General features: G+C 42.1%; 1 protein-coding gene across 1 annotated transcript; it reads left to right on the top strand.

The window, feature by feature from the left end:
- Window positions 1-1,351: 1,351 nt before the first annotated feature.
- On the top strand, window positions 1,352-30,426 carry AKAIN1 (A-kinase anchor inhibitor 1). The gene is made up of 2 exons (XM_030549551.1): window positions 1,352-1,424; window positions 29,529-30,426. Exons 1-2 carry the CDS (start codon window positions 1,409-1,411, stop codon window positions 29,717-29,719), a joined length of 207 nt encoding a protein of 68 aa, XP_030405411.1. The 5' UTR covers window positions 1,352-1,408; the 3' UTR covers window positions 29,720-30,426.
- The last annotated feature ends 41,663 nt before the right edge of the window (window positions 30,427-72,089 follow it).

Below are 72,089 nucleotides of genomic sequence, written 5' to 3' on the forward strand. Positions count from 1 at the left end.
CTAATGGGATGAATAGGATGGTCATAAGAAAATTGAAGTTGCTGAGGATGAGGGCAGCCAGGAGGCAAAATCTGAGACGACGGTGGATGAAAAGGAGCCTGGAGGGCAGTAAGGATAGCTCCATAACCAGGGGAAAATGTAGTTTCCTGAAAAAGAGCAGTAAGAAGTAGTGGGAGTTATCACTAAAAGGGTAGTATCTTGAGTTTGGTGATGCCACATTTGAGTTAATTTACTGTTAGGTGTGAATTACTTCTTTAAAAAAAGGTTAAGAACTATAAGTTTATTTGATTTCCATAACTCACACACAGAGTCCTGAATTTCACCATATTTATTCTTTTGGGGGAAGGAGGGGAGCGGGTTAGGGAGAAAGATGGTTGAGTAGAAAAGGAGGAAGTTGAAGGTGAGGTTGTAGGAGTCTGTGTGAATTATGAAGACTGAGTGCAAAACTGTATTGTGCCCTGCAGAAATGCACCTTTGCCACCTGCTTTCTACTTTGCTTAATTTGTATTGCTTGAACAGCCTGCATGGGAACCTGGCACGCAGGGCTAGGGGTCAGTCTACAAGCAGCTCTCCTACATTTGTGTTCCATCTCTGTCTGACTAGGGGTTCTTCTAAATTCCACGGTGGGTGGGGAAGAAATTGCTCTGTGAGAAATGTGGGTGCTAAATTTTATCCCTCAGAACAACCACAGAGATTAGGAGGGTCCAAAAGTTAGTGAGTTGTTGTCTCCTCCACCACTGTGTCTCCGTCTACCCTTTATTTGCTCTTTGGGGCATCAGCAACCTCTTCTTTACTTCTCCCAGCATCTTTCACATTTCTTCTCTCCTTATTCTCGTGGCCTAAAAGCCTCAGCACCTAGGTAGACGGCGGCCAGCCCAGGAGATCAACTGTGAAGTCTCTCAAATCTTAACCCTAAGGAACTAAATCCAGCCTCACGGAGTCCCACGAAGCCTGAGCCCATTAGCCAGGGTTGCAGACGGTTGGAAGGCAAACCCCTAAATGTCAGGCAGCTTCCAGTGAGGCCACTGACAGGAGTTAATTAGGAGCAATTAGCTTGTCCCCGCTGGGAAGCGCTGCTATTCCCTCTCCCGCCTTCCCCTTCCTCCCGCTGCTGCGCCAGGCTAAGGGGTGGCTTGTGCTGGCTCCTTGCGCAGGACTGGCGTGTGCAGCAGGCAAAGGACCGAGAAATGCGCCGAGTCCCGGTCCCCCTCCTCCCCTTGCCGCTGGAGCGGTGCATTGTGGAGGGAGCCCGCGTCCCGCCGCCGCTGAGAAGCCTCCTGCCCTCGGGAAGCGCCTCGCCTGGGAGCTGTCCAAGGTCCCGGGGCCCCTGCGACACCCCCGGCCGCTCCTGCACCCCGGCCCTCCCGCCTCCTCCCGCCCTGTCCGCGGCGCCCGGCCGGAGACGAGCATGGTGTTTGCTCCAGGTAACGCGCTCCCCTCTCCCGCGCCCATTGGCCGGGGTGCAGGCGGGCCGGGCCCTGCTCTCCTGGGCTGGGGCGGGGGCTGAGCATCCCCTCGCGGCTCGCCTGGGAGCGCCGCGCGCCCGCCAGCGGCTCCCCGCGCCCGGCCCCTGCACACGCGCCTGGCTTTGCGGAGGCTGCGGTCCCCTTGAGCAAGCGCCGGGCGGAGCTCCAGCCCCTCCGCCCGCTGGAGCAGCTCTCGGGGCTAGCTGGCAGGGCTAAGTTTGGCGGGAGCATGGGGTGCTGTGCTGGCGCTGGGGCTCAGGCTCTGCTGCCGAGTGCGCCTGGCTACAGCTGCTTGTGGGGCAGCGAGACAGCTCAGCCTCCAGCCGGGGGCTGAGAGAGGGAGGCTGGAAAGGCTCTTTGGGGGGCGGGGGAAGAGAAGGAAAACGCGCAGTCCTGCTAGCTGGCTTGGTGGTCTCCAGGCGGAGGAGGAGGAGGGGAGGCTGCCTAGGGCTAAACTTGAGTGAGTTCGAAACAAAAGGTCACCTAGGTGGCTGCTGTCAGGAGAAAGATCCTTGGGGGCAGGCAAGAGAGCAGCTGTGCCAGAGAGCGGGGAGAGGGCACAGCATGGTGCCCCACTGAGGGGGGAGCCTGCCTCTGCTTTTCAAAAGGGTTCCAGAGGCTTTCCCTCAGGGATAGGCTTCTAAGACACCCAGGTCCTTCTGAAAATGTTACTTGCCGATTGAAGAGATCTGGAGCAGTGCTTCTCCAACTGGTGGTCCACGGACCGGTGCCGGTCCGCGAGCCATCGGCTGCCAGTCCGTGGCGAGTTTCCGCATAAGAGCGTCAAATAGGATAATAATATGGCACTGGTCCCTGGCACATTGGGGAAAAAAATTGCTGGTCCCCCACATCAGATAGCTTGAGAAGCACTGATCTGAATGGGAGAGTTCACTCAGGCCCCTCCTGCAATCCTTAGTCAAACTCCACTGAGCGCCTTGTAGTATCTGACCCGAAAGGCTTAAGATGCACAATCATTGCTGAAAAGATCATCACCGGAGTTGCACTGGACTCAGTGTAGTTTGGTGGGATGGGGAGAAACTGAAGAAAATCAGGCTGGTGTGCGTAAACGTAACTTGTGTAAAATGGCATTTGTAAGGGGGAGCTCACTTCTTCCCTAAAACTTATGGTACTAGTATAACTGGTCCTGACCAATGTAGCAGAAGAGAGATAAGAGAGACTTGACAGGTTTAATTTTTAAAGTTTTCATTTTCCTAATCTCAAATTTCTTTTGCTTTGAGAGTTTGTCCTGTCAGTTAAAGAGATAGGAGTCTGAAATGCTGGAAGGATATAATAGCCTCAGAAAGCCTGTTTGGTCAGCCTGACAATTGAAAAACACAGCATTTTGAAAAATTATCTGTTTTCAACAATCAATATATTAGTCTTGTATTTCAAGTTGCCAAGTTGCTTGCTAGTTAGATACATGCCCCCCCACAGACTGTTTTGGATTGGAAAGAAAACCAAGGAAACAAGTTGTTTGTCTTAATTGAACCAGATTCTGTTTATTGTAGCATACCTTCATACACCTTTTATCTGACAGTCCAGATGTCTCTCACCATTAAGCATTGTAAAAAGGCACCATGGGACTGAAGTACTGCAGCAAGAGATAAAATAATGAAAACAATTCCACCTTTCCCCCCCCCCCCAGGATGGCAATAAACTGACAACAAATCTTCCATTGATAACTTGTGCTACACAGAACTTTCTTTTCACATGCCTAATCCATAAATAGGAAATTGTTTTATGCAACGATTCTGTTTCAGTCAATAAGAAAAATCAGCAATTCCTTTGCTCATGTTCCCTTATAACAATTGGTACCATATCATAGATAAGGTAATGAATAGGGATATCTAGGAGGTTAGAAATCAATCATGGGAGTTTGACATTATCCTAAAATGAGAGGAAAAAGTTTGAGTGGATTGCATTTTTAATTTTAGTTTTCTTATTACAAATCAGTCTGGGTATTATTTCTACTTTAGATACAAGAAGTTTACAATTTATAAGAAATTTGGGGAAATAGTTTGTAAACCTTTATCTTTCTTATAGTAGCTGTGCTGCAAAACAATTTCCATGTTTGCTTTAGAATAGGAGTTTCATTCTGTCTTAAATTTTCTGCTCTTATCTTATGATGTATGAGCTGGTACTCTGTTTCATTTATTTGCCTTTCACAGCACATAAAGATTGTTTGTTTGTATAACTGGAAATGGTTATGCAGTGATTTCCTTAAGCTTAATGTCTACAATGATAAACATTCAGTAGCCTTTGGTTCCAGAAAATAAATAGGATTTAGGATAATGCATCTTATTTAGCTGTAGGCAGCTATAGCTTCATTTTGTTCATAGTCAAAAATCTATCAGCTTCTGAAATAATAATGAATAAGTTACTCCACAGCACTAATTTATACTAGATTATAAATTGTGAAATAGAAGTAAATCTTCTGACTTAAACAGAACTTTTAAAAGGCTAACTCAACTGACTCTTGACAAAATTGATATTTTCCTTTAAATTCCTGCTACCTATACCTATTTCCTTAAATTCTCGCACCCATTGCTACCAATATACAGGTATCTATAAATCATTGGACCCGATGGACCAAAGCCAGTAAATGAGGGGCATCTTTCAGTGTTCAGAAGAAAATGAGCCTAACCCTTCACTGATTTCCACGATGTGTCTTGTTTACACCTGTGCAAAATGGGCATAAGATGCTACCACCTTGATGTGATAGTGTTTTACACCCACTTTTAATTCACTGAAGATAGGTGCCAAGGAATGGAGAAGCTAATCCAAAGAGAAGAGATTTTTTTTTGTTTAACTATGGTTCACTGCATTGGTTGACTTGCTAATCACTTAGACGCTATGAGTCAGGCTCTTTGCTGACGTACAGGGACTGTAAAGCCATTTCAGACAGGTACCTGGAGGTCCTATATTGTAGAGGACATCCTTTGGTAATGTAGCTCCTCACAGTGGAAGGGGTATGCTCCATGAGAAGGTGGCATGGACAAAGTTCTCTTGTGTTCTGGCTAACCCCAGTGGTGATTGCTTTAACACATGCCAATGAGTGAATTGGCCTTTTGTTGGCCCAAATTAGAAGGCTGTAAAAGAGATGTGAAATCCTTTTAGCACCATCTTCCCCACCCGAAGTCATAGTTGCAGTACAGTTCAATTCAGCCAGAACCAAACCTTGGGGTCTATGCCTTGAGGTTTTGTCTGCTTGCTGAATTCAGCAACAGTATTTCAGCCAGCCTACAGAGTGGACTAGTTTCCGTCGTCCCGCCCCTACCCCCTGCCAAACACACACACACACACACTTCTTTGTGTCATTGGGTGGATGGGAGACTGCAATGGACCAGGGTCAGATCACATGAAAATGAACTCTGCACTGCCCAAACTGCAGTCTGTCTTACAATGAATTCCAGATATTAAAAAAAAAAGCTTGCAAAACTATATGCCATATAAAGCCAATTATTATAAATAATTCCACTACCTACCACTTTGTTTTCATAGTATAATGAATACCAAATTATTAAAGCATTCAGTAGCTGGCACAAACTAGGAAAAGATGATTCTATAAAGTAGGGTGACCAGATAGCAAATGTGAAAAATCGCGACAGGAGATATGGGGTAATAGGAGCCTATATAAGAAAAAGATCCCAAAATTGGGACTGTCCCTATAAAATTGGGACATTTGGGCACCCTACCTATAAAGTGACAATACAATGCTGTTACCTAACTGTTACAAACTAATTCATCTTGTCCATTCATTAAACCTAAGATGTTCATCTATAAACATTAATTTTATATAGGCATATTTCAAAATAAAGGTAACATTTTATTATGTCTCTTACAAATTATGAAGTACATTATAGCACCACTAAGAATTACTTTCCAATATCGTGTTTTTAGTAACTTATCAAAATGTATCTTTCAGGTTGTAGCCATATATGCTTATTCTCAACCCAAATGTGATTCTCTCCCACCGCCTCCAATGTGGAAATATTGAATCAAAACCAATAATTTTGATTTGTCTGGGCATTAGCAAAAAGAATGTGTCTTTCATACTTAAGGCAATTTTCTGACATTATTTTGCACTCAGATCCATGTTGTTTTAAACCTTCAAACTGTGTATGTGTATATTCCTGCATAAGGAATGCTTTTGTTTTCAGAAGTGAGTCTGAAAATGTTAAACATATAAATATGTATTTATTTTGCTAATGATCTAATGCTGGGATAATATAAGCTTGCATAAATTTTATTCCATCTTTATTAGCTGCCAAGAATGGTCGTTTCCTAAAGTTTAAAGCAAGAAGGGACCATTAGATCATCTAGTCTAACCTCCTGTAATCCCAGGTCATTAAATTTCACCCAGTTACCCTTGTATTGAGCCCAATAATTTATCTGAGTAAACCAGAAATTGTGTTTGGCTAAAGCATATATTCCAGAAAGGCATCCAATCTTGATCTGAAGACCTCAAGAGATAGAGAATCTACCATTCCCCTGGTAGCTTGTTCCAGTGGGGTTAATCATCCTTACCGTTAAAAAGAATTGTGCCTAATTTCTAATTTGAATTTATTGGGCCTCAGCTTCCAGCCATTGGTTCTTGTTACACCTTTCTCTGCTAGATTATAGCCCTTTAATACCTAGTATTTTCTACCTGTAAAGGTGCTTGCAGTCATGAAAGAGGGAAGAAAAAGTAGGGGTTAGTGAAACCTGGCCGTATTTATATATGAGGATCATTGAGCAAGCATATTTCTATAACTTCTAACTAGCTTGGACTTTTACTTCAAGGTTTTCACTGCTCAGCACCATTTTCCTGCAACAATAACTCTGTCACTGACACAGCTGTACATAAAATGTTTAAAGCTAACAGTATTGCCTACTGGCACGAAGACACTGCAGATTGTGAGTGCATCCTGTACCAAAGGAATTTTAGAAGTCACATTAAAATGCAATTGAAGAGATAGCAGCTGCATACTTAAACAGATGTTTTTACTGGTCTGAATAGTCATAATCCTGTCTAATTTAAAAGCTGCAGAGGTTGGGGTCGTGTTTAGTCTGATGTGACCACATGATACTACATCGTGTTTTTTGCTTGTTACTAATGATTGCAGTGGCTGCTCTCAATCCTAAACTCTGTCTCCAATGCACCACCCAAGCCCTTGGGGGGAGTAAGAAACAAAGAGAGAATTACACACCTGTAACTTTGCTTCTCTGAAGATACCCTATTGTAAGATCCTGATAGTTCCTTAGCATGAACTGCCTTACCTCCAAAGGAAGTTTGACCCTTGAAAATAGCAGTAGCAAGGTAGAGCATGGACTAGGTGCCTACTGGTTATCATGCAATATCCCTTATGGCTGTAAATGTTGCCCTCCAGTATTCTAGTCTGTTCTTACAAAAGTAGAAAGAGAAGCCAATTCATGAAGATCAATGTAAGATTTAAAAGCATGCACAGTGTAAGATTACTGCTCCTTGGCTCGGGACTGACAGAACTCATTGTATAGCAACATTTCTACTGGTCATAAGATAGGGTTTGCAAACCCTACAAGCTTGGCACAGTATGATATAAAGGTTGAATTGCAATGAGTTTGGTATGGCTGAGTGGTTAAGTTATGCATGAAATATACAATGAAATCAAAAAGATTAATGTGTGGTCAGAATTAGCTCTAGTATTAATTTAAGATCTGAATCTAATTTGTCAAAAAAAATCTTAAATGTGTTAATATAGTGAGATTTGAAATACAATTTATTTTCTTAAATTATCCTGATCATATGTTAAGTCCAATTCAGATAAATAGTTGAAGGCACATTTCATTTTCAGGTCAATGGGTTGAATCCAAAGTAGATCATTAGTGATCACCAGAAATAATGGAAATTAGGTTTCTGTGCAGTAGTCATGTTAAATGAGATGGTCTTAGTGTTGGTTTTGGTGGGGTTTTTTGTTCCAGACATATCAACTACTGGCCTTGGGAATAATCTGCATCTACTAAGCAAATAAGTAAAGCAGTGAATGGGGAAAAAAAAGAATGAGTTACTCTTACCTCTACAGTTTGTCCCTCCAGGTCAGGAATGAGAATATGTTCTTCTAGAGAAAATTGCTTGCTAATTTCTGCTGTACTTGCTCTATGGATAAATAACTCGTTTTCCAGTGGTTTCAGTCTAGCAACATTAATGGGAAATAAATTCACCTAAATGTATTATCAACTATAGTGAAAGCTGGATTTATTCATATACTCTTGTTGACCTGGTCTCCCTTGTATTAAAGGTACAAATAAGAATTTGTAGTTTGAAAAGAACTTTTATTTATCTATATATTGACTGACTGAAATAAATTGCCTCAAAGAGATCAGTCTATGATCAGGGTACACACTCTGTGATAAATGAAGCAGAGGGTAGCTCCCTTTTATGGAAACTCAGCCAGTCAGTTGGCTATAAAATCCCTCTTAATAGCTGTTTTCTACTTGCTTTACCTGTAAAGGGTTTGGTTTTTTGTTTTTTTAAAAAAGCCCATAGGTAAAAAGAAGGGAGTGGGGGGCACCTGACCAAAAGAGCCAATGGGAGGGCTATAACTTTTTTAAATTGGGAAAAAACTTCCCCTTTGTCTGCTGTTGTTGTTCTCCAGAGAGAGGAGATGCAAAGCAGGAATAGGGCTGAACTATGCTGTAGGAAGCTTTAAGCCAGGTATGAAAAAACATCTGCTCATACCTAGAGACTACTTATTTGAAACCTCCAAATATGTAAGTAGATCAGGGAATGTCTTGAAAGAGGTGATTAGGTTTATCTTTTATTTTTCTTATTGGCTTGTGGATTCCTCTGTGCTAATCCCCAAATGCTTTTGTTTTGTTTGAAACCGTTAAGTTACCCTTTTTAAGAACAGGATTGGATTTTTGTGTCCTAAAAGGTTTGTGCATATGTGGTTTAATTAGCTGTGGGCAACAGCTAATTTCCTTTTTCTTTCGCAGCTCTTCCCTGGAAGGGTGTGTGTGAAAAGGCTTGAGAGTACCCCACAGGAAGGAATTCCCAAGTGCGCCTTCCTGGATTCCAAAAAGGGTTTTTTTGCACTTGGGTGGTGGCAGCATCTACCCATCCAAGGTCAGAGAAAAGCTGTAACCTTGGGAGTTTAATAGAAGTCTGGAGTGGTCAGTATTAGTTTTTAGAATCCTTATGCCCCTCCCCCCCACACCTTCTGCACTCAAAGTGCCAGAGTGGGGAATCAGCCTTGATACACATACTATAGTAGTTTGTACACTTGTACAAAACAGCATGCATTACATTTAAAAAAAATGGTCATTGGAGCATTATCTGTGTCAGTGCTGGCAGAAATGACTAGTTTGACCTTAACAATGGTACACTGCTTCAGGATTCTTCAGTCTTTGAAGTCCAAGAAGGTGAGCTCTGTATTGTTCTCATATAACCTCATTAATCTCTGAAGTAGCATTATCAGATTTTTTTTCTACCTCTGTCTACAAGAGATCTTGGAATATTCTGCCCAAAGGAATAAGATTTTCTTTCCTAGGGATGCACAAATGTGTGAGGCAGAAAGTGGTGTACTATATGCTACTTACAATGGTGCTCTTTCTGAGATGAATCTTTAACATAGCAATACAACAAACTCTACCTTACTTTTCTAATTCAGAGCAGCTGCTGAAAACATGAAATGGTTGCTATTGATTATTGCCTCCATTCATAACTTGTCAGTGGGAAGGGGGTGCACATCTGTTAGCCCCAAAAAAGGCTTCCTGGTTATGATTTCCTCCCCTAATGCCCTGCAAACTCAGGTTCCCTGCCTTTGTCTGGAGAGTTACAAGTAGGACCCAAAGGAGTTCACAGAAAGGAAGCAGGTCAGCTGCACCCAGTTTCTAACAGCACTTATAAAGAGGACAGTCTCCTGAGAGGGGAGCAGCTGCTGTTCAGAGAACTACTCTTCACTGATTGAAGGAGTACTTCACATGTACATAATCTTGTTTGCTTTATTGTCAGTTGTGACCTTGCTTGTAAATAATTAGTCTGAATTACTGAGAGACCCCCTGAAGAGGCCGAATTTTCTGCTGGCTTTCTAAAATAACCAGGCCTCTTTCCCAAAATTCTGCGGTGGTTTGTTATTTTTTTTTTCCATGTATGCCAAAAGGGTTATCTCCTTTTACTAGATGGATTCGGGGGGAGGGAAGAACTCTCCTATAGTCAGGATTCAACTGAGCAATTTTCATTAGACTATGTATATATCGTCTGAAAGTGACCCAGCTTGAAAGACCCCTAAAAGGAATAACGGACAACAAATCAGATATGAATTTACCTGGTTATACAATAATGGAAAATGACCTTAGGTAAATCCACACTAGGAAAAATGTGTTTTTAGCAAGTAAAATGAGATAATTTGTAGTTTTAATGTGTGTTAGTGGGTCAGAGTAAACATTTAGTAAGGAGCCTAAGAGTCCAGCTTGCAGTGCGGGCAGCTGAGAGGAGAGGAGAAAAGTCTCTTCACTTTTAGACTGAGCACATCTGATACACAAATTGACAGATACACATTCCATTTTCAGAGTAGAACTGCCCTTTAATGATTAGGGATATTAAGCAGTTATATATAATTTAAAGAGCATTTAGAAAAAGCTCATGTTTGTGTTCACTAAGCAAGCAAGATGACCGGGGGAGGTCTAGGCCAGTCAAGCATATTTTCACATTAATTCACCCATCTCTCTGCATTCAAATGAGAAGCAACTGCTGTTTGCGGCTATCATGTTGGTAATTTGAATGCCAGGTATCTTTAACTGGACAGGAAGCCACAGTTTCTAAGAGATTGGGGAGTGGGAACCAGGAGATCTTAGTTCTATTCTTGTTCTGTCACTGGCTTTGGTTAAGTCACTTAACCTCACTGATTCTTTTTCCATCTAAATAAAGATAGGATAATTCCTACCCCACACAGAGGTTGTTATAAATCTTAATTAGTGTTTGTAAAGTTCTTAGAGCTCTTCAGATGCAAATCACTATAAAATGTGTAACGCATTACATCAAATGGCAAAATCTAATATCCACTATGCTCTCTTTGTTGGAGACCTTCCATTCATTTATAATTTAAGTATACAATGGTGCATATAAGACCTGATCTAATCACAGTGAAGTCAGCAGTCTCTTTATTTCAGCAGGAATTGGATTGGGCCCACAATAGTTTTCCACTCTAGAGAAGCTGTATACTCTGCTCAGGTCTTCCCTTCAGCAGATTTCTGAATTTGCTGCAGAGATTGTGCTCTTGGAGAGAGAGAGGTTAACCTGAAGCTTTAATTTATCCATTAAAGGAAATAACTGTAATAATGGAAATTAAAGTCTCTCTTTAGCTTTAGAAAAACTGGGCCCAGATGTTCTGTAAGAATCAGCTTTGTTTGCTGAACTCTGGCTGTAAGAAGACTTTGTTTAGACTAGCCTTTAAATTTAGTTCCATACAGCTTTCTCTTGGAGCCAGGTCTGCTTACCAGACTTGTGTATCACCCATATTCTGAAGTCACAACAAAATGTTTTATCCTGATGTATTATCTCCAATAAAATGTATAGCACAAATATGAATAGTCTGTGTACTACAAGATTTCTAATGGCTAAAATTGTTTAAAGTAAAGAACTAAAACTGTATCCAGCCCCTGCAGGTGAAGAATAAATATAGCTCCTTGCAGAACATTTTTATTATAGATGATTAATTTGAATAGTCCATAATGAAAGAATTCTGAATCTTTACTTTTTGGTAAATTGTATGGTTGGCCTATTTAGAACCTGAATGTTCTTCTAGAATGTATTAAACTGAGAAACTTAATGAATTCCTAATGCAGGTTTATTCCTGATGCTTCATTTATAGTGAGCATATTTCAAACAGAACAAGAAAATTCACAGAAGTCTTTTTAATATAGTGTTGATACAACTAACATAGCCACTGAAATTCCTGGGGATTTTTTCCTCGGTTTTTGTTAAGTAGCAAAAAACCATCAGACAGAAGTCATGAAAGCTCTGCTTCATGAGATTCTTGCTTGGATGCTATATCTAGATACTTCTTAAAGATGTGAATGATGAAGTCAGCATTAAATCAGAGTTTATGGGACAGGTTATACTCATCTCCCTGTTCTTTCAGAATTGGATCACACTGAATCACAATCTATCAGCCCCTGACTGTTGCTGGCAAAGTTATCTGTACTAGCTCAGCGCTGGCTCCAGTATCTTGGCTGGTGGGACTGCAGGCTGTGCTAGGCGCTATGCTGGGTTCATAGGTTATTATAAAGCCAGAATGGAGCACTGATCTAGTCTGATCTCCTGTATAATAGAGGCCATAGGACTTCCATAAATTAAATTTGTTTAAATTAAAACATATCTTTTAGAAAAAGATTACTGAGCCCTGAATGTTCTAGTAAGAGTGAATGCTAAAATATCCTCCAAAACTAAGTTAGGAAAATATGGAACTACTCCTGAGGGCAATCTGTGCCAAAAAATAAGAAATTCTGCACCCAAAAATTTAAAATTCTGCACACAGTATTTTAAAATTCTGCAAATGTTATTTGTCAAATAAATGTGGAGGCTCCAGCATGGTACTAAAGAGCACAGGCCACCGGCTGCACTGAGGTGAGAGATGACTGTGCAGCTTCCCGCCCTCCCCTGGGACACAGACTGGGAGGTGAGGCTGCATCAAACCCTGACATAGTGCCAGGATGAAGCCTGCCCTAGAAACAACCCAGGGCCCTGTTCCTCCATGCCAGGTGCACCAGGAGTGGTCAGGCAGGCTCAGCAAGGCAAGATCCAAGTGTGGAGGGACTTAGTGTGGGGGAGATCCAGCTTTGGGTTCAGAGGGTTCTGTGTGGGACCATCTGGGTGCAGACAGCTCAGTGGGGGATCCGGGTATGGAGGGGAATCTGGATACACAGGGGCTTGTTGCAGCGGGGTCGGGGGGCGGGGAGGAGACAGTTCTGGGTGCAATGGTAATGCGACTCTGCAGGTGGTCCGGTGAAGGTGGTTGGGACTCAGTGGGGGGGGGTCTGGTTGTGGGGGGGGGCAGAGCTTGGCAAGGGGATCTGGATGGTTTGTTGGGGTGGTGCAGGTCCAGGGAGACTGGGTCTCATCCGGGGGGGTTCTGGGTGTGTGGGGTATGTGGCTTGCTGGGAGGGTCTGGGTATGAAGGCTTCTGTATGCACAGGGGTTGGGCGAATGGTGAGCAGCTCCCTGTAAAGGGATCCCTCCACCTGCAGCTGAGGAGCAATGGGTGTAGGAAGCAGGGGGAGGGGGAAAGGAAGGACTTTGCAGAGCTTCCTGTAGCCAGGGGAGAAATCTGGGGGTGGGTCTGACCCAGCCCTGGATGCCATGCAGGGGAAGAGGAAGTCCCGTCCTCATCTGCCCAGCCAGGACTAACACCGGAGCCCAGCACAGGGTAGGAGCCACCAGCCAGGTTTTCCCCAGCTCTGCCTCCTGCCCCCACAGTGATTTACCTCTCTGCTGGCTGCCCTGGGCAAGCGAAACATACTGCTGGGGAGGATTGCATGACTGCTCTTGTGGCTTCCCTTTGCTTCCCCATCAGAAAATCATTTTTCTTCTGGGAAGCAAAGAAATCTGCAGAGGACATTGTGATGGGTTCCCCGGCCACCCCTTCCGGGGTGCCACCTGATGTACTGGGGTAGCACTGAGCCCGCCTGTTCCAGCAGGCTGGGCTCCCTCACCCTGACCTGCCAAGCCCGGCCCTCAAGCCTCCTCTAGCACACACATAGGTAGGGACACACCCACCTGCAGAAAGACACAGACACTGAAATCAGTGCTGCATGGGAAGGCTTTCACCTAAGGAATTTTGCCCAGCACTCAAGTGCACTCCCCTTCTGGAGAGTAAACCCAAAATGGTATTGTCTTGTGCTGCACCGACAACTGTACGGTGTAAGCTAAATGAAATTTGCTTCTCCTTCACTGTGGACAGAGATATGCACAGCTTTTTGCCCCCCAGTTATGATTTACACAAACTGGTTTAAAAACAAAAACAAGTTTATTAAGTACAAGAGGTAGATTTTAAGTAGGGTGACCAGATGTCCCGATTTTATAGGGACAGTCCTGAATTTTAGGTCTCTCTTATATAGGCTTCTATTACCTCCCACCCACTGTCCTGATTTTTCACACTTGCTGTATGTTCATCCTAATTTTAAGTAATTATAATGGATAGCCAACAGATCAAAGCAGATTACCTTATAAATAAACAAAAAACGCAAATTGAGGATAACACACTAGATAGATAGGATATAAATTAGCAAATTCTCACCCTGAGTCATAAACTGGCTGGCTGACTCCTAAGGCACAAGTTGCTTTGGCTTTCCCAGGTTTTCATACACAGCTAATGAGCCTTCTAGCCTAGGACCATCACTTCCAACAGTTCAGTCCTTGCCCATCAGGAGTTTCCAGGTGTTTTGTTGCAGGGAGACTGAGGTCCTGCCCCAATGTCATTGTCCCCCTTTTGTATCTTCTCCCCACTTGCTTGAAAGCTCTTTTGCTGTGACCTGGGTCAGAAGTTCCCAATGTGTAGTGCTATCTCTGACAGGTTTCTATTGTACACAGTTCCTGAGGTAATCCTTGCTTGTGTTCATTTCCTCAATAAGCCATTAACATTGTTTGACATTTTTACTGTTGTACCTGAAAGGCTGCTTGTGCGTGTTTTCAACCTCATAACATGTTTCAGTGTAACACACATACTGAAACTTCATATACAAAGATAACATATACAGTCCAATGAGAGATTAATGTCTAGCAGATCAAGACTTTTAGAATGATACCTCACAAGACATACTCTGTACAAAGCATATCCTAATTACATGGCAGTAGTGAATATTGGGGTGTCAGTGTCACAGATATAAATTCTGCACATGCGCAGTGGAGCAGAATTTCCCCAGGAGTATATGGAACCAATGAATGAACCTTATTCATTCACAGCTTAAAGGCTGAAATACCCATAATAATCTGATTGTGCAACTGCTTTTAAGCATTTTTCATTCCCTTCTCTTTCTGCTGTAGAATCAGCTGGGTATTGCCCTCAGACTTTCCACACTAGTCAGTCATGTCTCCATATAACTCCAGAATAAAGAATAAGAGGCAATATTAGACACAACTAACTCTAATACCAAGAAAGAGACATTTCAGTCACTTAAACATATACTTTTGTTAAGGTTACAACTTAATCCTATAATGTACACCGAAGGTTTCTTGTCATACATCTAGATTCAGATGTGTCCAAAGCAGCACCTAATCCAGCACAAAGTTCAGCGGGGACTATTCACGCATAAAGTTAAGCATTTGCATAAGTGTTTGCCGGATTGGGGTCTGGTGACTGCCTCATTCATTCTTAATATACAAGCAACGTGACTAATTAACTCCCTGATCTTGGACACCAAACAACCTCACCCTTTAAATCTCTCCTTGAAATCCTCCTTATTTTGGTTGGGCTTCCAGGGCTGAAACTCTTCAACCAGTTTATAAAAGTAATTGGAAAATAAGCTTTTCATCATCTTATATTAAATTATATGCTAAAAACAAATCATGCTACACACATTACATACACAAAAATATGTAACCAAAGAAGAATCATCAGATGGAAGAAGATATCACTTTCCCAACACCTACTGCCAACCTAAGAATGAGGAACTGACCTCAGCTTCCCATTTTGTGGTACACTTTATTGCCACACACCATCCAACCTAATTATTTGTATTATTATAAGGCTCAGAAATCCTGTCCGTGGGTGCCATTGCTGCTGCACCCCATCTCCAAGCATGCACTGCCACTCCCAGGCAAGGACGTTTATTCTTTTATAACAAAGGTTAAACAAACAGAACACAATCTTAAGTCAATAGCTAGCCCCTAGGCTTCAGGGCCACCCGTCCCAGGGATCTCTGCCACTCCAGCTCCTGGCAGCTTCCTTCCCTCAGCCAGCTCTGCTTTTGGCTTGGAGCAGCAGCCACAGGATTGCTTTCCTGATACTCTGGCTCCACCTTGTTCCAGGGACTCACCACAGGAGTTAACGCGACTCCAGTATGACCTTTGCTGCCCAGAGTTCAGTCTGTCTCAGTCTTTCATTCCCAGTCGCCTACTAGCAGCCCTGTATAGGCCCGGGGTAGCCCGGACCTCTCTAATTAGCTTGATTAGGCTCACCTGCTCCAGTCCAGGGGCGCTGGGCTCAGTCTATCCACAGAGACCAGCTACCCTGTCATAACCCCATTCATGGACCAAGCCCTATTGTGCTAGGCATTGTACCAAGAACAAAAAGACTGTTCCTTCCCCAGAGACTTTACATTCTCATCCTACGAGCTAGAAGCATCATCCCCCTGCTCGTGTGCACATACTTGTGCTAGTTCTCATTAAGCTAACATAACTATAAACAGCAGTGCTGCTGTGGTAGCACAGACAGTGGCAGTGGAGGCCTGGATAGACAGGCCAAGTGCAAACTCGCCTGAAACTGGGCAGTTTCAGATGTACTTGGCACCTCTAAGCTGTGCCTCTGCTGCCACTTCCCATGCTACACTGCCATTTATAGTTGTGTGTGAGCTCCATTTACGCAAGCAGGGAAATTACACTCCTAGTTCATAGTATAGATGTAGCCTAAGTATAAGACAAGAGACAGCAGATAGACGGAAAGAGGAGTATAAGGAAACAATAAAATAATATTGGTCAGCATGATAAGCAGTGGTCTCAGCACGCCAGCCGCCTATAGGGTGTTAATGTAGCAAAAATGAAGACAATATGACCTCAAAGAATTTTTCCACTGGCACAAACCAAGAGGAAGATGTATGGGTTGCAAACTAAGGTCCTAATTCTTCAGTGAACTCCATGTAGATTCAGGGATCCACCTGTACACAGCTTAAATTACTATCGTAACTGTTAGCAATTACTTTATATTACAGGCAACATCCTGTAGCTTCTTCCACAGAGACAAAATACATCTACGCCAGTTATATCTTTCTTAAACTGTATTCTCTCCTCTCTGCCTTAATTAAAAGTGTGCCTAAAAAGAGGTTGTCATAGTTCTTAGCTAATCATAGTCTCTTTTCTCACACTTCCATCTCAATTTGAAATTTCATTAGGACTTTTTAGTTGTGAACTTATACATCTAATTTTAGTAACTTTTAATATATGATTGAGATTTTCTAGATAGCAATATTTTTCTCCATTTGCTGTATCCAGACTTTAACGGAGTAATTGTGTAAATAAAATTATAATTGTGCTATCATATTGCAAATAAATAGCACAATACATTATATAACATCCATGAAAATGGAAATGCGTAAACAGATTTATATAAATCATTAGTCTTCCAATCCAAAACTGTATGGTTATAAAATTAAATGGTACATTTTTAAGGATGGCGAATATACGCAAGTACTACTGATAAGCAGTTTCAGAATGCAGATCTGGTTCAAGATTCACTCAGACTTAAACGTATTTACATAAATTATGATTGTAACCAAGTCAGAGAAATTAATCCCCATTGCTTCAATTAAAAGTTCTAAACTATTGCCAAGAAATTTGCCAAAAAGAATGTGATTTTTAGTTTTAAATATGAGTAACTTGAAAGCTATTTACACGAAAAGAACCTTGAATAAAGAACAGTTTCTAGTGTATATGTTTGCTGAAACGAAACTACACTCATTGCTGCTACAAAGCAGAACCTAAGCTTTTACCTCCGACTTCCTTTCTTCTTTGAATGCTTGGGATTTATGTAACCTGCTATATGTGCTCAGCCATTCTCCTCACAGTCATATGTGTTCATGCATAATATGTGCTACTAAAGGTAAAGCCCCTGGCTCCACTTACTACAGCTGCTTTTAGGGATCCTAATTGCTAGTGAGCAGTCACAACTTTGTTGGTGAAAAGGAAAAGGTACCATTCATTTTATGAGCCTTCAGTGCAGCCTTATACTGTAGGAAGATATGATGGGATGAATAAACACCACATTGTTGGCAGTGAGGAGTGATGTCTACTCAGTTTTTCCTAGTCTAAGATCCCTCACGATCACTCCTCATTTACCATCCTGCCACTGCTCTCCTTCAGTTCACCAGAAGTGCTGCTTCTGTTTCCTGCGAAATACCTGATTTGGCTGCCACTTAAACCAATTTTATAACTTTGAAACTTCATTGATCTTAATGGAGCTACTTCTGATTTATCCGTGTGTAATAGCAGGCTTGTGTCTTAAATGGGTTAACTTCACAATAATATTCCACAACTTTTTGCATGGATATGTGGAAAGAAATGAGTGATTCAGAGACTTACTGAAGCGTGACTGTCTGTTGAAAACTAGCTTCCTGTGGCATACACACATTATTAAAGCTAGTCTGTAGCAAGCTGAAGGCAGAAAGTCTGAATGCAGGCCCACAGTATAGGGGGTGGGAGAGGGATTTGATTTCAAGGTCATGCAAGAAGACTCATGATGCTTGTGAGGGGGTGGAGTAGGTGCAGAGGTGTATGTGTGTGTGTGAAGGTGAGTATATGCAGACTGGGTTGACACCTTCTGCAAATCTTAATCTGTTTTTATAATCCTAGTTTATAACTCAGTTTTCATGAAAGCATTTCCTATGTGTACTCTGAAGCCAGGAAACACCACAGAGCATGTGAGATCTTCCACACAAGAGGTTCTTGATTTTTAATTACAATAATTCCATTGATTTGCGGGAAAAAAGCCTTGGAATCTATTTATAATACTATATTTTCCCAAAATTATTAATAGTTTTTCTTTCATGGAGAGCAGCTTTGATCCCAGCCAAGAGTACTTCAAAAGCTTAGCTGCTGATGTACAGTGCCAGTTTTTGGTGAAACTGGAACTCTAAGTTTGAGATTGGTGACTCTTTGGGTACATTTGCACTGCAGTTAGAAACATGCTTTGCAGCTTGTGTAGAAAGACAGGCTAGGTCTGCTTGAGTTAGTGTGCTAAAAATAGCAGTGCAGCAGGGATAGAACAGCTGGCAGCTTGGCCAGCTATCTGACTACAAACCCAGCCAGACCCCCAGCCTCTGTACTCAGGTGGCTAGCCTGAGCCACACTACGCAAATAGAGCTAGCATATGTCTGTCTACTTCAGATGGGAAGCATGGTTCCAGCAGCAGTATAGATGTACCCTTGGAGTCTGAGGCTTTGTGAACTTCTCAAATTATTTTGGGGGGTGGGGTACAAAACTACTGACTCTGCAAACCATTTTCAATGTATTGTGGTAGCTGGAGTAAAAGTTAAGTTAAATGCAGTCTCAGGAATTGAACAACTAGCTAAAGGGAAGCCTGTGCTGTTTATTAGTGATAATATAACCACTCCCTGGTCTGCAAGTGCTAAGTTTTTTTACTTAATAGTCAGATAACTTAGAAATTTCTATTATGCAGATAGAGGAACTATAGTGATGGGTGCCAGTATAAGAACCTAGATTAAAATGTATGGATACCAAATCATCCCTTCCTACTCTTTGATACCCAGATCAGGATCTTAGTCATTAAACAAGTCTAGTTTCTGGACACAATGCTGTTACCTTACTACAGCCCCTCTGCTGAAAGATGTATTAGAGTTAGAATTTTTTGGAAGTGGACCTGCTGCAAAACAAAACTCCTCAGCACCAGCCACAGCCTTTTCCTGCCCTCAAAGCACCCAGCCTGGTGTCATGGACCAAGCCCTTCAGAGCACCACTCTGGGAATGTAGCCTTTCCCTGCCCCCCCCCCCCCCCCACGGCAGGGAACAGGATTTTCCCTTTGTGAAATAATTAGATCAAACATTCATGCAAATACTCACACAGCAATAGCATGTGGAGTTTTAGTAAATTGCTTACTGTTACACATTTCCAAACTTCATAGGCTGATCCATTATGTAATGTCAGCATAGTAAATCAGTGATTTGCTGGACACTTTCAAAACACTAAACAACGAATTAATCACGTTACATTATGCATGCTGCAGTCTGGAGTTCTGCAAAAATTCTATCATCACAGGCAAAAAAAAAAAGTCACAAAAGTCACATTTTCATGGATTTGGGAAACATACCACACTTAATTGTTTGCCCATTTTTCATGGGGGTGGGGAGAACAAACTTCACAGGAAGAAAATTAATTCACATGTGGCTATTCACAGTGTGAAAAATGTCTATGAAGCTCTGGTATTATTGTGGACAAGACCCTGATGTTATCATCTTCAGAAATAAATTCAAGTTCAGATTTATACAATATAAACGAAATGCAGAAAATCAGAAAGAACTTGTGAAATCAACATGGAAGTACCCCTAGATAAATGCGGGGAGGGGGGACAACATTCAACAGCATCATGCTTGGTAACAGTATGTTTTGTTAGGAATAAAAACTGATTTGGTGGATGAAGCGAAGTTTTTGGACACACATCAAGCTTCTAGAAATTTATATGAAATTGCATAAACCCTACTTTAACACATGTTGCTATGTTTTCAATCTTATATTTGTCCATTCCTCTTGATAAAATATCACCTTTAGGACACCAGCTGAAGTTGGATGACCTCTGACTGCCTTACAGGAGAAAAAATTGGCTTTGTGATACATTAGTTCTTGGATAATAGAGAAATATTGTGCATTTTATTGTTAAATGACATTGAACTGCATCCAGAAAACACTTACTGTTTCAAATGCTTGGGAATGGAAGAAAATGAATAGAAGGGAGCAGATAGTGCCAAGAATTCAAGTGGTTCCATTGTGTCAATGTTCTCATCTAAAATCTGGCTTTCTAGGAGTTTGATTTAGCTTCTTTAACATGGGACCAAATGTTGTCAGCTCCAATACTAAGTATAAATTCTTTCAAAATTGTAAACCACATTCCTATTTTATATTTTGGCCAAAATCTATCTTAAAGTATGATAATTTAAAAATAAAATTACATTAAGTTAATAGTTACGTTTCAAAATGACCTCGCTAAAACTAAACAACATCTATCCTTATAAAGTATTAGAGTTCACAAATTCCCTCTTTCTCATAAGATTAGTAGTTTGGATGGTGTCGTGCTTTTGATTTGGACATATAACACCAAGACTTTGCATTGTTTTCCATCAGGTGTGAACAACATTTTGCTATTTATGCTGTCATAAGAATCTTAAAATTTATCTTGAAAGATTTGTATAGTAAAGACTGGGCATTTCTCACAGAATGCTTCACACAGAACTTAATCTTCAGTGGACTCTGGTTTACCCTAGTTATTATGTAAAGAGCTCCTCTCATGTGGCTTCAGAACAGAAAGCCAATTACATATCCTGATACTGAGGCACAACAAGGCCAATTAAGAATGAAATGGGTTCACTCATTATGCAGAGTTTGCATTATGAGTAAGGCTACATTTTAGTCCTGGGTATTTTTAGTAAAAGTCATGGACAGGTCACGAGCAGTTAACAAAAATTCATAGCCCATGACCTATCCATGACTTGTACTATATACTCCTGACTACATTTTGGGGAGAGATGTGGCCCAGGGGTGTGCTGCGGGCACTGGGGAGGGGAGGCTGGGACCCCCTTTGGTGCTTGGGGAGGCAGACAGTGGGATGTGGCCCAGGACCCCTGCAAGTGCTCAGGGTGGGGGGAGCAGGTGGCACCACATGGCCTGGGACTTGCACTGGTACTTGGGGGGCAGGTGTTGGTTGGGCTGGCAGGCTCCTTACCCAGCTCCATGCCTCCCTGGAAGTGGCAACATTCCTAGGCATAGGTGTGACCATGCAGCTCTGTGCACTGCCTCCCTGAGCGCTGGCTCTGCAGCTTCCATTGGCCAGGAACTGTGGCCAATGGGAGCTGTGAGGGTGGTGCCTGCAGGCAGAGGCAGCGTGCAAGGCCCCCTGGTCACATCTTCCCCAAGGAGCTGAGGGATGTTGCTGCTTCTGGGGAGCCCCCCCCACCCCAAGGTTAGCGCAACCCAGAACCCTCACCCCCTCCCACACCCTAACCACCAGCACCCCACTCAAGCTCCTTCTGCTGCTTGAGGAGGGGAGGGAGGGGCGGTGGCCACCACAGAAGTCACGGAGGTCATGAAATCTGTGACTTCCGTGGCAAACTCGCAGCCTTATGAGCACTCTCAGACAGATTTTCAAAACCATTTAGGTGTCTAAAGGTGCAGATAGGTGGGGCTAATGGGATTTTCAAAATCATCTAGGACCCCAATCCTCAAAAGGTAATTAGGCACCTAACTCCCATTGAAATCAAGTATCTGGGTCCAAACATCTATCTCTTGCTGTTGAAAACCCCATTAGGTGCCTATCTGTATTTCTACATGCCTAAAAATATCTGGCCCTGTGTCCTTAACACTGACATTTCTTTTCTTGGATCAAGACAAATCCTTAACATGATACAACGTTTTTCCTGTTGAATAATTAGTCCTGACTGTAGCCCATCTACGTTTACTTCACTGCAAACTTTTGGCCAGCTTCTCTGCTCACGTAAATCCTTGTAGTTCCATTGACTTCAGTGGAGCTGCACCAAGTTTACAACAGTTAAGGATCCTGACCCTCTGTTGCTTCATTACTCCAATTCTTCTCTTGATTGTAACACTGATGAAACAAGAATCAATAAGCCAACTTTTCTTAAATTAGCAATATGCACCTCTAGTTGTTGTTTTTTCAGTAATTTGTGTAGTTCTTCAAGTGGTATTCCACTCAGATGTGTTCACACCTGGTGCACTGAGAGCCAGAGACTTTTTCCCCACAGCAGTACTCATCGGGGAATAGCGCACACCCTGCTCCTCTCCATGGACTTTCCCAAGGCCATGTAAGGGCAGGGTCCTCAGTCAGCAGCCGCCACTCTCCGGCCACCCATCTCTGAAGGCAGATGGGCAGAAATAAGAGTGGCATAGTATGGTATTGAGACCCTTACTACTGTGCTACTGTTGGTGGGGTGCTGCCTCAGAGCCGGGTGCCCGGCCAACAGCCGCCGCTCTCTGGCCACCCAGTTCCCAAGTCAGTGCAGAAGTAAGGGTGGCAATACCGTGACCTAAGTTCCTGTAAGCTGCGCAGCTGGGGGAGGGGTGGCCCGAATGCAGTCATGGTTGGACCTGCTGTGGCCGTGGCACCTGGCCCTTGGCCACAACTCAGCCATGGACCTGCTGTGGCCAGAGCATCCCTCGCCTGGCTCAAACTCAGCCCCAGCCCAAATCTGCCACGGCCAGGGAAGGGGCGCCTATCCCGCAGCCCCAGCCTCAGAGCTGATGCAGTGGGAGAGGCGCCTCTTCCCCCCAGCGCAGGTGCTGCTGTGGGGAGCTAGAGCTGTGGGGGGAGTCCTCTCTCTCCCCACTGCAGTCCTGGAGCACCCTCTTGCACCCCAAACCCCTCATCCTTGGCCCCATCCCAGACCCCACACCCCCAGCTGGAGCCTTCACAACCCCACACCCAACTGTCCGCCCCAGCCCTGAGCCCCCTCCCACATGCCGAACCCCTTGCCCCCCCACATGAATTTTTTTTATATGCACCAATATGGAGCTGGTGTGTGACACATCACCTCCATATTGGTGCACATAACAATATTCATTCCACACAGGCGTGGGAAAAATTAGAGGGAACTCATCCCTTGTCCTGCATTGCTTCCCGCAGCCCCCATTGGCCTGGAGCAGCAAACCACGGCCAGTGGGAGCTGTGATTGGCCGAACCTGCCTATGTGGCAGGTAAACAAACCAGCCCAGCCCAGCCTGTCAGGGTGCTTACCCTGGCAAGCCACGTACCAAAGGTTGCTGATCCCCGGTATAGGGTAAAAGCACACAAAAGACCAGATTCCACAAGTCTGTGACACGTTTTACAGCTGTGAATTTGGTAGGTCCCTAACTATGAGGCCTGCCTCAGCACCAGGGCCTTCGTCAGATCATTTGTCCAGCCATCATCAGGCATCCTCTACCTCTGCGGTAATTCTGGAAGACCCCTAGAAGGGAAAGGGGTCGTTCACCTTCTGGGGTTCCCCATAAGAGGACCCATAAAATAGATCAGAGTCAGCAGACCTTGAAGAGAAATTCATTATCCTCAACAGGCACTAAGTGACATCAAGACCCAGGTACCCAAGGTAGATCTGGACCATCAACTTCTGTCTCCTCGGTAATGAGGTGGGAGGATCCTGGTACGATACTGTTGACTCCAGAGCCATCCGAGAGACAGACATCGAGTTCGGCACCTAGGAACACTGTAGCAGTGCCATCCCTTTCAGTAGCCTTTTGCTCTGCAATCTTTTATGGCAGCAGCAGATCTGCTATGTCTCTCTGTGCCTGCATCTCTGTTTACACAAGAGGTGAGCTCTACATTGGGACCCACAGTGACTCTATGTCCATCACATCCTTTGACTTCGGGACACAGTTTACAAATGCTTATGGCCCCAGTACTGATGAAGAAACAGGCACTGTCCATGGTCGTCGTGCCTGTGGGGCTGGTACAATTGCCCCCTCTGTCCTCAGTGCCTGCTACACTTCTGACCTTGATACCTATTTGCTTACTTGCTTGGTGCCTACTTGCTTTTTGGAGTGGGGACTGGCTCCATCAGGCTCATCAGTACCAGCGGTATGCTCCTTCCTGGTCCTGGACCCATTCATCCAGCCATCCCAGGACTCCCTTACAGTAACTGATGGTACCTCCCCTTCCTTGGTCAGTACACAAATTGGGATATCCAGTGGTCCCACTGGGGTGCGCTCCACCAATGCCCATGAACTACACTAAGAACTCATCAAATTCTGAGTCAAGACTCCAGCTCTCATTCATCTCATTCTCAATGAAAGGGGTCAGGCAAATCATCCAAGCATCAGCTAGGGGACAAAAATTGGTACCGAGAGCACAGCCACTCTTATAGTAAGGGAAGACCATCCTGGTCCAATATGTACTGGCCTACTGTGCCACAGCCCTTCCCACAATGGCCTTCAGGGGACTGATGGGGTGGATCTCTTTCCCTCAGGTCAGGACCTCAGCACTTGTCCAAGGATAGATTCCCCCTCCCATCCAGTTGTGAGGCAGATGAACCTCCAGAGCTACCTTTGATGCAGATACAGAAGGATACCCCTCCTCCTGAACCACTTCTTGTGGGTGAGCCCTTGCCAGATGATCAACCTTTGCCTTAAGAGGCTACATTGGCCCCCGCAATTCTGGCTTTGCCCTCTCTGAATGACTCAGAGGTACTGACTTCCTCTTCTCCAGTCCCAGAGAATTTTAAATTCTACCAAGACTTACTTATGAGAATGGCTATAGGCCTGGACATTGAACCTGAGCTGACATAGGAAAAATACCCACAAGTTATTGGACATCCTCCAAGCATCTGCACTGGGAAAGGTAGTTCTCCTGATTAATGATGCCCTTCTGCAACTGGAGAAAACCTTGTGACTCACATCGGCATCTCTAACTCTGACAGTGATGTCCCTTCTCAGGGGTTCTAGTGTTTTTACTCCCACCCAGCATTGAACTCCCTAGTTGTCAACACTTGTTAATGGGAGATTGCTGCAGAGGAAATTGCAATCCCTCCTCCCCCAAATAAAGAGTCTAAGAGACTAGATGCATTAGGAGGAGAGATTTATTCTACTGCCTCACTCCAGATGAGAATAGTAAACCAGCAACCCTCCTGGTGAAACATGATTTTCTTAATTAACAGGTGATGTCAAAGTTCCTGGACACATTGCTGGACAATACAAAGGAAGAGTTCAGGGCCTTCTTAATGATGGCAAAGACTTCACTCTAGTCTGCCCTAGACATTGCAGATACTTCCTCCAGGGCTGTGGCCTCTGCAATTATAATGAGAAAGGTTATGTAAATCCTGGATAGTGCTGGACATTCAGCAGTCTATTGAGGACTTATGTTTTTACTGTCAGTATTTGTTTTCAGACAACACAAATGAGGTGTTGCACTCTTAAGACTCACACATTCTGGGGATGGAAGGCGGTGTGTGTCCTACACCTGGCCACCAAGAAACATCAGTATAAGCCTCCTCAATAATATTCAGAGGCAACCCTTTTATCTCCCAAGGCACTATGACTCTGCTAGGAAGAGGAGAGCATACAGTTCCAGTCTAACCAATCGTATCGCCCTCAACGTGCTGTAGGGAAACAACTTTTTTCATTAATTCTTCAAGACCAGCAATGCAACCACCAATGATCTACCCATCCCTTCCCCCTGCCCCCAACCACCCATTCGGGACAGATTTTCCTCACTTGGGAGACCATAATCTTGGACAAGTGGATCCTAAGTACTAAGGGACTGGGATATTTGATCCAGTTCTTATTCGTCCCCCTTCTCCAATCCCCTTTCAGAGACGAATTTTACAAGTCTGTGCTCCTTCAAGAAGTTCAGTCTCCACTCACTCTAAGGACTATACAAAAAGTTTCCCTGCAGTTTCAAGGACAGGGCTTCTATTGCCATGATTTCCTTATTGCCAAGTCCAAGGGAGGACTGAGACCTATTTTGGACCTTAAGATTCTCAGCAAGTTCCTCAAGCAACTGAGATACCATGTTTACCCTTGCTTTTATAATCCCCTCGCTAGATATCAACAGTTGGTTTGCTGCTTTTGATCTTTGAAATACGTATTTTCCCTGTGGTGGTTTTACTCAATCACTGGAGATTCCTCAGTTTTCTGGTGAGGGGTGGGGGGAACCGCCATTGCCAGGACATGGTAATTCTATTTGGCTTGTCTTCGATTTCTTGTGTATTCACCAAATGTTCAGTGGTAGTGGCAGCCTTCTTAAGGAAGAACAATATCCACATCTTCCCTTACCTGGATGATTGGCTGGTACAAGGTTCTTCACAGGATCAGGTTTGGTGCCACATCGGGTTAATCATCTGCTTTTTCAGTCATCTGGGACTCCTTCTGAACAAGGAAAAGTCTATATTTATTCCAACTCAGAGGCTCAAGTTCATTGGGACCCTACTGAATTCTATGAATTTGATTACTTTTCTTCCTCACAAGTTTTAAATGATTCATGACTTGTGCAAATCCCTCAGATCTCATCTGTCCACCACAGCTCGGACTTGCCTGAGATTGCTGGGCCACACGGCCTCATGGTTGAAATCTATCACCCAGACACAACCTGAACAGATTGGTGTCATAGGCTGGGATGTAGATGGTCAGACCAGTGGTGGTCAGGCCTAATGGTTGCTGCAAGAGTCAGGAGCCAGGAATCAGAGGTGTGGGTCAGAGCCAGAGGTCAATCCAAGGGTCAGAGCCAAAGTCAGTAGGTAGGGCAGAGAAGTAGGGATCTGGAACAAGGCGGGAACCAGGGGAACAGGACAGGAAGGCAGAAATCAGGAAAAAGGTAGGGCTCAGGAGTGAAGTGAGAGAGTCCAACTTAGCAGTCAGCTATGGATTTACCTAGTTGCTCAGACTACTTCCTGTGCCACCTTCTGGCTTAAATAATGAGTTCTTCTGGCTTAAAAAGCTCCTGCCTGCGGTAATATGTTCCCTGGAGTGGTGAATGGCCCCAGACAATGGATGTGTAGGCATTCCCTTTTCTCACCCAACCGCTCTAATAGGCTGGGGTGCTCAAAAACTCAAGTGCTTTGGTTGGAGAAAGAGTCCAATCTGCATAGCAGATTGTCCTTGAGCTCTGAGTTATTCGCAGAGTGTTTTGAGTCTGCCTTTCTCGTATCAGAGGGCTTGTTGGGCCAAATTTGGACCAACAATATCTTTGCATTGTACTATCTGAACGAGAGGGGGCGGGGCTTGCTCCACTCAGCTCTGTCAAGAAGACATGAGCTTTTGGGAGTTTTGCAGCACACTGATTTCCTCCACAGAAGATTCTCCCACAATTACAAGTAGTCTCTCAAGAACAGGATGCTGAAATCCATCTTCTGAACATGGGGTGTTCCTTTAGTCAATCTGTTCACTGCAAAAGACAATAGGTAGAATCATCCATTTTGTTCTCAAGTGGGCCACAGTCCAGACTTTCTCACCGACACCTTCTTGTTGGTGTGGAGACTGGATCTAATGTATGCATTTCCCTGATCCTCCAGTCATTTACAAACAAACAAGATCAAGTCAGGTTAATCCTCGTAGACTTGGCATGGCTCTGGCCATGCTGATTCTCAGACTTCAGTCTCTCAGTTTAATTTCCTCACCCTCGGCCTCTCCTCCAGGACCTAGTGCCACAGCAGTATGGTCACAAACTGCATCCAGACCTCAAGAGCCTTCACCTCACTGCATGGCTTGTGAGTGGCTAGACAAAGAGAAGTCATGTTCCTTGGCAGTTCAAGAGGTTCTGCTTAACAGTAGAAAGCAGTTAACAAGGACAACTTACATGGCTAAGGAGAAAAGGTCTTCCATATGTCCCCCTAGTTATGAGCTACAATCTTCAGAGGCAAGGATCCAGAACATCTTAGAGAACCATCTTAATTTGAAATCCTCAGCCCTTTCCATGAGTTCCTGAGAGTTCACCTTGCAGCAATCTCAGCGATCTATCTTCTTGTCCCAGGAGCTTGGTATTCTCCAGGTTGCCAGAACTAGCTTTCACAAGGGAGTGATGGGCCTTTTTCTGCCTATTAGGGATGTGGTGCTGACCTGGGACCTTAACTTTGTGTTGGCAGCTCTTAGGAGCCTGCTTTTGAGCATTTGCTTACTTTTGGCCAAAACAGAAGACCATATTCCTCATAGCCATTACATCAGCCAAACAAGTATCTGAACTGTGAGCTTTGATAATGAGCCATGCTTACACAATATTTTTCAAGGACAAGATAGTCTTGAGGCCACATCCACAGTTTTTAACCAAAGTAGTGTCAGTTTTTTATTTAAATCAGACATTAGAATGTCTGGTTTTCTTTTCTAAGCCATGTTCTAATAATGATGAGGAATTTCCACATATCTTTGTCTTTTTGTGTCTTCTCCAGATTGTATGAAAGGGCAAGTAGTCTCAATGCAGATGATTTCAAGATAGATCACCTCCTGGATTACGACAGCATATTGGATAGCTGACACTCCTTCTCCAAACTCTCAGCCCATTCTACTGGGGCTCCACCTTCAACAGTTGCTTTCCTGAGAGATGTTCCTATATTGGACATTTGTAGGACTACCATGTGGTCCTCACTATACACATTCATGCGTCACTATGCCATCCTAACTGCATCAGGACCAGATGAAAATTTTGGCAAATTAATATTATAGTCATTGTTTAACTAGACTCCAAGTGTATACTGGGAGTGAGTCAGCTGAGTGGAATGAACATCTGCACACATTTGAAGAAAAAATAATTACTTGCCCATTCTGTAACTGTTGTTCTTTTTAGATGTGGGTGCAGATGTGTATTCCATGACCCACCCTCCATCCTCTGTTCCCTGGAGTCTTTGTTTCTCTCTCTGGTCCAAATGAATTGAGATGGGGGAATTAGGAATTAGCAGCACCCTTACATAGACTCAGAAGGGGCCATGAGGAGACCCAGGGTGTATACACTGTGCTGACAGTGACAGGTACTGCTGCAGCGAAAAAAAATCTCCAACTCTTGGTACACTAGGCATAAACACACCTGAGTGGAATACACATCTGCACCATCATGAGCAGCACTTACAGAACAGGTCAGTAACGTTTTTATGCAAATGTATTTGCAGATGTAGTTTGTTAAAGATTAATCAAATTTACACCTTACAATAATTCAAATTCTGAAGCCAATGGAAATTTTGACACAGATGTCAGCAGGACTTGGGTTTGGTGCTTTTTTTTTATTAAAGGTAAATAAACTGTTAGAAGCATAGTCTTATATAGCAATAAAGGAGAAGGTGTCAGATATGCTAAGTCTATATCCTCATCCAAGAGCATAGCCCAAGTAAATTGTTGTCCAGGAGGGTTGATGGAAGGCTCCTATCCTCTCAACCTACCAAGTAAACATGTAACCATTCCATATCTGAGTAGCTCTTCTATCTGACGCACACCCCCCTCCTCCATTCAGGTGGTGTATCTATGCAGGAACAAGCCATCCCTCTTCATTCTTGCTGAAGGCTGTGTTGACTCTGATAATGTTGTAGACAGATCCACCTTTCTAGATCACCTCCTGTCATGGCAGGTGTCTTGTTTAATCTTTACCTTTACAATTTGCTAACAGAATTTTTCTGTATTACTTTTAATGTATTTTAAGTAGCAAAAATACTTAAATTCCTTTTTTCAAACTTTTTTTTTGTAGGTGAGAAATCTGGAAATGAACAAGAAGAAGTTGCGCTGCAGAATGCCAGCAAACAGATTGTGCAAACTGCCATCCTGCAGGCAGTTCAGCAAGTCTCTCAGGAGAGCCAACAAAAGGAGAAGAGAGTAAACAGCAGTGTGAGTCTGCAGTTAGAAAGAGGGGAATTAACCAAGAAGCATGAAAAGAAGTAAAAGAGTGAACTACTTGTTTTGGTCCTCCAGTTGGCAGTATCTCCAGCTTGCCTCTTAGTATCAGCTGTGTTGCCAGTGCAATGTTACTACTGTAAAGCAAACCAAAGTATAATCAGCACCTAGACATAGAGTAAAGCTGCAATAGTTCTCAATTGAGAAATATTAAGTGCATTAGGTGACTCACTTCATATTTATGCAGTGCCTCTTAAACATAATGAACAAAAATACTGTAGCTATAAAATAGTTTCAAGCACAATCTCTTCTTAAGGGATGGTTTTATATGCAAAAGCTTATTGTTAGTGCCCTTCTGCATGAATCTTAGGTGCATCATCTGTGTCTGTTCAGTTGGCAGATATCTCCACTGAGTTACAGATTTTACTAGGGATTGGCTGTGTCAACTAAACAATATATTGTAGCGTGTAGGAGATGCGCTTTCAGGCTCCTTGAAACACGAGTTTGTGTTTTATTTTGATAGAATGTGGGCTGTACAAAATAGCAGCTGTAAAATGGATCTGGAAAGTTTCATGCACAAATATCTTTTTTTTGTTCTTTTACAGTCTCTTTACAAAGTACATTATCTATGACTATATAGTTCACTGATTATGCTGCAGATGATGTAAATGTCCGATACATTTCTAATCTTTTGCACAAACATTATTTTGAGCCTCAAAGATTCCTTTAATTTACCAGTAATAAAAGAAAAGAACCCAGGATGTTATACTGCTGCCTAATTCTTCCTCCAGTTTTTCAAATTCATGTATGCTTAGATTCATAATAACTAATAGAATTAAAATAGCTAAAATATGTAAAGCTTTTGAATTTATGAAAATTCAGGAGGCTGAAAATACACTATGAATTAATTTTGGGATAGAAGACATTTGTTTCCCAGTTGCTGGGTCTAAAATGACTTTAACTATTTGCCATTTTAATATAGATTCGCATGATATACATGTACACTAAAGTAACACTTAAGAAATGCCCATAAATGCTAATAATAGAGGTGCATGAAGTCTATATGAAAACCAAATTAATTCAATGTGACTTTTTCACTTTTATGTTCAGTTGTTGAATTGTAGGTTGCATTCTGATACCAGTGGAGTGAAGTTCCATGTACACTAGGCAAGAAATGATCTTGCCTTTGCCTCAAATGAATTTCTGTAATACTGGCCACAATGAGCACAAGATGTAGCACATGTAGAAATATTTCACTTGGAGAAAGCAGATGCAGCATCAGGAGTCTGTAAAGAGGGAGACAAATTTTCCTAAATGCATTTGCTTATCAATGAGACATTTCTCAGAGTATTCTTTTGGTTTATAGATTAATTGGCTATTACTTGGTGCACCCTATTGCTAGTACTAAACTACCGCCAATGCTAAACTTCAGGATTCTTTCTCATGGGCTGAGTTTAACTCCGTAATAACCACCCATCCTCTAATGTTCTCCTTTGCTCTATTAGCTCCCATTGATCGATGCTGATTTACACCAGATAATGATCTGGCCCAGTCCAAATCCAAATAATAAAACCAGTTTTTCTTAACCCTTAAATGATGGAAAGCTGAACTGAACTGCAATGAAACATCCTCCTTTTACACACATAGGACTTAGTTTTTATTTAATGAATTTCACTAATCAAGGACAGACAAAAACTAAGAGAAGGAAGAAGCTGTTGTGTTGTTGTCTTTTATGGTCATATGACAGATGGCTGATGGGAGGTATCAACCTTGGGCGGAGAGATTTTTCCTGTCTAAACAACCAGCATATTGTTTCTCTGGAGGTTTAGAAAGGTAGATCAAGAGCAAGGTCCAATTCTGAATCTGACGGGCAGGAAAGGTCAATTTAGAATATGATGTTAGTTTGGAGTGACTCCATAGTTGGAGACAGAGGATGCATTTCAGCCTCTGAAATTCTCACTTGGAGAGCAAAGGAAAGGAGAGGCCCATCATCCCTTTCAGGATATTCTTCCCATTCACAGAAAGCATCCCAGATTATCCTTTTCCTTCCCAAAGTTGCTTCTAAATTGTCTTTTTAACCCAAACAATCTTGGCTCAAATACATAAAAACCTTCAGTACAGTTTCAAAACCTCTGTGAAATTCCGGTTCTCAAAACTAAAGTGCAGTGTGCGTCATGTTCCTCCTTAGCTTAGTGGCAATATGGCCTCTCAGCATTCTAGATCACATTTCATTATGTCCAGTGCCTTAGCTATTCTTAACACTCTTTCCTGCAGGTAAGTCATGTCCACCAATTCCATTGTCATGACAGAAGTCTGAGTTCTGGGGAAAAGGGAAAAGAATTCATTCTTTGATCCAGCTGCTTAATTTTCAGATTGAAACTATTCAGGCCTAATCACACTAGATTGAAACTACAGATGGGGCATGGAGGAAGCATTGAAAACAATAGTTATCTCAATAGTATAGTTTCTCTCAGAAGTACAGTGTGAGTCTCATATGCATACTATGTAGCTGTAATACATATTGTACACTTAGTCTCTTCTGTTGACAGTGGGAGTTCTTATATATGGGTTGCACCCAGACTACGTAGCTATGATCTGCCCTGTGTGTAAGTGAGCTGCAGTGTAACTCACGGAAGAAAATTTTACCCTAGCTTAATGCATACTCAGTATGGTAAAGAAGCATAATCTGCTTCTTGGTATTTGGTAGAAAGATTGTGTTTGTGGAGAAAAATAACTGACTAGAAGTTATTTCAGATAAAATGGAGGCCTTTTTACCAATACTCAAAAATGGAAGGTGGTGCACATCTCTACTGGTAGGTGTATATCAGCAGCAGAAGAAAAGCAATCTTCTTTAGATGCTCTTCATAGTGCACAGATAGCAGATCATGGGGGAAGATGAATGCAGTGTTCAACCCAAACACTCATCTTTTAACAGAGTTTGAGACAATCAAAATATTTTAAAGTAAGATATAGAATAATATTGCACACCACTTGCAGAAGAAATAAAAGGAGATATGAATAGTGAGAAGTACTCATGCTCAGCCAAAAACAAAAATGCTAAGTAAGACTGGGTTCTTCCGTGACTAACCCCAGCCATGCCTGCTGACATCTTTTGTGTTAGGTTAACTTGTATAACTTATTTCCAGGTAACTGAGCTACACTGTATTTGTGATCAAACATTTCCTCTGAAGATTTTAGGAAAAATAGAAGCAAAGAGTTGTGTCTAATTGTCTGTGCAATGTATGTCCATTATTTTCATCTATTATTTGGAAAGACATTTGTTTTAATTTTAGTGCATATGCATTTTATTTATGACTTAAATTAACATTGTTGCTAGAGTTTGAACATCTTGTATATCTGTTGATAATATCACAAAAAGAGCATTCAACATTTTAATTATAGCTGCTGTTCACCATTATGTCTAACTGATTTTCCACTATCATTCCAGCACCTGAGAATGGAAATTGTCAATAATAATAATAATAAACATACAAATCAGTTAAGTTCCATCAGTAAGAGGCACTTTTAATTGAAATATATAGATTATCCTTTTTATATGTGACATGAAATACAAATGCTATTAAGTCGCTAGGTTTATATTAAAAGAAGAAGAAAAACAAATCTCGGATTCACTAGATAATCTTTCATACTGTACAAATAGGAGATGATGGCGGAAGATGAATGCAGCATTCAACCCAAACACAATAAGAATAAAGTTCGTCTGCATGGGAGAGAGAACCTTCTCTGGGGCTAGTCCAAGCCTATGGAATGAACTCACCCAAAATATGACCATCACAAACTTCACTGCTTTTGACTTCCAGTGCAAGGTGCATTTCTTTCACCTTGTCTTATCAAAGTACATAGCAACAGATATATCTATTGAAAAACAAAAACAAAACCCAACAAAAAGAAGGCACTTTACTGCACATGCTTCTTCAGCTGGGTGTGGGGGAGGAGGAGGGAACAAATAACACAAAATAGGTGTTAGTTGCTGTGACCAGGGACCCAGGGAGCCACGCTGAAGTCACTCAATTAAGGTGAACTGAAAAGAATGGGGCAGACAATCCCCAGAGCTGATGAATATTTCAATACTTAAATTTACCAGACATGAACAAAACAGCCTCTATAATACCTCACTGGTCACCCAGAAGGCAACAACACAATTCCCTTAAGGCAACTCTGCCTCAGGCCTCCACCGGACACCCAAGTCAAATATGATGAGGATTACTGAAAATCTTATTAATCATATAAGAAAGTTCTATCAATCCCAAAGGATTGGACACATTACCTGCCAGGTTAATGAATGTTCCAGATCTTACCCAATTCTTATGAACTAAACTAAGATTTATTAAAAGAGAGTGTGTGTGTGTGTGTATTGGTTAAAAGATCAATATACATGAGTACAGTTCTGAGATCAGATTCATAGTCAAGATGGTGAGCTTTATAGTTGAAAAGAATTCTTTTAGAATTAGTCCATAGGCTGTATTCCAATGTCCATATTCAGGGTGATCCAGGACTCTGGAGATCTCAGTCTTATGGCTTAAGCTTCCCCTGCATGAAGCATCAAGCAGATCTGAGATAACAGAATCAGGACCAAAGGGGTTTTGATACAGTTCCAGGTCTTCTCTCAACAGCTTCCAGAGTCCCTAGGCGAACAATAGGCAATCACGGAGACTTTGAGATAGGCCTATTTCCTAAACATCACCGATAATTAGCTACACAGATTAACATAAGGCAATTTATCCATTGGGCAATTTATCACAAACTTTAAAGAGACACATAGACAATGACATTATTTCACCCAAGATTCATCTAAATGTTAATATTCCCTTTTGATCTCTGAATCAATAGGTATAGTGACAGGAACTGTCTGGTTACATGGCTAACATCTAACAAGATACAAATAAACACATACAATAAGTATCACTAATTCTCTAACAACACAGGTTTGCACTTCAGAATTTTAGCCCATCTAACATGGACTGGCCCTAATTACCATTCATATACTTTTCTAACATGTCTCTAAAGATTGATTCTGGGTCATTTATCCTGCAAAGGATGCTTTCTAGCTATGCATCACACTTCATTTAAGGTTCACTGCAATTATGTAACAGTGGTACCAACAATGATTTAATCAGATAATGTCACACTCACCTTGGTTAATGTGTAAGCAAATACCTTATGGGAAGAAATTGTCTCAAGTAAAACTGTACTCCATTTTGCTTATTTTGCTTTATACTCCATTTTGCTAGTTTTGAATTAGTAAGAAGAAAATGTAGCCTTGAATTAATAAGAAATTGTTCTGAGTTTATTCTATACTGATTGTGTTAATAATTGTTCTTAAAAGGATAGAAGCTTTATGGCCTTATTTACTGTTTGGTGTGTGTAAAGAATGTATGGTAATTAACTGAAAAAGGACAGCTGGGCCAGATGGTCAAGAAGAAAGTGGAGGAGTCAAGAGGCACAACTTTCACTCAGATGGCAGATTGATGACCCTAAAGCAAAGGCATACACCCCAAGGACAAGATAAAGAGTGGAGCCAGAGGGATGAAATAAGAAACAGCTGTGGATAACTCCCACTAACAGCCCAAATAATGCTGATTGGAGCAATCTTGAACAGCTCCCGTGTAACACAGCAAGGTCCAGAGACTTATATGGGAACTCCCTACTATGAAAAAGGGGTGTATTGCCATGGGAGTTTGGGTTCATTCTGGAAGATGATGAGATACTACAATGATGAGTGTGGTATAAAAACCTATATAGAATAGCTCTGTTAAAGGAATCTTTTTAAGGAGACTGACCTAGATTGAATTGGAATAATTGGGGATAAAATAGCTACTTGAAAGGATATAGGACAGACCACTTTCCATTGGTTACCCACTCAGGACCCATGAGGGAAACCCCCTGGGCTTTGCACAGCCTCACTGATCTCAATGGGGCCCTATAAGAGTGCAGGGGTCCACCTGTGCACAACAGCTTGTAGGATCATGTATTTAGTGGGTTAAGAAGTAAGCCCATGGTAATATATTCTTCACAGTAGTATGGGATTATCAAAAGCAGAGGTTTTACTCATTAATCAGAGGTTCTATTTTGCTTACTTATAAAAAATATAAGGGCATTATTCTCCTAGATCCTACTTAATTTAGAATATTTTTCCCAGTGATTTATTTATTGGGGTTTGTGTATGGACCTGCTAGTCTTAAGCCTTAAGAAACACTAATTCACACATTTTTGCTTATTTTACTGACTAGTACTTTAGTGGAATTATAGGGTGTGCTATGATGTTGTGGTGATTTTTTTTCCCCATTCATCAAGTCTAGCAACAGCAATAAATAATATTACAGAGGAAAGGAAGCATTTTCCAATGGTCTTTAGCAGGTGTTCTCTCAGAATATGTTGCACAGTTCAGAATTTTCCAATTATTTACATTTGCTTTGTAACTATAGCTAAGTTTACAAATATGGTGGGAACACGTTCTGTTTGCATTCCGAGAGAGGGACATTTGAATTTGGTGTGAACATTAACCTAAAAAGCCTCTGTCACATGGTGATGGGTGCTCAAAGGGGAAGATAGATCCAGTCCCACCTGTGAATAATCAGTGCTGTGGTGCAAGGGAGGAGGTGACAGCTTAAGGAGTTCTCATAAAAGCCAGAAAGAGCTCAGCTGAGGTAGAAAAAGCTGTAAGAAGCAGCTAGGTTTCTCTAGTGGGTGTAGGGGAAAGAAACTGTTAGGTGATTCCTGGGTATTTGGTTTGGGGAATCAAGAGCTGTAGGGGGTATGGAGTTGGGAGGGAGGTACCTGGTATAGGAACCAGAGCCTGGATGATGATGTATTAAGGATGCTTCTACTGAATTACAGCATAGCCCCGGAGCTAGGGCAAGTAGTTTGTGAGTCTAGGCTCACTGGAGTGAGACCACAACCTGGCTGTTGGCTATGGGGAAGCCTACCTGAATGGCAACACAGCTCCAGGAAGGAGCCCTGGAATCAGGGGGAAAATGTCTGTGAGCTTAGGGCTTGGAGGGGGGCCTAGTGAAAAGACGGGCTAGAGAGGGACTGACATTGAAGGGCACTGGGGGCAGCTGGAATCTGAAGTCTTGGAACAAGGATGAGTTAGAGCCCAGAAAGGAAAGGCTTGGGGCTGAAGGGGTAAAAGGTATTCTGTAAAAGCTTAATAAGCTAGCCCCCCCAAGAGTGGGAAATGGCATAGTACTCTGGTTTACGAATGAATTATTGGAAGAAGTAGGAGTGCAAGGGAATCTACCATGACAGATGTACTCTGTGGCTACAGCCTCACGGTACATGTGCCTGAGAAACAGCTTCTTTTTTCCAACTGTCACCACAGCAGTTGAGATCACCTGATGATATAGAACTATTACTCACTAGACTTAAAAAATGGGAGTTGTTAGTTGAGGGACTTTAGCTCTGGAATGCCATTCCCACACCCATACACAAAAGTCTGATGCTCAGTCCCCTAGGTTTTTGACTGAATGGTGATTATATGGATTGGGTGTAGCTCAGTGGTGAATGAGAGGCTTTTAGCACTGAAACTGAGTGAGCTAATGTAGCTTATTTTTCTTAGTATTGTTCAATAGTCCCACGCTACCTGAGGGGAGTTTTTTTTAATTATTATTTTAGTTTAAAAATCAGTGGTTTTTTTAAGTCTAATTTGGATATGTTCAACTTGGATCTATGGGCCTTGCTGCTACATAAACAAAGTGATTTAAGGAGAAATCAAGAATGGTAAACTGTAAATTAATGTCTGTAACTTACAGATCTGTAGGTATTACAATTTTCAAACATAAAAATATAGCCTTTGCTGTCTCACATTGTCTCTGAAATAGACACGGGAATTTATTTTTCTTATTGAATCACCTTGTTACCTCCCACTTTTGCCAAAAACCCTTTCATTAAAAATATCTTTAGGGTAAAGCAAGTATGTCATAACTAACATAAATTCTCTGTGAGAAGTAACTCACTTCTCAGATGAAGAGAAATTGCTTGTAACTGAGGCTGGGAAATACAGAAAGGGCTCTTGTGAAGAGGGAGACTAAGAAATAAAGCAGGATTGCAAAAAAACAACAACAACAACAAAAAAAAAAACCCCTGATGTAATCTAGCAATAGGCCACAAAAAGCCAAATGGCACCAAGCAGTATAATAGGATCACTGAAAAGTCCTGATTACATTAAACACACTACTGTCAACAGGCAGTATAAAAGCTATGGGTTGACCCTTGGAATCCTTATTCAGGCCAAATTTTCATCAAAGTCTCCAGGAGTTTTGAGAGAATAAGAACCATAGGAGCTGGTTCAATACTTCTTTAAACAGAGCTTCACATTTCAGGACCAATTCAAGCTTTTATTCCTAGAGATGATCTTTGAAAACAATTGTCCAATTAACATTAATGTATTTTTCTAGCAAATGTGCATAATGCTTTGTTTTTTGAGGCACAAGGATCATGAAAATACAATAAACTAGGGCATTCTAGAATTGTCATTCAATCATTAATAGCCCCAGGTCCAAATTGTGCTCTTGCTTCTATAAGGTTCAGGGAAGAAAACAGAATAATTGGTGCAACCTCATTCAAAGCAGCAGAAGTCTGAATGGAGAGGGTCTTCTACATCCCACCTCCTTTTCCAGCTAGTGCATGCAGACTCTCCATTACCACTTTAGAGTGAGACACTACGTGTGGATGAGATCTGGGCATGGATGAAGCTAGCGGGCTGAGACTCAATCCAGAGAAGACGAGGGTGATGTAAATTGGTTTAGAGAAAAAGCTGGAAGAGATGGCTGAGAACATCACAATCTATCATTGATGAGGTTTACTCTACAGATGGTGGGGGAGGTGCAAAATCTAGGAGGCTAGATGGAATGTAAGAGCAGGCAGCAGCTATGGCAACATCCATTTTTTCTGTTTGTACACAGCCAGAAGACTGCATTAGTTTATTTTGGATGCAGACTTTGCAACTGTTACGCATTTCTTTGTCACCTCTGGATTATACTGCTGCAGTGTACTCAATGGGACTACATCTCTAGGGGCTATCTGAAATTAAAGCAGTTGCAGAATTAAGAGGCTTGTTTGTTATATGATACATCTTGCTGGGAGCACATGACACTACTGCTTTTGGATCTGCACTAGCTGCCAATTAAGTAGCTGGTAGACTTTAAAGGATTGGTTTTGGCCTTTGGACAGGGCCAGCTCCAGCTTTTTTGCCACCCCAAGCAGTGAAGAAAAAGAAAAAAGAGATAAAGTCACAATTGGCGGCACTTCGGCAGCAGCTCTACCGCGCCGCTTCATTCTTCAGTGGCAATTCGGCGGCTGGTCCTTCCCTCTGAGAGGGACCCGCCGCTGAAGACCCAGACGTGCCGCCCCAAGCACCTGCTTCCTGCACTGGTGCCTGGAGCCAGCCTTGCCTTTAGATCCTTAAATGGCCTGGGGATTACTATCTGAGAGACCACAACTTTCCAGACCATACTGCCCTAGATGAGATCAGTGAGGGTGCCTGCATTAGCAAGTATGAGTGAGCAATAAACAAGATTCCTGTCTGATAACACATAGCTGCCTGCCAGTGAGCTGTGCAGTACAATTGCCCACTCTTATCATCATCTGATGAGTTGAAAGGACCATACTGCTGAAAGTGCCCTTCACAGTGTAATTATCTAGTAAAGAGAGTTGCTTCATTCCTTTATAGTTCTAAGAATAGTGATATTACTATCTAAAGCCAATCCTGCACAGAAAAGAACCTAAATGCTCTGTCCGTGCCTTGGTTATTGATTTTGCTGGAGCTTGGTACATAAAGTTCTGCTGAGCCAGCTTTCCAGGGAACCTTAGAATCAGCTCCTCGCTTATCATGATTACTTTCCAGATTATCCTCTGTGCAAATTTCCCCTGTCTGCCCTTCCCCCAACATCAATATGAAAATTAACAGAGAATTATAATTATTGTACACCAGGCTCTTAACACAGCCTTACCTGCACGCCCACTGTGAGGGTCATGTATTAAACTATGACTGGGGAAAGAGTATCTCACTAGTCATTCCAGTGACTCTCAGGGAGTGGAGGTTACTTCATATGCTATGAGTGTAATCCTGGCCTCATTGAAGTCACACCAGTGACTTTTGTGGAGCCAGAGTTTCACTTAATGACTGTAGCCATTATCTGGCCAGCAACACTAGCTCTCTTGATCTGTTAAGGATTGGATTCATATCCACTTTGCCCTTTAACGAGTTAGCTAGCATTTGTTTTAATAGGAAAGCTTGTTTTACACATCCAGCTGATGGAAGATTTGAATACCATTGGTATGTTTACTTTGCATGGTGAAGAGTACAGTGTGCACCCAAGAAATGTGTTTACAGGCTCAGCATTTGGATCCTAGAGAAGGATGACAGGGTGTGTATATGAAGACTTCGGCTTGATTGCATATCAGTCCTGGATCTGTCCGACCTTGAAAAATGCTGTAGTTAGATATGCAGTAATACACAATTTTTAACAGATCATGATGTCTAGGTATTCCCCCGCCCACAGGAGGCTGTCATGTGTTGCTGGAACCCTGAGGAGGGCCCCCTCAAGAGTCTGTCACCTGTGGCTGGAAGGAGGCACCCTGAGAGTGCTGTCACCTGTCGCTGGAATCCTGCTGGGCCCCACTGGCTGCCAGTTCCAGTCCCACAGCCCCTGGGGCTAGAACAGAAAATGTCAGGGAGGTCTCTGGAAGTCATGCATTCCATGACTACCATGACATAAACATAGCCTTACCTATGTGTAAAGTCTATTTGGTTTAGAAGTTGGTCTGCAAAGTCTGTGCATTACTTGTGTCAACTGTTCCTGAAGGGTTAAAAACTAGAGTACCTGTAAGGGTGGAACCCTCAGGAGGGTGTGTTTGAGGGACTGGGTTTTCTCAGGGGATTAGTGCTGGTCCTGTGCCCCAGGGCAGCGGGGCTGCAGCAATTCATTTCCTAGAAATGACATCAGACAGAGAGAACATGCCTAAAAGGCCAAAGTCAGCCATTGCAGATGGAACCTACCCAGACTCAGAGGAGCTTAAAAGCACCTGGATTCACAGTATAGATCCAAACACACCTACCTGGTGAGTATCCATAAAAGGGAGCTAACCTCCTCCCCCTTATGGACACCCAGCCAGCCAGTTAGCTATAAAATCCCTCTTACTATCTGTTCTCCACTAGCTTTACCTGTAAAGGGTTAAAAAAGCCTGTAAAGGGTTAAAAAGGAAGGGAGTGGGCACCTGACCAAAAGAGCCAATGGGAAGGCTAGAATTTTTTAAAATTGGGGGAAAATATTTCCCTTTGTGTCTGTTGTTCTTTGTGGAAGAGGGGAACAGGGCAGCAGTTATGTTGTGAAAAGCTGAAGGCCAAGTATGAAAATCATCAGAATCAAACCTAGAAATCGCTTATTTGGCAACCTAGATATGTAAGTAGATCAGAAATGTCTAGAAAGACGTGATTAGGTTTATCTTTTATTTTGTAAGGCTTGTGGACTCCTTTGTGCTAATCCAAAAGGTTTTGTTTTGCTTTTAACCTTTAAACTGGACCTCAAGAAGGTCATTCTTGATGTTTAATTTTTGTAAGTGGGATTTTTAAATCTAGTAAAAGCCTAAGATCCAGATGTATTTTCTTTCTTTTTGTTTTTAATAAAATTTACCATTTTTTTTTAAGAACAGGATTTGGATTTTTGTGTCTTAAAGTTGTGCACATGTTTTTTAATTATCTGGTTGCAACAGCTGATTTCTTTGCTTTCCTTTTTCAGCTCTTCCCTGTGGGGTGGGAGGTGAATGGGCTTGAGGGTACCCCATTGGAAGGAAATCCCAAGTGCACACTTCCTAGGTTCCCAGGAGTTTTGCATTTGGGTAGTGGTAGCTTCCACCCAGCCAAGGTCAGAGAAAAAATGTAACCTTGGGAATTTAATACAAGTCTGGAGTGGCTGGTATTAATTTTTAGAATCCTTGCAGGCCCCCACCTTCTGCACTCAAAGTGCCAGAGTGGGGAATCAGCCTTGAAAGGAGCTCAGCGAGGACTGTGAACACCTTGCTTGCAGGAAGTAGATGGTTTGAGGATCAAACTAAATTGTTCATTCAGTGTTGTCTGGTCATTTTTATTAAACCCCAAGGTATGTAAGGACAGTAAAAAATTTTGTGAACACATTGCAGTAGGTGAAATCTGCTGTCTCTGAAGGATAGTCAATCATATATGACATAACTGACTGCGATGGGGTATACCAACCACACACTGGATCTGAGAGAGTTAAAACACAGTATTGGGCCCAAGAAGCCTTGCCCCTCCAGAACTACCAAGGCTGCTCCGACTGGAGGAGTGGGTTAAAAGGAGTTCAGAAGCCCAGGCAAAGGGTGGTGGACTGGCTGCAGGAGCCTTTTCCAGGAAGCTAGACAGAAGGCTGAGCCTGAGAGGAGACCACAGAGTGGGTAAGGCTCACAGGCAGAGCTGTCTCAACCACCACCTGTCACCCTTTGAGAACCAGCGGGTCCTGCAGGACCCTGCTCCATTTGACTCTTTTGTTATGTGATTGATGGTTTGCACTTTATGGGCCATGCCCCAAACTGAAGGAACATATAGATAGGAAGTAGCATCAGCAGTAAACTTAGATTCACTGCAGGGAGGACCCTGCCAATGTTGCTTCCCACAGGGCCCTGGAATGGGACCTAATAAAGAAGGAAGGATTGGGTCCCCCTACCATACCTCTTAAGGGCCAAGGCCCAGATGTGGTTGGAGAGCTGAAGATTCCCAGTTTAGGGAGAAGAACAGGCAACTCTACTGTCCTGACAGAGAGACAAGGGACTGGAAGTTATATAAGCTATCCACTAGGCCACCCGGTCCTCTGAACACCCTATCACACTGACTCACAAATCCCATGATGCCTTATGTGATTCAGTAACAGATTTCACTTGCCATTGTGGACATACGTGGTAGAGGGTCAAGACTATTTTCACAACATGCATAAAGGTCTTATACAATGTTCTCCTTGTAGGTAGGTGTTATATCTACCTGTTCTGCTGATTGAACTTCTGATGGTAGGGCTATTAAAAATAAAGGTAGATTTTCTTGTTTTGTGGTTAGAATAATTGTTTTCCTCTATGCAGAAATGAAGAATACCAAATTTTGATCGAAATTGCTAGGGAATTGAGGGAGGCAGAATGTATTTAATCTGAGTTCAGTACATTAGTAGGTCTAGTAATTGTTCTAGAAAAGCAAACATTTATTTGAGAACTGTAAACTGAGTCTGTTTTGTTAATACATACTAAAAAATCTTGATTCTCAACAAGTGTACTTCAGGACTAAATGTCCTACCTACAATCTTGCTATCTGTCATCCACAATAACTGTAAAATCTCATCCAAGCAGCTTTTGATTTCACATACATTTTCATGAATACCTTCCAGAAACAATACATTGCTACATAGCTGTCATTTTCTATCAAGGGGACTAACGGGTTACAATAAATTGTCTCTTTTTGGAGGCAAGTTGTACTTGTCCTTTTGCAAAAAATAATCTGCCCAGCCATCCATGATGCAGTAGCCTGTATCAATTTAGACATATCAAAAAAGCCACAGGCACTGGCTGATGTTTAGAAATCTGACACGTTTAGGTTTTAAGTGTAGTTAAAGTGTCTGATGACACTGTTCGAAAGGCAACTGGCTGAGTATTGTCTCCAGTCCACTTCCCTTATGAAACCTACACTATGTCCATTTTTATTCCAGAAGATTTAATTAAACAGATTAATATTTTGAATAAGATGTAACTGTTTTTTCTACATGAAGAAAATCTTAGCCCAGCTCTTACTAATGTAGGATCTAGACAAACTTAACAATGAAATCCTAGTCCCACTGAAGTCACTGGCGAAATTCCCATTAATTTAAGTGGGGCCTGGATTTCACCCAATAAAACTTTTATCACTGATTTCAATGAAAGCACAAACAACCCCTTAACCTAATAAAGCTGCTGCCTGCACACAATGGAAATCCTACTCTATGGTTGGCAGCAGACGTATGCAACAAAGCAGAATGCACTCAGCTAAATCTATGGGGGGTACATATGGACCTTGCTCAATTTATGTGGCATGACTAAGGTCAGGAGTGAATGCTGTGTGCTTTTAAGATTTTAAATCAGTGTTTTAATCCCCAATTTCAAACAATCTATATTGGAAAGGTTGGACAGTTATCTATACTGAATATTTCTTAGCACCCTTACCCAAAAGTGACTCGTTGGATACTCCAGCACTGTGTTGCTCTCTTGTGCTGAAGTAGAACAGAACCTTTAAAATAAATTGATTTTAAAAAAGAATATTTTTCCTGTGCTCCCTAATAAGGAAATGGACTGTAACTTCAATGTAAATAGTTTTATTCCATTTTCAAGAGATTTTCTGCTGCAACCACAGGCACTCAGGCTTGAATAAATTTCTAGCTATGGTATAATATTTTGTTACAGAATATATGCCACTGATTATTTCTGTGCCAGGAAATTCATATACTCAGAATACCAGAGACTAGGGATGATTATGCAGGGCCATCCCTACCAAGACACAAAGTATGCAGCTGTGTAGGGCACCAGGAAATTTGGAGCACCACATTTCCTGGTGCCCTACACAGCTGTGTGCTGCTCCAGCCCTTGCTCTGCCTCTTCCCCATGGCCCCTGCCCCTGCTCTGCCCCAGCCTCGCCTTTTCCCGCCCCTCCTCTGCCCCAGCCCTGCCCCTACTCCCCTGAGGACTGCAGCTGGGGTGGGCCTGCACTCACAGGCGGCAGTAAGTGGAGCGACCTGGTCCCAGCCTGCTCTGCTCCCTTGGCTCCCAGCTGCTTTGCCCGTGAGTGCTGGGGGGCAGTTCCCCCTTGATCCCCAAGGCTCAGAGCCAGGGGAGCAGAGGGGAGCAGGCTGGGGCTGGGTCACTCCACTTCCCTCACCCCATGAGTGCGGGGTCAGGCCTGCCCTGCATTCACCAGGTGGCAGGAAGTGGAGTGACCTGGCCCCGACCCGGTCAGTAGGGCGGGAAGGGCGGCCAGCACATCCCTCAGCCTGCACCACTTCCTGCTGCCCCGATTGGCCTGGAGAGTTGAACCGCGGCCAGTGGGAGCCGCAATTGGCTGAACTGTGGACACAGCAGGTAAACAAACCGGCCTGGCCCACCAGGAGCTTTCCCTGAATAATTGGTGGACCAGCTTTGAGAAGCACTAATCTAGGGTACCAATTGATGTGGGGTAAGTGACTGGTCTCTTGGGACTGGAAGCAACCTGAATATTTTGTGATTTTTGGTGTAAGTGACCGGTTATCATTAAGTGTAGCTTGCCTGGTTGGCAAGATAGACTGGAGAGTCTGAGTAGACTATCTGACTCCCAAAAGACAGTGATGTAGGAGTTCACATTTGTTACTGGCTTGGTGAAATCTAATTATAGAACATACCACCAGTTTGGGGTGTCTGCCCTGCTTTTGACATTCTGCCCTGAGATTGGCACTCAGGGTCATGAACCACTCCAGACAGCATGACAGAGTCCACAGTCTATAAGGAGAGTGTGAACTACTACTGATCATTGATTTGTGTAACAGTAGAACCTAAAGGACCCTACTGAGATGGGCCCTATTGTGCTAGGCAAAGCTGTAAAAAATGGTCCTGCCAAGACCTCACAACCTAAACAGATAAGACAGGAGGGTAAGAGGGGAGAACAGAGGTGAAGTGACTTGTACAAGGTCACTCAACAGGCATTTAGCAGAGCCAGGAATGGAATAAACTGAATCCCACACCAGTGTCCTGGTGGCTACGGGACCATGCTGCCACCAGACCTGGCTCCAGGTTTTCTGCTGCCCTAAGCAGCAGGGAAAAAAAAAAGTCAATTGGCGGCAGCTCAATCACACCACTCCAGTCTTTGGCCGCAGTTTGGCGGCAGGCCCTTCACTCCCTCTCTCCCTCTGCGGTGGCTCTTCAGTGGCAGCCGAAGAGGAAGAGGAAGAGAGGGACCCGCCACCGAATTCCTGCTGAAGACCCAGATGTGCCACTCCGATACCAGAGTGCTGCCCCTTTGTATTGGCTGCCCCAAGCACCTGCTTCCTTAATTCTCATAAGTTACTATGTAAGAATTTTTAAGTGAGCATGCTCTGAGACTACAAGAAGAATGTCTTGGGTATGGTTCAGGGGTGGAAGGGATAGGATGAACTAGCAAGGTATTCTGCTGAAACAGATATAACATATGTACCTCCTAACTAATTATGTTTCATAATAAAATATTAGTGTGAAGTTTTCACTGAAAAATAACTGGAATTCATGTAAGTGATTTCACTGTTTCCTGACTTTCAGGAATCAGGAGGTGGTGGTAATTGTTCATATTTCAAAATGCTCAACAGTGACAAGGTGACATCAGGTAGTTTCCTTGAATGTAGGGACTTGATCTTCAGAATCCACAAAACAAATTATATGGACACTAAAACAACATACTGCCAAAAACTTGCGTTTGACTATTGAACAAGAAGAGCTTTCTAGGGAAATGTGGCTTAGGAAAGGTATTGCTCATTGGGATGGGCAAGGCAGATGCTGGAGGCCCCTCACACGCCTTGATCCATACACCCTGTCCTATTTTCCCTATAGATTACTGCAGGATAGCTCCAGAGAAAGTTAGGAACCCTTTGAGCCTGATTTTCTAAAGATGTCTGCAAGAGGGGCACATAAGGAGTGGGCAGGTTCTAAAGAGGGAGCTGCCAGAAGGAACTGTTCCCATTTTCCCAGAGGCAGTGCTAGCCCACAGGGGGCCTTAAGCAGGATTATTTTTGCCTCCCCCCACCAACACACACAACACATAACAAAAAGTAAATAGGGGGCCCTCTTGAGCTGCTCAGGACCCCTATGCAATAGTGTAGTCTGCTTGTACCTAGTGCCAGCTCTGCATTTTCCCAGGAAGCTTGTGGAGTCTGTTTGGACATCCCTCCATAGTATGATGTCTGTTTGTGGATATTCTGCTTTTGTTTGAGTAGCTAACCCGAAAACATGGCACAGAAAGTTTAAATCTGACTTTCTTTTTTCTGGTGACATAAACAAATAAAATAAATGAGGCCTCTGAGAAGGGGTGTTTCTTTTGTTGTTGAAAAAAGAGGCACTGGTGGCGGCAGTGTTGAGCTCCAGACATCATATCTCAGCCAGCTTTGTAAGGAGATCTGACTTTATATGCTAGGGGCCAAACTGTAGCTGTTAATTGCAGCCCTCTTTTGGAGATTGCTAGTACTATAGGCTGCAGAAGGGCAAGGATAGTGGGGACTTGGTCCTGAGCTGCTTGCTGAAAGAGAAGAAAGGAGATCTTGTCCAAGGCATCAAAAATGAGGGAGTGGTGAAGTAGGAGGGGATCAGAAATATGCAGAACAAGGAGAGGCAGTGGGGTTAATATTTTTAAAAAGACAAGGTACTTGAACTTGAATAAAATGTTGCTTTGGTACATTTACACTTTAATCAGATCTGACAGTGCAGATTTTTTTGATAGTCATAATAATACTACTTTAAAAATGCTATTTACAAACTAATACAGGAAAATGCTCTACTAATATTACTTGTCTATGTTAGAGTACTGTATTTATCACAGTGATGTTGCAGGATGTGGAGCTTGGGAAGGGAGGTCATCCAAAGGGAACCTCCTAACAACTACTCTGCACTCTGAAAAAGTTTAAGGTCTATAATGTGCTCCCCATATGTGGGATTTGAACTTTCCTTCACCTATAGCTGTCATGCATGTTTTTGCAGCACAAATCTGGATTTTGAGATCCTTAAAAATTTAACTCAGTAAAACAGATGTTCTAAAAAAGTTACTTTGGGTAGCTTCATCTTGCATGATGGTCCATAACACCAGGTGATGCTGGGTTTAACACGTTTTGACAGCATTGCAAGACAGTCTTCATATGAGCAAAAACTGCTCCAAAAAACTCATCAGCGTGTTAGACATGAACAAGCTGCTTCTTAAAATCAGGAATGCAGAGCTTCTTAGTCTTTATTTTTTTCTCCGTTGAATGCACATTTACTTTGGATACAGTAAAGAAAATGCCACTCAATCTATTTTCAAGTTCCTCCATTGCACACCTACTATGCCAGCATAGTGATACTGTAGGTCTTGTTTCAAACTCATGCAGTAAAAACAAATTGCTTTTTAAGCCAGAACTGTCAGACAAGCAAGGCTTGGATAGTGAACTGTCCACTGCATGATATAGCAGATAGGCAGGCTATCAAGGTAAAATCCATTTCTTTTTTACATCTTGTAGTGCAGCAGATTGGCCTCCCTCCAGTACAGAGGGGGTTAATTCCCACTGGTGCTGCAACCAACCCCTCCCTGCCCTGCTCCCAGGAAGTGTGGGTTGAGGCAGGAAGTATAAGAATGGGGCTCTGCAGTTCAGTTGCAGCCAGACCAGGGAAGGAGGCAAATGTCCCACCCAGGGAGCTGAGCCCTCAGCAGAGCCCATGACTGGCAGTGGGGAGAAAAGGCAACCCAGGGCCCCAGAAAACAGAAGATCCCAGGGAGAGACCGGAGGAAGGGCAACCTGACTGTGAGACTGAGAGGCAACAGAGCAGAGCCAGCAGGAGCCAATAGGAAGTAGCCCAGGGAAACAAGACTTTGGTCCGGTAGTGCTGCTGGGATGTGAGGCGCTGACTGCACATTTTACCGTTGATCAAGAAGTAGGATTGCCTGCCACTGTTAGGGCCGTGGACTAGGACCTGGTGGAGTAGGATAGGTCTGGGTCCTCCTATCCCTTAACCTTAGCCCCACATGGAGGGCTGACAGCGCGCTAACCCTTAGGCCAGAAGACCAGCAACATAGACTGTTTAACTGCTCTGCCCACGCCAGAGGGCCAGAGCCCGAGTTTATTGCTGTTTCCCCAGGCAGGAGGTGGAGGGCTACAGACTGTTGAAGTGCTTCGCCCATGCCCAGAGGGCCGGAGTCCTAGACTCTGCTGTGCACCCCAGCCAGGAAGCCAAGCCTACCGGCTGAGTCATGCTGTGCCAAATCCTCCTTTTGGAAACTGGAACTAATATCTGGGTGATTGTGTGGCCCCCCAAACAGCTGAGGGACATACTGACTTCCTGATGCCACCTCCAGAAAGCACTGGATTTGATCCTTTTTATTTAGTAGTTTCAATCTGCTAATGGGTATAACAGAAGTTTAACAATTCTACCTTTACAGACATCAAAAGAGCAGGTTATTAGCCCTTATTCAGACTTGCAGATGACACTTAGGCAGAGTCAGGGTGGCAGAGCAGTGATCAGCACCATGGGGCAATGCTGGCATTGGTAAGGTAACCCTAACAACACAGATTGTTGGTGCAGCAGTCATGAAGGATCAGGGCTCAGGATGATGTGGTCATATGTAGTGACATAATGCAAGGCAAGACATTGGAGTCAAGTTAGGAACATGAAGTACTGAACATCTCTCCCAATTAGAATCATAAATTCCAACCTGGGGTCACGGTAGTGCTGGTAACAATAAGTACTACAGGTACCCAACCCACATTGGGTTGTTAGGAGCATTTTGCCTGAGAAGCTGCTTAGAAAACTAGATGCAACATGGTGAATTCTTTTCTCCTCTGTGGTAACCGCTATTTCATTTGACCTTATCAACGCAGTTTTCTTGTGTATTGTATACCTTGTAATTGAAAAGGTCATGTCGACTAGTTTTGGAGGTAGCCTCCTGCCCCTACTCTTGGCTGACAAGTGCTTTCATACAATAGCTGCTGCAGCAAAATCTTGAAGATTAGGGATTAAGAATGCGTAGTGTGCACAACACAGAAAAAAAGAGTAGCTGCCAATAATCCAGTCATTTAAAAGTTAATTTAATAATATTTTTTACAATTAATTATAATAAATTTAAAAACACATGAGGTACTGGATATCTCAGTCTGGTACAGATTTATTTTTTGTCAATAATTCATATTTTATCTAGGATGGAAATCCTGGCAGGAGAGAGTTTATAGTGAGAAGAATGTATGCTGTCTCTTTATTAGCAGACAATGGGTTGGTTTCAAGGTCAACTATAGTTTTACTTCCTTTCTACCTCCAAAGGGCTCACCAATTCAAATTTCAGACCAAGTTAGCATTGAGAGAGTAACTAAGTAATGTCCCCACAGCAGACACTTAGCTGTGAATAGCCCCAGACTCGGGAGGATTATAATATCTGAATCCGGCTTCAATTTTCTCAGCCCCTAGTTGTGTAATTGGTGAAATCCAAAACCCTGATCCCCACCCTTCAGAACTTTTGGGGTGGGGAAATGTAAAATCAGGTCTGGATTTTGCAGCTTTGGCCCTTTTCTAATCTGTCAGAGCCTGGTCTATGAAAAGCAAACTGTTGTCTTAGTCTACAGCTTAATGTAGATGTCCACACTGCAAATGGCTCTAATTAACTCCCTTATCTGCAGTTTCAGCTGACAAGTGCTAATGCAAATTCTATCTGTCCGCCTCTTCCAAAAATAGAAGCAAACCACAAGTTTTTACTTTCATCTCAGATATATAATCACTGACAAATTATTATTTGACTCATACACAGTGAATACATGAGGTGAGACTTGCCTACAAGTGAGAAGAAAAGACCAGACCAGTGTCTCCTCCTTGCTATGACTGCTGTAATTTGATGCCCTCTACCTTTCCCAATGTGTGGTATTAGCCCTTAAAGTGATAGCTTGCTGTCTACGATGCAAATAACTAGGTTTTCTACTCGGGTGTCTGTAACCACTTCTCATTCAGATACAAAAGTGGAAGGCAAGGTTGGAAGAGATGATGGATTTTTTTAAATGAGGCAGAGCAATTCCAAACAACGAAAGGAGTGGATTTATTTAAAAAATAAACAAAAAACAAGAAGATATGTGTCTAATATCTCTCCTTGTGTTGTATGCCTTCTATCCTTGTCTGAGACTACAAACTGCTGGTCCTGTCTCTCTCGTGTGTATATTCACTTAAAGAGTTAGATGCTCTGTAAACAATAACAGCCAATGTTCAACACCCAGTCGTGTCTATTCTCAACAGAATTTAGTATTGCTAGAAGAGGGACCCATCCTCCCTGATTGAACTGACCTCATTATCTCTAGATTGATTCTTGCCTGCATATTTAACCTGCCTCTGGAAATTTCCACTACATGCATCTGACAAAGTGGGTATTCACCCACAAAAGCTTACGCTCCAATACATCTGTTAGTCTATAAGGTGCCACAGGACTTTTTGTTGCTTTTTACAGAATTTAGTATAGTGGTTTCTTCTTATCACTGTAAAAATAATTAAAAATAAGTATCTGCACCATTTGATGTACAGAGAACATGCTTATGTGTTGTCTCAAAACTGCTCCCGTTCAGGTGTGTATTTCATATAACATTTCAGCAGAATGAGAATTATGCTCCATTACCTTACAAAAATTGTCCCATTGAAGAAAGAATGGGTTCTGCTCTATCTGAATTCTACATCTGACAACACTGATGACAATTACTATGCTCTGTTACTGAGACTCTGACAAGCTGCCTATTCCTCTGCAGAGAAAAATGGCTTAATTAATCTTCATTTTAACAGTCTAGCATGAACATCATGTTGACAGGTGGATCAATATTGCCAGTTACAATTTGGTAACAAGAAATGGGTTGATCATAGATAAGCAGAACTCTGAGGATTTAAAGCAACTGGGAGAGAACAAGAAAGTGTATTAAAGTCTCACATAGAAATGTAGGGACAAAGTAGGTAGAGAATACTTAATCAAATATTTATTAAGACCATTCTGCATCAACACAGTCTTTCTATTCCTTAGTATTGCATGTATTTATCTTGGGATATTTCAAATCAACATTTTTCCTTTGGTCATATTTTGATCACAGACTTTTAGTGCAGAATGTGATGTCTTTATTTTTAATATGTTTTACAGATGAAATACTTTTCAATCTGTTAATAGTTGAAAATATGTTTCCCAAATGGAACGTGAAAATGACTGGGATAGATTTAACAGAAAAAGCAGTTGCACAGGGGACTGATGTTGGCTTTGGCCTAACATTTTTTAATGAGTTTGTCTCTCTACTGAACCTGATTGATGACTCATTTTGGAGATCAAGATCAAAATGTTCCATCTCTTCTTCAAAGGAAATCTGAGCAGCTGGCTTGCTAGAAATGGGACGAACCCATTAATGTTAAGGACCAAAGGGACTCCTCTGTAATCAAAGTCAATGTAGATGTGCCCAAGAGCCCCTGCCAATATCAAGAAAGAAAATTATAGCTCATTTGGAATTAACCAAACCACTAAGAGTCCAGTCTACACAGGGACCAGAAGAGAAGCTGGTATTTCTAGCAGACATAAACAGTCCATCTACAAATAACCAGAGAGACATCTGATCTGAGGAACCCACACTGTTCAGCTAAAGCATGTATTTAGGAGTCAACACCAGAGCTGATGCAAGTCACTCTGTGAGACAGTATCAGCAAAACAACAGTGGAACTAGAGTCCATGGCAGGACCAGAGCAGAATGAGCTGTGCCAAACCACAGTGCAGTGTCATGCAGCGTCTAGACCCAGTGCTGGCCTGACAACCAAGAGCTAAAGCACCAACCAACAGCCTGTGCTGATTGGCAGGGAGAATAAAAAGCTGAGAAGCGGAGGGGCAGGGTCACAACTGCCAGAGGAACAAGCAGGCTTCAGAAGGAAGGTCCTGCCAGCAAGCTGGTGAGAAGATACCCCGAAGAAGGGATGACTGGACCTACAAGCTGGAGAAGCCTATAGAACCAAAGGAGGTAGGAAGGAGGTCAGGGCACAGCAGGAGTTATTGTTGAGGTTTGCTTAACCCTGTCTGCTTTCTGGACCTTGAACTAGAACTGAGTGAAGTAGGTGGACCCAAGTTCCCCTACCGACCCTGCAGCAGAGACCTAAGAACCAAAGTGGTTTCCAGACCCCCGGAAGACTGCACTGCTTACTCATCTATCTTGCCTAATTTTAATTCTGTGCTCATTGACTTATTACTCAGGAGTTTGTACAGTTTTGTCACTTCAAATGTTTCTATTAAATAAGGCTGCATCTTCCCACTCTACTTGGTTCTGTTCAGAATGGTTGGTAGGTCTATGCCTTAAAGGCATTCTTACATTCAAGAACATTCTTATTTCTTTCATACTCACTATCTCCTAATATTGTTGCTGACAGATTTCCCTAATTCCAGTTATGTCTCTGCTGGTCATGGGACTTACAAAGGAGTATTTTTGGAGCTTGTAACCAGCCTTTTATAAAAAAAAATTTCAAAATCTAACCGGAGACACCTTTTTAAGCAACTCGATTTTCACAAAGCATTGAGCACTGGTCTGTTGAAAATCAAGCCCCTCGATGGCTTCTCCAGTAAAGTACCCATAATCACTAGCCACTTTTGAAAATCTTGGCCAATATTTACACCACCAGCAAAAAAAAAAAAAACAGGGCAAGAGAGAAATACTAATGAAAAATAAATGCAGCCTAAAGACTAGCCTTATTTCTTGTCGAAATTCTTCCATCCTTATTGTGCAGCACTTGGCTGCACAGTCTTCAGCCGAAATAGAATCACCACTGAACAAACATAATGAATGTTTTCAAACAGGGATGCTTAAAGGTAGGTGCCTAAATATAAGTGAGATTGTTTTCAGAGGAGGTGAACATCTTCAGCTCCTTTGGAAGTCCAGGAAGCTGGAAAGGAAGTCCAAGGAAGCTGTGAAAATTAGGTCAGCTTTAGACATCTGACTCTGAAAGTTTTGGCTCAGATTTAAATTACAAAAGTGTTGCGGGGAGTCATGTTGTTGGAATCATGACTTCCCTGTATAAACCCTGAAACTGTATCAAGGGTTTCCAAACATCCTGAATTCATCAAGGTTCCTTTTATCCTAATATACTTATTAACTGAACCTGTTTTATTGTAATTCATTAAAAGAAGATTCATGAAAGTGGGGAAGGTACTTTTGAAACATTTGATTCATACTTAAGAATGGGAGATCTAAGGAGGTCATAGATGAGGGGAAAACTATATATATCATTACACAAAAGATCAAGTGAAGTGCAAGTGCAGCATAAATGTGAATGCACAGTTTGTGTACCGTAAATCCTTGCAGGGTTTGGGTGGAAGATATGCTTCAGATAGCAATATGGAGAACAGTGCAAGTCACAATGTATTTGCATGTTGCTTCGTATTGAAGAAATAGCCCTTATAAAACAATCAGCCCATTGTTGATTAGTGCAGCATGACTAAACTGCCTCTTGTGAGGCTCCTAGGCCAGGTTGCCAAGTAAAGTTGGTCTGATATGCCATTTTAAGGTAATATTGGTGAATGACTTCATTCCAGTTAGAAGATTACACTGAAAAAGTTTGAGCAGTGATAGTAGCTTCATGAGATAGGGTTGGATAACTATGCTTCACAGGGCTCCCTGTTCACACTACATTCCCTCAGTTGACTAGAAATTCTCAAACCCTTACTATAATCTTCCAGCCAACAGTTTACCCTCTAACCCGCTTGAAATGGCTAAGCACACAGAAAACCTTTGTAAATCCTCAGAAAATAACTATTACGTGGGTCAAAACAGAAGACCACAAATAAGTCATCCTGACAATACTTATTCAAGGGGAAAAGGGAGCAGCGTCATTAATAACAAATTTCTCAAACAGAACGTCCATAAATAGTTTCAAATTATTCTTTGTCCAGCTATTGTTCCTAAACGATAGACTGAACTCAATCTGGAAACAAATTAGAGTCTACTTCCTCAAAGATTATTAAATCCTATTAATGCAACAGATGACTGTTCGTTACACTGTGGAACCTGAATCATCAAGGGTTATCTTAGTAAAATGCTATGTCTGTGGAACAAAACTTTGTTTTTCAGCCAATGTTATGAGAGAGTGGTGATGGGAAAGGAGGATTTCAACCTAAAAAAACAACACGGTTGTCATTTAAGCTACTTCAAATAATTGGAAAGGGCATGGTGAGGAGGTGGGAGGAAAGAGAAGGAATAGTCATTCAGGCTTGATGCAGAGGCAAATGTTTTTGCCTTAAAACTTTGGAGACATTTTTGGAGAGTGGTTAATGATTAAATAAATATTGCCCCATAATGGAGCCAAGTAATAATGCTGTCCTGGGGACCTTAGGTTATCCACTATTTAAGTGCTATGACAGGCCAGTTAAAGCTGTTTGCACTTGTCATAAGTCGGATTCAAATGAGTATGTCCCATGAAGCAACATTTCATCAAATTGTTCATGACAGATATGCCATCAAGCGGTAGTGGCAGTGTTCAGCCATAACAGGCAGATTTTGAGGCAAGGGAAATGTGGTAAGGAAGGTACATTCCAGTCAAGTGATTTGCCCAAACTTATATAAGAAGACTATGGTTGAGATAATAATTTAAACCTGTATCTCCTGAATAGCAGTCCAATGACTCATGTGAAAAATAATCCTTCCAATTTTTGTTGTTTCTCCTGTATAATGGAATCACCTGATTGTTTTTCCCAGACAGAAGGAGAAAAGAGACTTCAGAGCTAAGTTCCCTCTAAGCTGCATGGCCACATAGCTGCACAGCAGCCTATTAAGAACCACGCAGGCGCTCAGCGCTATGGTGGGAGAGATGCCTCTCCCCCAGCCCAGACCTGCCGCAGTAAGGAGAGGTGCCTTTCCCTGCCGGCCCCAGCCCAGCCCCAGACCTGCCATGGCTGGGGAAGAGGCACCCCTCCGCTATCCCCAGCCCAGACCTACCACGGCTGTGGAAGACGTGCTCCTCCCTCGGCCCCAGCCCTGGCCCGGACCTGCCACAGCTAGGGAGAGGCACCTCTGCCTTCCCAGCTCAGGTGCTGCTGTGGGGAGAGAATAGGGGGGAGTCCTCTCTCCCTGCCATAGCCCCAGGGCAACCTGTACCCTAAACCTCTCATCCCTGGCCCCATTCCAGAGCCCTCACTCCCAGCTGGAGCCCTCACCCCTCACACCCTAACCTTCTGCCCCAGTCCTGAGCTGTCTCCCACACTCCAACCTCCTCAGTTCTACCCCACCATATGAATTTTGTTTGTGCACCAATGTGGAGGTGATGTGTCACACATCACCTCTGTACTGGTACACATAACAAAATTCAGTCTACACATTCATGGGAGACATTAGAGGAACACTGCTTCAAAGTAGCTTTGATCAAATCTAGTTGTGGCTAAATTTCCTGGCAAAGTGCTGGCGGGGTATGACTGTTCTCAGTATTTAATTGGCAATCAGTGTTAAGAGGTCTATATATGTGACACAAATAAGATCTTAATACATTAAAATGTTATTTTATTTGAAAGGTTTTTGTTTTGTTTAATGAAAACAGTATATTTTCTCTCTTGCTCCAAACACTTTAAACAAATGGTTGGTAAAGTGCATAATAGATTTTATATTACAATTCCCAGTGAAATCACTATGCATTTTGCTATTCACTTCAATGGGAGCAGGAGTGAGTCCCAGGGATAAAAATTCCCTTTCAGATTTTATGATTCTGCCAATTAGAGAAGTGTCGAGACTATTACATTATATACTTAGAAACAAGTATAGAATGTAAATCTTTGTTGATATATTATTGCCAGGCTGGTGTGCACGTACAACTTTCATTAACTTTAATGGGCACTGTATGGGCATTAACAGAGATGAAATCATTTACTTAACATATAATGTGGGCAATAAATTTTGATTTTAAATTTTATTTATGTGGAATTTGAGCCTTCATGCCAAGCTTTTAATTTTTTTAATAAGGTGATGTGAAAGGAGATGACATGAGAACAGGTTTTGAAAGAGAAAGTCAGCTGCAGAAAAGAAGGAGGATGTTATTTATTGTATGAAAACCATGCTCACAGTCCCCAGTGAGGACCACTGCTCCATTGTTTCAGGTGCAGTGCAAACAAACTGGTCTTGGTTGCTCTGTATTTTTTTTTTTCCAGTGGCCAGCCTGAAAAGGTGTATTGTTGTGTTTGCGAGATGTAGAAAGGACTGAAGTTGTCAGCATATCTCTGGGAAATAGCTGCTTAAGACTTGATTAAATGTAGATATTTGGGCCCATCCCTTGAAACAGTGCTGGATGACCTCGAATCTCCTGGACGTCAGTAGGAATTGAGAGAGAGAGCAACCTATCCTAGATACGGGAAGCTGCTGAGTATTGTCAGGCCTTGTCAAAGAGGCCAGCTACTCACATGAGTAAGGACTATTCATATGAGCAAGAGTTTGTAGGTAGAGCTGGGCAAAATTTTTCATAAGTTTTTTTTCTGCCCAATAAAATAGAGATTTGGGTTGACCAAACACTTCACAAATTCATGTTGAATTTACTAAATTGTTTCAGTCGGGAGGAGGGACCCAAAAAAATCAAAACATTTTGTTTTGAAAATGTCAATTCAAAACAACTTTTTGGTTTTGAAATATATTTCAATTTTGTTTTGTAAAATAAATAAATAAATACAAAGCTCAAATGAAAGTTTTCCGGGTTGAACAAATACTTTCTTTGTTTGTGGTCAAATATATCTTTACTTTTCCATTCGCAGCAAAATTTTCATTTTAGTTTAACCCAAAACCAATTTCTTTATTGTGGGGTAGGGCCAGCAGACTGAACAATCAGTTATTCACATAGCTGTATTCAAAGGACTGGATTCCTGGTATGGCACATGGAAATTGTCACAAAACTGGAAAATCCCTAGCTCATGGCAGAATTCTTTAATTCTCAAGAATAGTATTAAAAGCAGTGTGTGATTTTCTGCAATGATTCTAAGAGGCACCATTTAAAGCTTGCAGTCTAGAGGGAAGATATAGGGCTTTTAATCCCTTTTTACATAGAACGTCTGGGGAAAAATAAGTATCTTTTGTGGAAAAAAATGTAAAGAAACACATTTTCATTTGGTTTCAAAATTTTCATGAAATGCTTCAGTGTGCTTATGACAAAATTCATTTAGGTGGGGGTAAGGAACTGCTTTCTCTTTTTCTTTCCCTCTTCTTATGGAAAAAAGGAAGGAAAATGTTTTTAAAAGTAGGGTGAGATGTTTACCCCTCCAAAACAAAATGAAAAATGTCAACCATGTTTTACTAAGAAGGAAAAATCTTCATCCAAAATGAGAACAGAAATTTGGGTGAAAAACCTTCTGTCTCCCTCTTCCCGCCACTAACTTTGAGATGGAAAAAAAATTGAGCAGCTTTCCCTTTGTGCCCTCCCGATTCCAGCCTGCTCTCAAGGCTGAGACAATTCAAGGTGTAATTAAGCAGCCCAAACTAAACTTCCTCTGCACAGCAGCCCTGCCCAGAATCACGAGAGTGGCATCTGTAATGGCCCACTTCTGGCATACTACCTATAGTGGGGCTTGCAGAATGGGACCCATCAAACTGTCTACAAGTGTCCTACTCATTTTCTGTTCCAGAGAAATTATCTCCTAGCTAGACTGAGGCGGAGGAGAGGGGGGATTTCACGGCCACTTTAGCTGTAGCCACAGCAGAAGGAAGAATCCTTCCTGGAACTAGGCAAAAACCTCTGTATTCTGCAAATATCCATTCAAATAAAAACCTGTACTTGTTTTGCACGTTTGATTTCTGTGACTACTCTAGCAAATGAATGCACAGGCAGGAATGTTTGGAGAAGCAGTGAATTTTGCATTTTGTAATGATTGTCCATAGTGAGCTGGTTTTAAACATGAATATTTGCATTACAAGCCACATCAGGCTTCTCACCTGCACTGCGGGAACAGATATCCTGCAGTGCCATGTGAAGAACTGCCAATACAGCATGAATTTTGAATATACAATTCTCACAATGTATAGACAAATATTTATTTGTGGAAATGATTTGCTAAATAATTTCCAATAACAAATCTAAGAGAATCATAAGATGCTCATGGGTGGCCTATGAATAAAAATAGAGGCCAAATCAGCTGAAAAAACTATTCACTATGAATTATTTTGTCATCTATAATTAAAAATGGAATGCAATGTATATATTTAACAAATTATGTTTACACTAATTATATTAAGGAAAATAAATAGTCTCCTGTTTTTTCCATGACTCGTGCATTTTAAAGTATTTTTTTAGTATAAAGAGCATTGGGAGGTAGACTACATAACATAAAAACAGAACAATTGTGCCACCTAATGCCCAGCAACAGAAATTTCAATCTGATTTTTCTTTTCCAAGGGTCCTATGCATCTTACAGCTATTACCATAAAATATTACATCACTATATATAATAATGCTATCACTCAATGCAACACAAGGTTATTATTGCCTGTCCCTGTGATGACAGTAAATGACAAAGTTAGAAGCAAAGCTCTGCATTTATAATCATTTGCATTTTTAGTTTTAATAGAAAATTACAGATGTTAAGAGAACAGTTTACAGTAGCAGTGGTTACGTGACTGTAAGAATGAGAGAGGACAAAAGCAAAACACAAATGAACAAACACAAGCTCTGTATCTCATTCAGTGTCCAGAAAGTTATCACCGTTTGTTTAGTGTAGTAAAAGAAAATATTATGAGACCATAAATGTTTTAGAACTATACTATCCTACTAATAAACTTTTTAGTTATCAAGTCTTACCAATTAGCCTGCTGCTTTGAGGATTAGGCCCTTAGTCTTGAAATTTTTTCAACGTTCTTTCATAGGCTGTTGTCCTGGCTGGGAGATCGGTTTTATTGATCTTTTGATGAGTGTGAAGTGCCCCATCGGGTGGTAAAGGATTATTTGTTTTGCTATTTGTGCTTTTTGCAACACACTTTCTTCTGGGTAGTTAATATTCACAATGGGTGGGAAGCATGGAGCTGTGTGCCAGGTGTCTGCCCCATCCCAGAATTGCTTCCTGGAATGTATGCACTTATTTATAGCACTGAAATATACAAATAAAGTTACCTAGTTCACTTGCACTTTTTAAATGTATTTGTTGATATTCATGGCCACTTCTGCATTTCTGAAAGAGCATCTTAAACAATTCCAGTGCAGTTAGGCATTATTTAGCTCCCTTTAGTATTAAATAGCTGTATTGTAGTAGTGTCAACAGACTTCAAATGAGATCCAGACCCCATTGTGCTGTACAGACACAGAATAAGAGACAGTACCTGCCCTGAAGAATTTACAGTCTAAATAGACAAGACAGACACAGGGTGGAAGAGAAGTATTAGTATCTTCATTTTACAGATAAGGAACAGAGGCACAGAGATTAAGCGACTTGCCAAGGTCACAAAGGAAGTCTGTGGCAGAGCTGGGAATTGACTGTTTGTCTCCCGAGTCCCAACCCAGTGCATTAACCACAAAATTGTCCGTCCTCTTTCTTTTGCCTTCTATTTATGTTAGTTCCATTTGCTCAGGTGGTTCTTTTTGTCCCAGTTTAGTTCTAGCATCTGCTTCTCAGTTGTTCCACAATCTCTTTCTATTAAATTTCTGCGTGTTGCTTAAAACTGTTCTCCATAATTGTTACAAATACCTTGAATATTTTGTTAACATAACCAGAGGGTAGAACCATTCAGTTGAGAGTGCTCTGCACATCAAGAACTGAGCTCTTGGTGTAGAAGAAAATTGTTTTGTTATCTTTTTTTATTCAGCTACTACATGATTGGGCTGAAGATACCAGAATATTAAATACGTATTTTTCAGTCTGAAAGTAACATCTATTCCTGTCTTTTCTCTTCATACAACATGTTCATGCTTATACTTCAAGAAGGCAGTGCAGATGTGCTGTATTAATAGAGGATTCTTCTCTGGTAGGAAACTTTAGATAAGGCTGAGTAGTAGTTTCAATCTTCTTTCTCCAAATAGGTAGACAAAACCAAACCCCTTTGGTATTGAAAGTTCCCAGGCTTGGTATAAGCATGAGGTAAAGTAGGGAAAATCAGTTCCACTGTAATGTGTGATGGATGAAAATAAACCTCTTGACTATTCTGTTTGCATGTTTAGGTCACATATTTGGGTAGAGAGCCATTAATGTGTCATGCCCTCCATTTCAGTCAAGCTCCCTTCACATCTAGAATGCCTTATATCACTGCCTGTGGATGAATAACTACACAAAGCAGCTGAAGTGTTAGAGATTCAGAAATATCACACATACCATAATCTACCTCTGGATTCTCCTATGCAATTACAGGGTTAAGGTGCTGATGTGAACAGAACACTAAGCCATCAGCCTAATGAGTTTAATTATGCATAAAATGACAACCTTCTTTAAGCTCTCTCTTGCAGTTTGCATATTTCTGTGATTATATAAATTACATAAATAGGGAAAATCCTGTGACATGTCCCTGATTTTTACTAAAAATATCCCTGACAAAAAGGGTAGGTGGGTTCAGCACCCACTGCTGCTAGGGCTCCCAGGTCCCCCACTGATGCAGTCTGTGGGAGCTCTGGGGTCCCCCTGCCCCTGGGGTAGGGTTACTGCACGGTCCCCTCATCCCCGGGCAGCTGGGAGCTGTAGGGTCCACTAGCCACAACTGCAGCTGTGGGGAATCCCCGCTGCGGCTGAGCAGATGCAAGAGGTCCAACGGCTGCCTGCTGTGGCCAGGCAGATGCGGGGTCTGCAGCCCTGGTCCAGCAGTTCTGACTCAAGCAGCCTGTCAGCAAACTAGATACCATTAACTTGGGTTTGAATAGGAACTGGGAGTGGCCTGGTCATTACACATATTGAATCTATTTAAGTATCCTCACATCTTCTTGTCAACTGTCTAAAATGGGCCATCTTAATTAACACTACAAAAAAATTTTTTCTCCTGCTGATAATAGCTCATCTTAATGAATTAGTCTCTTACAGTTGGTATGGCTACTTCCACTTTTACATGTTCTCTGTATGTATATGTATCTTCTTACTATATGTTCCATTCTATGCATCTGATGAAGTGGGCTGTAGCACATGAAAGCTTATGCTCAAATAAATTTGCTAGTCCCTAAGGTGCCACAAGTACTCCTGTTCTTTTGACCCACACTCTGACTTCCACCTGCCTTGCTTACTACTTGCAGGGTGACCCCAACAGACTCCCAGTCCTGAATTTTTTCCTAAATGTGTGTTTTGCACTGTCCAGCCCTCTCCTGGACAGATCAGATATTATAGGTCTATTGCCCCTGTAAGGGGGCAATATCCAACAGCCTTTAAATGGAGTTAACAGTTTAAAAACAACAGTGGATTAGTTTTGATTTAAAAATGAAAAATGAAACTACAAAAAGAGAGATTTTAAGTGAGTACAATTGTAAGGTATTAAAGTCAGAAATGGTTACAAGAGAAATAAAGATAAAATGCTTTCTGGGAGCTAAAACTTAAATTACACTTGGTTCAAGGTAAAATCCTTACCACAGGTTCCAGCAACATGGCTGGCCAAATTTTCAGGTCAGGAATCCCCCAAAGTCAAAGAGCTGGTTTCTTTGTCTTCTTGAGTAAAAGAGAGAAAAAGATAGATAAGCTGGGCTATCTTTTTGCCCCTCACTTTTATAGTCCAGTCAGCCTCTGAAATGCATTTTCCTGAGGGTTACCCCAAATAAAGTTCCTTCCTTCTGTGAGGATGGAGACATGGAGTCTCATGGTGAAAGAGGATCCATGTTGTGGATCTGCATTTTAGCAACAAACCTTTTCCTGCCCCCACCTTCATTGCTAAAGAATGGCCTCTTGACTGGGGTGATTAACACCTGGCTAAGGCAGCAATTTGTCCTTTGTCTTTGTGAAACTGGTTTACCCCGTCTTTCTGTCCCAAGGACCCTGTTTACTACTTATATGTAAATTAAGGTTGTCATAAACAGATAAGAAAAGTTAATAGCACAGAAGTACTTTATATCTCTTTGACTTTAAAGGGTTAACAAGTTCAGTAAGCCTGGCTGTCACCTGACCAGAGGACCAATCAGAGGACAGGATACTTTCAAATCTTGAGGGAGGGAAGTTTTTGTGCTGTGCTGTTAGTTTTTGTTGTTGTTCACTCTGGGGACCAGATGTGCAACCAGGCTTCTCTCCAATCTCCCTGATACAGATTCTTATAGAGTCAGAATAGTGAGTACTAGATAGATAAAGCGAGTTAGGCTTATGTTTGTTTTCTTTATTTGCAAATGTGTATTTGGTTGGAAGGAGTTCAAATGTGCATTTGGCTGAAAGGAGTTCAAATTGGTATTTTGCTGAAAAGATTTTAATTTGTACTTGTATACTTAAGCTGGGAGGGTATTCCCAGTGTCTATAGCTGAAAGACCCTGTACCTATTACATTTTAAATTTACAAAGATAATTTTTACTGTTTTTTCTTTCTTTAATTAAAAGCTTTTCTTGTTTAAGAACCTGATTTTTTTTTATTCTGGTGAGACCCCAGGGGACTGGGTCTGGATTCACCAGGGACTTGGTGGGGAGAAAGGAGGGAAGGAGGAGAGAGAGGCTAAATTCTCTCTGTGTTAGGATTACTTTCTCTCTCAGGGAGAATCTGGGAGGGGAAAAGAGAAGGAGGGAGGAAGGTGAATTGTCCTCTCTGTTTTGTGATTCAAGGAGTTTGAATCACAGTGATCTTCCAGGGTAACCCAGGGAGGGGAAGTCTGGGAGAGGTAGCAGTGAGGGAAAGGGTTTACCTTCCTTGTGTTAAGATCCAGAGGGTCTGGGTCTTGGGGGTCCCCGGGCAAGGTTTTGTGGGGACCAGAGTGTACCAGGCACTGGAATTCCTGGTTGGTGGCAGCGCTACAAGTTCTAAGCTAGTAATTGAGCTTAGAGGAATTCATGCTGGTACCCCATCTTTTGGACGCTAAGGTTCAGAGTGGGGAATTGTACCATGACAAAGGTAAACACACATTGCTTTGTTTAGGACAGACATATTTAACAACTTCTGCCTAGTCAGAGCAATGAGGGTTTGAACATATGCCAACATCATCATACAGGGGCAATTAGTAACTTTATGTATAATGTTGGTACATACATTTCACCATGATATTACTGACCAGTGAGTTATTAGTTTTCAAATGATACCTCACAAGGCATATGTTGTACAACAAGTATTACAATAGTCTTTAGGGTATTCTTACCAGGTGCACTTGATCACAATCTCATCTACAGTTAAAGCAAACCAGACAAATGTGTAATTTCCTAGCAAGGTGCAGCCCTCCTAGCAAAACATGCTAGGGAGAATGGATACAGACTGACCAGAACTAGCCAACCAGTAACTCCAAGGCCACAAGAGCAGATAAGTGAGAACAAGACAACTGCTGTAAGAAATATTGGAGTACATGACATGAATGAACAGACAGCTGGATTGAGTAATGGATCCGTTAGAAGGAGCTGGGGTTAGTGTGTATGAAAATATATTTAAAACTACCTCATCTATAAACAGTCTATTCTAATCATCTGCACCTGCGTGATGGTACAAGCCAAGGTATAAAGAATGAGTGTTTAACAACTGGAAGTGCAGGAGCAATGCAGGACTTGCATCAGATCAGACTGACATGGATCTGATGACGACCATAACAACTTATCTGTACCCCAGGACTGGGTAATTGATCTTTACACTGTCCGGCTCTATCTGCTTTACTCATGCTTTATGCTCATGTATAGTAATTGATGTGGATTGTGCTTTTCACCCAGGAGGTCTGTGGGAAGAAAACCCACCTGTGAGGTGAAGATATGACCCTATGTCTGCAGAATAAGAAAATGATTGTTTGATTAGGAATGAGTCGGTCACTACAAATACTGATACATACTGTACCTTAAAACAAATCTGAACTAAACTTTTGAGGGTCACGGGAACTTGGTTCGCTTTTCCTTCCACCTCATTTACTTGCTCATTTGCACTTGCAGGTGCCAGGTTGTGCTGAAAGCAACACTGTACCAATCACATGAGAAGGGCTGGTCTGGGGATGGAGGGTTGACAAGAATGTGGATTGTGGGGGGAAATGTATTTCTATCACTAATTAAATAAGAGGTAATGGATGTGAAAATCCCACTACTGAAAAGCATAGATATTTACAAGATTGCATCATGTGCTTGCTACTACAGGAGATTTTTAGGCGACAGATTTCACAATGCAGTGTGCCCCCTTTTAGCCAGGAAAAAGCCAGAATTCCTTAAGTTGTAGTTAGAGCAAAAGCCAGTCCCAGTTATATAGATGGGCATCCTTCAGAATGCAGATGCAGGGCCCAACAGGCATTAAAGATCAAAAATATATAAAACATTGAGGCAAACATAGCCAGGAAAAGTAATTTAGCACACAGCTCCAAATGTCCTGTTGAATGCTTATTAATGGTCAGATTATGACTGGCTGTAATAAAAGGCATACTGGGGGGCTCACTGCTTCTACTGCCTATGTAAGGGCCTGTCCAAATAGCAATCTGTACACTCAGGGCAACAAGAGTGTCTCCTTCCATGCACTTCTTAGGGACCGTAGCATCCCAAGAGGAGAAGGGTAGAGCGTAGCCTGTTTAACTCTGATTCAGAATATCAGGCGGTATGGAGAAGGGTTGTGTCTGCCTCAGGCACAATGCCTCCCTAAACTCTGGGCCAAGGGGTAGCAAATTAGGCCATAAGAGAGGAGCCAGAGTGCATCATACAGTGTCCACGTAAATCCAATGACCACAAAATGCCCCTCTGCTCTGTGTTTGGGTCAGCTTGTCAGATTTCGTGCCAGATCATCAGCTGGCATAGACCAGTGAAACTGCTTTTGGCTTTTACAGAGCTGCAGTGATTTACAGCAACTGAGGATCTGGCCCATTATAAACAATGGAGTTCTGTGTGGTTACAGTTCCACCGGAAGAAAAGCCTAAGTGATTTATTTAATGACCAGAACTCCCTCAATAGAATAATAGCTACATAAAGCACAATCACCCTTTTTATATGTAAAACAGGTATCTGCGTTCTATAGTCACACCTCCTTCCTTGCTGCTGTTGCCTCTCCATTCTCTGTTGCTATCATCCTCTTCCTAACCCTTACTCTGGTCACCTTCTTAATGTTGCTCATTATGTCTTTTGACTCTTTCCAAATCCTATCCCACCTTGGCCCCATCCCCTCTGTTACACATCCCATACCTTTTCTATGTCAAGTCTAGCTGGTATCAAAACCAGGCCTGTAGAGTTGTTAGGCAGCAAACAGCACCATACTGCCACCCAGCAGCAGCTGTAACCAACTCACTCTCCACTATCCATGACTCACTGCTCAAAGGGTCCAAGAAGCAGCAGCCTCATGGCTCCTGGTTGGCTCCCCGCCCTATATACACCTAAGGGGCATTCCAGGAAGTCTCCAGGCAACAGTGTGGATTTAGGATAGCTGTCATGACTATGTCTGCTCTTGCACCCCTGGTTTTGACCGTGCTTGGTGTGGACCTTGCCTCCTGACCTGGACCCTGGAACCTGAGTTAGACACTGATCCTTGGTACTGACCCTAGCCCTGAAACTTGACTGAGAGCTGCTCTGCTATTCTTCTCAGATTTGACCCCATTCTGACCCTTAGTTTTGACTGCTTTTGTCAGAATCATAGTGCTGTCTCTCTCCCACTCTTCTTTCTCCATCTCTCTGTTACACTGGCTCACTCTGATGGCTCTGTTACTCCAACCCCATCCCTTCCAGGAGAATAGCCATCATCTACCACTCCCACCAGCCTACTTTCTGCCCAAGGATTTAGTCTGGTAAAACAGGCTTAGCACTGTCAGGAACCGAGGATTCTTTTGCAGTGTTAAAACACTGCAATCCAGCTACTGCTATACTTAGAGCTATGTCTCTCTTTGGGTATGGCTACACTTGGAGATGTGCAGTGCTGGGAGTTAAAGCTGTGTTCGTACAGCTGTGTAGGGAAAGCGCTGCAGTGTGGCCACACTGACAGCTACCAGCGCTGCAGTAGCTGGTTGGGAGTGGTGCATTGTGGGCAGCTATCCCAGCATTCAAGTGGCTGCAACGTGCTTTTCAAAAGAGGGGGGTGGGGTGGAGTGTGACAGGGAGCGTGGGGAAGACAGAGAGAGTGGATTTTTGGAGCTGACACTGTTCTCAGCTCCCTGCCTTGCAAGTTCTAAGGACTGGAAGATACACAGTGCCTACCTTCAATCATTTTGACCTTTCCCCCACCTGTCTCTTATTCACTAAATGCAAATTATGCACTCCTAAATAGTCTTTAGACCATATAAGCAGCTGCTCAACACTACCCCTCCCCTCTCTCCTCAAGCAAACAGCTGTGAACATTCCAAAGCAATTCCCCTGCCTCCGCTCGCTCACTCGCTGGAGCAAACAGCAGCTGTGTTTGTTTTTTAGCTAAGTAGCTACGGGGAGATCGGAGTTCAGCCATTCTTCTGGTTTGTTGTGGACAGGAATTCTGGGATACCTCCTAATACCCTGGAGGCCAATAACAGCGCTTTTGGTGGCTACACTTGATGACCAGCGCTGCATCACCAGCGCTGGAATCGCTAGACCCCAAGCAAACCAGGTGTACAGCCAGCGCTGCAACCAGGGAGTTGCAGCACTGGCCGTGCTTTGCAAGTGTGGACACAGAGTGAGTTGCAGCGCTGTAACCCCATCACCAGCGCTGCAACTTTCCAGTGTAGCCATGCCCCCAATAATTCCATCCACTCCTCCATTTTTGTTTCAAGGGGAGAAGAAGAAGGGAAAGGAGAGGAGGAGAAGGAAAAGTGAAGAGTGAGGAAGAGATTTTTTTTTGCTTGGTTGGTTGTGGCTTTTTTTTTTTAACCAGCTGGTTATAGTTTAGTAATATTAATGTTTATTAGGAAGTTCACTTCTCTGAAAACAAGGGCAATAGTGAATTATTCAGTTTTTCTTTCATACATTTGTACAGCAAACTCTGTACCTGCAACTGACTACAAAAGTCATCATGTAAGTACAGAGAAGCAACTCCAGTGAGTACTGTAGTATTTAGCTGGGAGAAAGATGTACTGGCCGGGAGAAAGATTGGCGTAGCTGTGATGAACCCTTTCCCTAGCACTCCCCAGGCCCTGAACTGCAGAGGGGTGACCCCCTGCTACATGAGTATTAGGACTCAGGTTGTACCCTGCTGTCCTGCACCATGTGGACTTTTGAAACAAATTAAATCCCAAGGAAGAGCCAGCCCTGGGGTCCAAAGAAACTGAAGATGGCAGGAGCAGACACAGAATCATACCCAAACGTTCCTACTGCAGGGACCATCCAGCACTGATGTCTGCAGAGTGGTTTTTACAACTCTGACTGGATAGTGTCTGCCTGGTGCTGTTTCCTCCATGCTCTTCTTATGTCCTCCCTCCATCTTTTCACCTACTCTCTGTACATCCCTCCTTGCTTCCTTCCCTCTTCTCCCCGTCTTACTCCCTCCCTCCTTCCAATGTCCTCTTTCTTCTTAGCTAACCTCCTCCTAACTAAACCCCATCCCAAAATTAAAAAATAATAATCTTTGACCTACCATGACATTTTCTGGCCCCCTCTCTGTTCAGTCCCCTTGTGTGTTCTAGTCCTTTCCCCTACCCATTGTCTGGTCTAGCTCAATTGTAAAGCGTTTTGAGGAAGGACTGTCTACTACTTTGCATGGTGCCTAGCACAATGGGGCTCTTCTGAATCTTTTCCTAGGCACTCCTGTAATAAAAATAATAATGATGCTATTTTATTTATTTTCTAATTTATTGCCATTGTCTTCTCCTTAGCGATAGTGTGGTTAATCAAGGTCCAGTCTGCAGTTAATTAATATACACAAGAGTAGTCTTTGATTATGCTTTTAAAACAACACATGACTTTGAATCTCTCCTAATCTGTAGGAATGAGACTTGTATCAAACTGGAGGCAGGAGAAACTCAGGTTTAAGTATTTATGAAAATAAATATGGACAAATCACAAAGGAAACTTCCACCTAAATGTTTGCTATTTGTGTTCTGGAAACATGTAATTAGCACTTGGCATGTAAGTGTAGAGTATTGATGTCATTATATTACAGGACACAATATATGGGCGAAATTCCCATTGAAGCCAATGTTGGCTGCTGATGTATATCAGAGGGCAGAATTTTGGTATGTTAGTATTTCCATATTGTGCTCCTAGAAACATAGACATTGAAAAACACTGTTGTGGTTTTATTTAATTGTATACAATTATTATTTAACTATTTTGATACCATTAGCCACACATATTAAATTGAACTGTCAGAATGAAAATAGTTAATAAGAAGATTTTCTTTTAATAATAGGATTTATATTGATTTTTTTCCAAGCTGAAAAATCAGCCCAGTATAAAAATGAAAGTACAGATTTTCTCTGACTGGCTGAAATTAACATTCAGTATTTCACCCTCCCAAAGAATAAGCATTTTCTCTTCTGTCTTCCAAAAATCACGTCCTATATTTTAAAGGTTTTTGGTGTCTGCTGTTAATTTGCCTTGGGATTTGGAATGTTTTGTCACCCAAACATTGTTTCATTTTAAGAATTAGTTGATGCCTTGCATCTTTCAGGTAGAGCAGTCTTCTCAAGTATTAACGTCCTCACACTTGTCAGTTCAAACTGTCTCCTCCAATACACCTGTGAAATCAGTGGGATTGAACAGGAATGTAACTGAGGGAAAAAATCTGGCCATTGCTACAGGCTTTGGAAGATCATATGATGTCTCAAAAAATATGCTTAAATATGTTTGGGAACAACATTACTCCTATGATGTATTGCATGAATGATTCTTCTCTCTGATTTGCATACAACTCCCATTGATTTCAACAGGAATTGTGCGCAAACATGTCAGGGCATAATCTTGCACAGGCTTTCTATTTTCTTTCTTTTCTTTTTTTTTTATTACTAGGGTCCTTTCCATGACAATGACCTCTTTGTTTCTTAGTAAGTCATGTGCTCTTGCTGTTCATTCAGCGCCCAACATGCTAATCTACTTTAAACACAAGTGTCTCCACATTACAATCAGTGACATCAGAAACAGGATTCTGACTTCAGGCACGGAATACGCAGCAAGAGCAGATGAAGCCCTAGATTTTGAAATGCTTTCTTTTTATGTAAATATTTTTACAGTAAAAACAACGAGGAAAAAAAATACTTCCAATGACACAGAAGCAGAATTGCCTCTGAATAGGACGATAATCAGTCATTGTTTTGGAGAGCCTCTACCTTGAAGTCAGTGGAAAGTCCTGTTTAAAAATCAATGGTACAATATGCCTTTCGGAGCTCATGGGGGCAGTGAAGTGTCACAAAACGTTTCAGAGAAGGATTGGGATTACAGTCTGTGGGCCAAATTCTGAGAGGAATTTTAGTGAGTATAATTTATGCCTTCTTCTGGACTTCCCTCAACATTTACATTACATCTGGGGAAGACTAGAGGGAGTTTAAATGAGTGTAATTTACATTACAATCTATTCTCCGCTGGGACTTGTCTCTGAAGTCTGTTTGCTTAACTCACAGGCCAGAGAGCAGGATGCAATGAGAAAAGCAGTTAAACCAAGAGTGTAAATGACAGGCGGCTACCCAGACCTTGCAGCTTCTCAGCATGTAAATTACACAGATTGTTTTACACATCAGTGAATTGGTGTAATCCAGTCAAATTTACCAATTAATTCTTTGGCCCTGTGAATGCAAGGGGGGAAAGATTCTTTCCTCACTTCCCCTCATCCCAAAGATGTGCAGGGTCTCAATGTGTGGATGAAGCTTCAGAATTTAGTAGCAAAAACCAGTACATGCATTGTGAACACTTGTACATGCATTGTGAACAAAAAATTAATATACTATGGGCACAACCTCTGCTCTGCCAGTTACTATTAATTCACATTTCCTCAGAGAGAAGATGCAGCGTTTGGCCAAACATAAGTCAGATGGAGCCCCATGTACATATGAGGCAAGAAGTTAGCCCTTTTCACTTTTTGCAAAGTGACTTTGCTAGTTCTGCTGCACAAATTCCAAGTGAAATTAATGAGCCAGTTGTGATTTATACTTAGAATTAACCATTTTGCAGGCTTTGCTCAAAAGGTAATTATCATTTAAATTATACTGACCTGAAATGGTCTTTTTTTGTTTTTACTTCCATCACTTAGTGTTGTACTTTATTCTTAATGGATTTCTGAGTTGCTTTAGTCACCTGCATTTGTATTATCTCAGCAGATCAGTAATATACAAATGTACTGGCCAGATTCAAAGTCCATTGAATTCAGTGACTTCAGGCTTTCAATCTGGCTTGTAATGCACAGGAGATGGTTGAAATATGTATTTCCTAATTTTGAATCTACTTGAACAGTGTGCAAAACTATGGAATACTATTGCTATTACATATCTAATTGTGAAGGGCCCTGGTCTGATTCTGCCGCCCTTACTCATATGGAATAGTAATTTACTCTGTGGGTGAAATCAGTAAGCTCTCATTGAATCGTAAGATACCTCTCAACATTGCAGTAGCAATGATTGCAGAATTGGATCCATAATCTTGTTATTAAGCAGTTTTGAAATATAACATTTAACAAAATGCAAAGGATTGAAGTGATAAAAGATAACTTGGCACATAAATACTTCGTAATTTTACCTTTACCTCAAAATGCTTCGTTGTAGTTTGTAGAAATATTATTTGCTCTTTGTCTGTTCTTTTGGATCTAGATTTTTTTCATTAGCCCAAAAATGTCAAGATTAATGATGGTGGCTAGAAGGACTTGGAAGAATTTGTAGCCTTGGACATACTGGGTCAGATCCTTAGCTAATATAAATTTATCACAACTCCGTTTACAATACCTGAGGATCTGGTGCAATGGCATCATGGTTTATGGGTTTCCAACAGAGACTGTTACATATGTCCATATGTCATGTATATGTTGTGGCTTATTTTAAGCATGTGTCTTGAAGTCCCCACTTAAACATTGTGCCTTTATCTGCAATCTGACAGTGACGGGAGAGATGATCTGGGATTATAAAAAGTATATCTGAGGCGACTCAAACAATAGGAGAAAATAAAGGGGAAGAAAATAATGGAGATTGGAGAAGGGGTTACAGTAGCCAGTGCCTGTGTACGTGGTCTTTTCATTCTATTACAGCCAAAAGAATTAGAATAGTGTAAATAACCAGCAGAGAAGGCTTTAGAAACTAAAGCATAATTTAAAATGGTTGTAATGAAGTGTGCTTAAATAGTAAGAGCCAGATTGTGACACTCTTGCTCACACCGAGTAGCACCTTTTTCCACAAGCAGCCTGACTGAAGTGTATGGGACTATTTGTAGTGGTTAGATTCTACTCCCCATGAATAAAGGTATGAGAGCATGATCCTAAATGGATTAAATAAAAAATCCTGAGTTTTTTATTAAAATGTCATTACATTTTACAAATTTTGGGTTATTTTAATATCATAGCTTCTTTAGTCCTTGGAAAAGAGAAAATGAATGTGTCACACCTGACAGCACACAGCAGACACCAGTGTGAAGAAGGAGAGATCACTTAGCTGAGTCAATTACTATGAAAACTGGAGGAGCAGACAGGTGACAAGAGAAATTAAACAAATACCATGTAATTAATTCTCATGATACTGGCTAATGCTCTATGGCATGCGTTTCACTATCATTGTCAGAAACTATACGTGAAACA

Source organism: Gopherus evgoodei, chromosome 2 (genome assembly GCF_007399415.2).
Source record: "Gopherus evgoodei ecotype Sinaloan lineage chromosome 2, rGopEvg1_v1.p, whole genome shotgun sequence".
Classification (NCBI taxonomy): domain Eukaryota; kingdom Metazoa; phylum Chordata; order Testudines; family Testudinidae; genus Gopherus; species Gopherus evgoodei.